Here is a 72089-nt window from a genome sequence, read left to right as displayed (position 1 = left end):
CTGATTCTGTAGCCTGGGACCATCTTTGAGGTATGTAACTGAGTTCTCTGATGATATCTGTTAAAATACTGTTTGTAGCCAAACATTTGCACAATGCACATCATGAAATGAATTTTCTTTTTTTTCATAAGTACATTTTTAAATATAAAAATGTCTTGGCAGTTTGTTAAAAAAGAAAGAAAATCAAAACTAAACCTTAACTAGACTTGATAACCAAATCACAGCAACCTTATTAAAAAGGTTAACTCATAAACTGTTATAGTACATTTTTTTTCTTTTAATCTCAGTGCTAGTACAGAAATAATATGGACCACCTTGTTGTTATATAACATTACCATTTTAAAAGGGAGATGTGCTTGGTGATATAGTAGTTTTACCATCTGTAACCTCTTTAATTCTAATGAAAGCAATAATTTTAATTAAATGCTACAACTAACAGCATAGTATAACACCTCAAACTGAAGAAATCATTTCCAACATATGGCCTAAGCTTTTGTATTTGGTCCAGAACAACAAAAAAGAAGTGTTCTATTTAATATTTGAGGTTGTAAGACATTTTTATTACCATGTAAAGTTTCAGAAATGTTTCTGAACTATGGGAACCAGTTTCAAGTTAACAACTGAGGTTCTGGATCCACTTCAAGGCTAGCAAAAATAAAATAATACTTGAAGTTTAGACCTCTCTGAAGGCTATGAAGAGCCCTTTGATTTTTTTCCACTTTGAAAATAGTTCACTTAAAAATTTTAACTACAATAGAGATAACCATCTGACGGCTGCTCAGTGGATCCTATGAAATAAAATCAGCTTCAGTCTGTAACATTTACGTGGTACTCAGGAGCAACATTTGTTAGCAGAAAAACCACAACCCTTTTTCTCAGTTATGGAAGTGCTCATCTTGATCTGAATGTCTCAGGTTTTGGAAGAATTTTCTTCCCATATTAGTCATGCCTACATGCTTTCCAAATTATTAGCAGTCTAGACTACGCAAACACAGCTTTGCCTCATTTGCATATCCATCCCCAGATATTTTAAGATTGCTCCCTTGGTAACTGGATCCTGATGGAAAATGCAGACTTCCTACTTACAGACCAAATAAGAAAACAACAGAGCAGTTGACATCTGCCTGTGTGATATCATATAGATTACAGAAAAGATAAATATCCTTGGCAATGAAAATAACATTAGAAACAATAATATTTGATATTCAAAATATTACTGAAGTGTTTTTAGCTATCATAAACACAAACACTGTAAATCTGTGCTGAACTGTTGGCATTCATGAATGAGTCTTGCAACCATAAAGGCTGGAAAAAGATTGAGGACAGAAAAAGCAAGCAAAGGGAAAGAACCACAGATTTTCCATTTCCAATAGCTGCTAACTTGATTATTTCTAGACATTCTAGAGTTAAAGCTTGATTTACCGTTCCCAAGTTTCTGCTAATTTCTCCATTATCAAATCTGGTGTGATACTGAATGAGTAAGTGAAGGATTCTCTGAGCCTGACATGTCTGACAGATGACATAGATAATAAGTCAGTTCTCCCATCACAATCCAGCCTCACTTCTTTGGAGGCTGCATTCCCTCCAAATGATCCTGAGCTTAAGAGTCACAAGCACTACATTTCTAGAAAAAGTCAAGTAAGAGAAAGAAGCAGAGCAAACTTAACAAGAGTTATTTTCATGCTGAAGATACACTCATGCATCAGCATGAAAGAAGAGATAGACAAGAGAAGTTGGCAGTAACACCAACTTGTTTTCAAAAATACATTTTTATCTTTGCCTCTGCAGGAGAAACCTTTTCATCATTCATGTGTTAAGCTTCATTTAGAGTCTAGATGGTTGTGTCCATGTACACTTGCAAATAAAATGTTATTTATGGGCTGATCTAACAAATATTTACTACTGAACATATGGGTGAATGTTCAGCTGGTGTAAATCAGCAGAACCACCAATCTCATTTACATTAGCTGAGGCTACAACATGTTATGTTTATTACATTAGGGACCCATTCATATGGATAGGATTTACCCTGGTAACCGTCTATAGGTTCCTTAAGCCAATCTACATATTGATGATGAAGGCAGAATTCCTTCCCTACTTCTGCTTTTATGCAATGCAGAGACTTAAACAATTGCTTAATGAATATTTTGTTATATATCATATACAAATTAAAGATTGATATTGTGTGCCTGATATTTTCATAGAAACCAACTGAAATATTACAATATTAGTTTGCAAACACTTATGGTAATTTCACAGTCACGTGAAGTACTCAGCAATGCACACCCTAGACCAAAAAAGTGTGAGCCATGGCATAACCCTGAGCATTTCCTGCGAAGGGCAGTAATCCTTTGGCTGCTGTTCAGGACACTCAACACTTCATAGGATTTACTCAGCAAGCCTCAGTATGGAATCAACAATTTGTCAGAACATTACACCAAAATCACTTGGGGTTCTGGAGCAAGAGAGACTGAAAGCACTTTTTCTTACAGACCCTCACTGAAAGAGGGAAGTGTTTGTGTGAAGAGCTTCTATTGCAACACTCACAGTGATCCAGCCATATATGTCAATTAGCTTTACATCATTTTTAAAAATAACTAAACAAACCCACAGGTAATCAGTACTTCAATTTGCCTTTAAGCGCTGAATGAAAGGCAATGGTAAATCTGAAAATTACTAATGCAATTTGGAGCAGAAGTTATGCAACAATAGAAATTTCATATACTTTTGTCACTTGTTATATAACCACAAATAGCAATATTTTTATTTCCAGATTTGCCTGTCTACTAGACAAAGAGTTTATTGCACAGCAGGATAACTGGAGGTAAAAATGAGTTTTCTCTTTTGCACTCCAGCCTGTCTTTTCTAATTTTCTCTCAATTACCATATTTTCCATATTAGTTCCTGCAGCATTTATGGCTTACATTTTGAACCAAAGATCAGATACTTAAAAAACATATTTCCCTCTAGGTTTTAAACTTCTTTACTCAGTATTTCTTTTTCCAGACAACTATTCAAAGCTGTTGCTCAAGTAAGTAGCAATTAAAGGTAGCAGACAACTGACCTCTATATTTCTGGAAAAGTAATTAGAGATCCAGAGACATGGGTGATATATTACCACCTGTAAGTGGTTTAGAAAGACATATTTTACAACACCCACACAGTTATAATCAACTTACATGTTTTAATGTAGATACATTACAACCAAGTTAGACAGAAATGTGTTTTTAAGTAACCTGTTTCAGTTTCATTGGACTGCTACTGTCCTCCTTAAAACACCTATTGTTATAGACCTGATGTCACAAAGACAACTGATGGTGGAGGCAGACAAAATCAAGTAAAGTTTTCAACATTCCTTAGCTCATCCAACAACCAATAACCATCTCCCTGCTAATATTTTGCAATAGAAGAAACAATGTAAACTAGACACACTCATTTTTCATCTTCTCCTTTAGGAATTTTTGCTTGTCGTCATCCCTGCATGCATTTACCCCTTTATAAGTGAGACCTAGAAGCTGTCTTCAAAAAAATGTTTCATGTAAACAGCTGAAAATTGTGATTGCTAGCCAGTGATTTCAACTAATACATCCTATTTCCTCTTTTAAGACTAGAACTAAATCTTAAGTATCCTTGAAAACATTTTCTGTAGTTATACATTTCTAAGACTTTATATTTTCCATTTTAAAAGGAAAAGATGAGTTTTCATCTCATTTTTACACACTTGAAGAGCTAGATATATCAGTGCTACATATTTGACTCCTAGTGAAAACATTCCAAAAGACTACAAAAAACAAAATGCCAGAAGGAAAGAGATCTACCATAAAATACTTTTGCCCAATCAAACGATTTAGTTGTTCATCTGAAAAAAAAGCAAATAAAGTATGTGCTAGTTTTGATTTGGATAGAATTAATTTTCTTCACAGTAGCTAGTATAGGACTATGCTTAGATTTGTGATAAAAACCATGTTGATAGTTCAGGCATGTTTGCACAAATGCAGTTCTTTACAGGTACAGCTTTTGTAGTGCTCCTGTCAGAGTCTCTACAGGGAAAAAGAAGAGTTGGTCGCATTCTCACTCTCTCAGCCTGTTCCAAGAATGACTAAAAATGAGAAGTTGCAATGGCCAAAGCTTTCTAGCTTCCTGTGTCTGGTGCTAGACGTACTGGTGCATTAACAGGAACGTGATGGTACAATCTTCACACTATTGCTCACTTCCTAGTTTAAGGGCTAGACAGTGTAAGAGGGGAGACAGGGATGCCTGGCATATGTCAACCAAGATTTCATTCAGCATGTTCTGCTCTCACAGATCCCTGGACTTACACTCTGTACTTTTCTAGTGATACTGAAGAACAACTTCAATGAACTTTTGTCTTTATTTAATCAGAAATAGAGCAAGGAATGAAAGAAAAAAAAAAAAAAAAAAAAAAAAAAGACCAGCAATTCAAAGCTCAGTTCCAGAGAAGTAAAAATCAATTTCTGATTGCACGGAAACAGGACAAAGCTTGGAAATAGTTCTTGATTAATAATGTTCATGTTATGAATAGACTTACTGGAAGGAGGAATGCAAATCAAAGATTCCATAATGATTTCTAGCAGAAGCTTTCATGACTAGAATCTAGACTGAGATGATTTAGAATTCATACAAAGATATTGGTCTACTACTTGGCATCTGTGAGGGCTATCAGTTTGCTGGCATTAATTATATGAGAAATTCTCTTGATGTATCTCTTTCTCCTCCTAACTGATCATTTTTAAAATTTATTTTTTAATTGAAAACTAAACATGATATCTCCAGAAGCAATATGGCAAGTGAGATTTCTTCATACTGGTGAGAATATCTATTTTGCACAAGCTGGAAGTGACATATGCCAATTTCTGATTCAAAAGGCTTTATAACAAACACAGTACCGTTGAACTGTTTTATTATATTTCCAAGAATGCAGTGTTAAAATAGCCATAGAGGTTTGGGAATGGGGCTCACTAGAGCCTTACCACAGGAAACTAAGTCATATCTCAGGCAAAGGAGCCTTCACTTACTTATGTTTGTCTACCCTGACATATGTAAACAAATCTAGAGCTGGGCTGTAAAAATAGAAATCAAAACCAGATCAGGTGTCAGTGAAGTCAAGCTATTTTAATCATGCAGTTAAGCTGGTTAAATGACTATTATTTTGTTTGGTTTTGTATATATTGTTTTGTTTGAGTGGTTTTTATTTGTTTTTTAGGTGTTTTTTGTTTGTCTTGTTTTTGATGGGATGGGGGTTTTGTGGTGTTGAGGTTTTCTTGTTTGTGGTTTTGGGGTTTTTTAAATGCATGTGATTGCAGTTAAATTTGACTGCAATGTTTATAGTCACATAGCTTGTTGTGGGCTAAAGACCTTCAATACGACTGTGTGCATCAGATGTTGCATTTTCTGATTTAGTTGCCCTATAGAATTGTAGAATCATCCAGGTTGGATGAGACCATCAAGATCATCAAGTCCAATCATCAACCCAGCACTGCCACTGTAACCCCCAAACCACTAAACTGTGTCACCCAGTGCTAGACCCAGACACCTCTTGAACACCTCCAGGCATGGTGACTCCAATCCCAATTCATGTTAAAATACAACAGAAAAAAGGGGGAGGTTACCTATGCATCTTCCTATATTTTTTAAAGAATAATGAAATTAATTTCCCAATGAGAAATATAATTTATAGAAAGATATGATGACCTGATAAGAGGATATAACACGTCTGTAGGCAACCTAAAAATAAAATCTGGGTCTTTTAGTTCTTAGAGTGCAGGTACCCTGTGACTGTACATTTTAAGCAGCAGAATAGCCCAGAACCCAGCAAAAGATAAAATATTCAAGTTAGTTAAGCTTTCACAGTAGAAATTTGATGATCCTGCAAGCCTGTAATTACAAAGGCACCTACTTTGAGCCCTGTCTCAGTGCATCAATGTCTCTTCATCTGCTTTGTATGCTTTCTAACCTTTCACATCTATAACCCAACTCTCAGAAGTGAGTGTTCAATGACACAGCTGAAAGTTTAAAGCACACATAAGCACATGAATTTCCCACCATGGGCTGATGTCCTCACAACAATTTTGTGCAAGCCCAGGTTGGAAAACTTTTTATGTAAGACGGTCTCCCTTCAAGTAAGCATGCATCATGCCTGCATCTGTAGGAAGCAGAGCACAAATACATGTACGGAGAGATTTTCCACTTTACAAACATTCCCATGTAAAAATAACTCTTTTCTACCTGTAAAAACTGTTCTGAGTTCTCTTTATGAGGCCAAAGTGAGAAGAAAAATGTTTTGCTTTATCACAAAACTTATTTCCCTGTATATCTGAGAAAACATTTCTGATCAGCTGTCACACTGCTCAACCGGATAACTGTAAGCCAAATTATTCATTTGGATTGCACATAACTCTTGCTAGTTCTAAATTGGTGACATCTAGGAGTAGAATTTGACCTAGTTTTTTCTCAAGAATATGCACAGTGAAAAGAAACAGGAAGAAGTGATGAGATCAATTCACAGCGGATTCAAATTTCTGTGGAGCCACTAAATCCAGAACGCAGTATCAAAAACAGTTTCTTGACAATCTCTAGTGAAACAAGTGATCAGAAATGCCAAATATTGTTAATTCTGGAACTGTGACAGAGTTTTTCTTTGGTTCTATATCTCATTAATTTATCATGACTTTGTATATTTTTTGCCTAAATAAAATTCATCCATAATTTTGCCAAACACTGCTAGACAGAACTGTATGTTACAGTTATTCAAATCAACAGACAAATTCAAAGAACTGAGCATAAGACTGATTTAGCTGACCATGAGTTTTGACTCTGTCTACAGAGTCAAATGTTTGGAGGTCTTGTTTTACCAGAGACAGACCACAACAGACCCATCTCTTCACTCACATGATTTCTTAGGCAGCTGCATCGACCCATGTGGTACAAAAGAGATCTGCATCCACTGACACAGAATAATTTCCATTCACACACACACAGGTCTGAGACTAGCACAAAGTCTGAGCAGGCTTCGTAGCACTCTTTGATCTTCTGGAGCAAACTACTGCTTGCTCTATCACAGCAGCAGTTTGGTTGAAGCTGTTCTTTTCATTCCACCCATTCTCATGATCTGGTGTGCCCTGGGGAGAATGTAGAAATGTACCCTGTACCCATACATGCAGCAGTCAGCTGCTGAGGAGAGACTTCAGGATTCAGAGAATTTTTTTTGTTTTATTTGACTGTATTACGTTGCTCCTGAAAGCTCCCAGTAAAAGAGTAGAGGAAAACAGAGCAGTTAACGAACCTAACTGTGGTTTTAAGAGCCCGATTTTATCCTGCACTGCTAAAATTATGCACTGCTAAATAGATTTTGAGGCAATTCTTATCAGTGTTTCTAAAAATAGCTACGTTTTTTCTGAACACAAACTTCCTGCTCAGCATCCTTTGCAGAATCATTCTTTTTTTCTTACACATGTAGGGAAATTATTTTCACAACTTCTAGCTCTTCTTTGCTAACCTATCTGAAGCTAGTTCTCAGAAAGGCTCAGCAAAGACCCTACTATTTCCCTAGCTCTCTACATCCAAACTCTGGGATCTAATGCATTTAATGCTGGTGTTCTGTCAAAGTTAATAGTCATAATTGCCTAATTATCAGCTCTAGTATGATGGTAAAACCTTTTAACATTTCACTTTTCCCTGAGGAGTGTGTACTGCAGTTTCTGGAATGCTGCCTTACCCTTCTTTTGGGAATACTTAGGCAAAGAATTCATTTTGCTCTCAGCTAAATGAACCTTATGCTCTCCCTCTGTAGCCATACTGTCTCTTTGCATGGCTGTTTTACATGAAGTGTATACATCTACATTGAGATATATAGTAAATTCACCAGCATGTTCTGTTTGCCAAATTCCCATCTTAGTTACAGAGATGCAAATCACATTGTGAGCAATTTTGTTGAGCTAGTCAGAATTAGTATAGCCATGCAAAGTCATAAGGGTTTTAATTCCCTCTGATTTAGTCCCTATACATGCTGAGATGTTCAAGGTACTTAAATTAAAGGAGTCCTGTGATGGCTCTAAACTACACCAGAACATACATTCTGGTCAAATGACCCAAGAAGGGTCACTCTGCAGGTGAACTGAACACAGGTCTAAGACATCTTGGCTGGATTCTCCATCAGCTTATTCATACAAAGTCACCTACATCAAATCACAGTGAGAATCACCAAGTATATAAAAAAAAATGTTGATAAGAGCAACATGCCAAGTAGGTGTTGATTTTTTTAAAAAAATAATAACTTTTCTTTATGGCAAATGCAAACATACCAAGAGATTCAAGTTCAGGGCATTGACTACTATTATGTTCTAATAATAAACCTAAAGTTAGAAGTACATCCAAAGAGGATTACATTTTGTAAACCACAGCTTCCTTCCTTACAACTTAATTTGATATCTTTTTGTTTGAAGTGTAGGGAGACATTTACAATAAAATCCACAAGAGGTAGCTTTAAATGGCAGAGGGAGCAGGATAGCTGGAGCAGCACAGAGCCCTGCACAAAGGAACTTCTTGTTTTACTGATCATGTCAAGAGTAACCTGTCTAAAGTTGTTCTGATGCAATGTTTGAGTTAACTCTTGTCTAAAACAGCTCAGATGCTATGAGATTTGGGCATACAGATAAACTGATAATGAGATTTTTTTTTTCCTTCTGTGCCCTGACTAATTGTAAATTTTATTAAAAAAATGTATTTGTCTCTTATTGGAGAAGCTAATGGGTCCCCATAATTCCAGAATTCTGCTTCTGTTCCTCCATCATGCTTGAAAACCTCCTTGCCACTTAACCAGAAAGATGTATAAATTAATTCCCTGGCACCAGGATATCTGCACTTCACAGTTTAGAGAGTTGTCTTACTAGCCAAACCTTTGAAAAACTGCCTGACACAGAAAAGGGCTCCATAAGAAAGAAAAGTGCAGCAAGTGGTCACACGTGGGTCCCTTTTATTAGGCTAATAGAGAAATGACCTTGTGGGAGGACATCCTTTCAAAAGTAGCTAAATCTGCTGATGACACAGCACTGAGAAGTAGTAAATACAGAGGAACAGAGCAAACAAAGTCATAATGATTTGGACAGAATTAGGCTTATGAGATGCTAAGTAGTTTATGTAGTTCCATGTAAAGAAGTAAAAGGTAATGAGGTTAGGGACCAGGAATAATCACAGAGTCCAAAATATAAATTAAAGCACAGCACAGCATAGAGAACAGGAAAATAAAGTGAGAATAAGATAGTTCAAAGTCTTTTCCATGATCATACACAATATTTTGAAGCAATATTTTTGAGTGATTAGAAGGCAAACAAAAGTTCAGAGGAAGGAATCGTAGGGTAGAGAGGAAGGAATGAAAAGGGAATTTTTTCAAGGGAAGGCATTCTGGTGCTACATGAAAGACTACTGAGGCCACATGTTGACTATTGTGTGCAATTCTGATCACCACATTACACTGCAAAAATGACATCACTGGCATGAAATAAAGCCCTAGGTGGACATTCAACACCTTACAACTTGGAGAATAGGTTATTTGCTGTGGAGAATGATTAGACAGTTTCAGATTAGTCACCTGCAGATTTTCAGAAATTATTTACAAATAATCATAGTGTTATATCTCATCTTAAGAGGAAGGGCATGGATTGATGACTGTCTGATAGCAAACTCATGCAAAATGTTAAATTAGATATTAGAAAGTAGAAACAGTAATTCAGCTATACTTTGAAATACTTTGCCAAGGCACACGGTAGCAGTTCTGTTTATTTTAGGTTCTCAAAAGCAGGCTGAATTAATGCAGTCTGATTCTGCAATTTTTAACAGGTAAACATCCTATTAACTTAGCCAGAGTTCTGTGTGCAAAATACTTAGTATTGAACTCATAATTCATTAGCCTTTGAAGGAGCTGAAAAAATTTAGAGATATAGTCCATACTGACATCAAGGACAACTATGTTGCTAAAATTTCTGCACAAATTATTAGAAAAGTTGTTTTAATAGGCATAGCTCTGAGTGAATAATGTAAGTGCATGCTTAATTTGATAGCCAGGAGATTTCTGAGAGTCAGTGAAACCACTCATTTAATTAAAGGTAAGCTCCTGTTTAGGCCATGGGGTAAACCATGGGTAAATGCATAAAAGATTTGCAACAATTCAAGAAGATGTTTTTAGTGTGCAGTCTACAGATTTCTCATGTATTCTGAAACCTGTGTAGGCTCACATACAAAAAAGGCAGAATATAAATACCTTAATGTTCCTATGTGAAACTAATTCCAATGTTGAAGTTGAAAGTGGCCAAAATGTGTGTGGCAACTTGTCCAGGTCTTTGAAGACTGATTTTTAAGCATTAAAATTTTAAAAATAGCACCTAGCAAGGATGAACCATAGAAATCAATGGGTGTTTAAATACCTAACATTTAAAAAAAAAAAAAAAATCATCATTATTAAAAAAAACCCAACAAAACACTTAAATAACTTTTTAAATTGTACCAAATTTCATTTACTTAATGTTATTAAGTATCTTAATCTTTGGACATTACAAACTAAAATATTTCAAAGAAATCTAAAAACACATCTTGATGGTGAGATATATATATATATATATATATATATATATATATATATATATATATGTGTGTGTGTGTGTATATATATATGTGTATATATATTTGTATATATATATATATATAATTACATAATATATATAAATATTAATTCTAAATAACTACATAGAGAAGTTGCAAAAGCAACTTCGATCACACTTTCAGTAGATATGAATTAATTTATTTTCAGGGGTTTTAACTAATTTCCACCCAGTGCATACCAAAATCTTCTGTCAATAATGCCTGGGTTAAAAAAGCCAGCACTGTCTGATAAGTTGGGCACTTTGACCAGCAGAAATATTGTGAGAACAGCAAGACAGAGATATCATAAAAATAACCCTCCAAAGCTTATAAATATCAGTGATTAGAAAAAAAATCAACAGCCCCCCCTCCCCACCCCTCCACCCAGAAAAAAATGAAGAAGCTGAACTAGAACTGAAGTATATGTAGGACACATAAAGGAGCAGAGAATCAAATAAAAGGGATGCTAATGAAAGGGAACAGAATTTTCTAGAGAGATCAAGACTAGCCTGGGGGAAGCCTCCAGAAAAAGAATTGCATGAAAGTGTTATAAAACAAGAGGAAAGGTGGAAGAAGAAACCAGTGAGTAAGGAGAAAGTGGAAATTTTACAAAAGCACAAAAGATGAAAAATAAAAGCACAAAGATGAAGAAAAGTGTTAGAAAATGTAAAAAAAAATAGTTTTCTTCCTCCTTCCATACATATTAGCTTTTTAGGAATCCTTCTTTCATTTATTTTTATTTCTTCAGAAACTGCAAGATAGAACTGCAGCGGAAACAAGGTTAAAACCTGTTTCATTTTTACCCACGTAAAAATTAAAACCCCAAATATAAAAGATGAATCTGACAAGCTATGAGGCTTTACTTGAATGCTTAGAGGTGTATCATCCAGAAGTTCCAGTGGAGAGTTATGCAGGTATGCAGAGTCCCTGACAATCAGCTCCTACATGACAAGACGTGCATTTACAGCTTTTATCTCTCACCCACTTACATCCCTTTGACTCCCATTCAGAACTTCCTGCACATTACAGACAGTGCTATGTGTAACACAATCCAAGACTTATCAGTACTGTTGTAACACCTGATCAAAGCAAAATGAGGGAGAAGTCCTTGATAGGGAGGGGACACTATTTCGAGTGTGAAAAATATGATCTCACCTTTCTGAAATACCTGTTTTCATAGAAGAAATTGTTTCTCCTCTCTCCCACTCAGAAAGACCCACTTTACTGCTTGCACTTTCAGCTTGGACTTTCTGTAACACACGTACATGTCTGCAGCAACAGAGAGAGTATGACACCCAAAGTAAGGAGTCCAGGCTGGAGAGAACAATTTCTGTATTTAAAAGACTTTATGGAAAGATCATTCCAGAAGCACAAAGTTTAGTTTTAAGTGCTTCTTATTAGAGTTTAGGAGGAATACAGGCTTTTTCCACCTTGAAGATTTTCCAAAGCTTTCTATTAAAAATCAAGGGAGATCTCTAATGCAGAGTAACACAGCATTTTGGATATCCTTTTGTTCTGTTTCTGACTGAGAACTCTCACCCAATTAACTACATCCCAGAGAACATGTTAACTACTATATAGTCTGGTGTGTTCTTTTCCTCCTGGCCATTAGCTAAAAGTCTCCAAGTTCAGCCAAGCAAATGAATATAAAGAGCTACTAGACACAGTAAGGCAATATTTTCTCATGAAAAAAATTTGTAGCTATAAAATCCAAATCAGTACTCTTTTATGATGCTGTGTGGTTCTCACATTTCTATCAGTTTTGGAAACTGAATCACTAGCTAAGCTCCTTCTAGGTACTAGCAACTATACCACAAAAGATAGAAATACAAAAAATCCCCAACAGACAGATTAGAAGAATAACCACATTAGCTATAAAGAAATGATAGTTCAGTTCAATGTATTTCTCTTGAATGAAAGTGGAAGTGGTGATAATATACTGAGTAGATTTACATGCCAAAAAAAAGCCCCTTACATTTCCCAGGTATTTTCTCTTAAGGTATTACAGTGTGCTGCTTGGCTTCTAAAACTAAGCAATTAATACATTTGTTTTCTTGTTATTGGTGTGTAATGTGCCATTTTGATTGACTTCACAAGTATTTATTTCTCCCACAGAAGGAGAGCTGTTTCCTGTAACAGTGTCACAACTAAGTTGTCTGATGCAAGCCAAATGGAGTCATAGTGTTTTGATGGAAGGAAGAAAAACTATCAGAGGGACCAGACTAGACATATCCATTGAGGATTTTGCCTGGGTTAAGAGTTATTTAAAGGGCTAAAAGTTTAAAAATAAAAACATTTGTCAGAGTGTAAAATTTAAGAACACACTATTTAGCTATTTAGATCCGGAGCTCATGAATTAGTAGAGCTGATGAGGATTTAAATAGTTTCATAATTTAAATCACAGTAACAATGTATTCAGTGCCTATATTAAAATAAAATTCTATAGTATGGGGATCATATACTCTTCTTTGGTTTCCTTTCCTTCTAGCTTTTCTGAAGCCAAAATGCTTTTGTTAGCAGGTCCACTCCTGGGAGAAAAATGCACCAAAACTAACAGCACAAGCAGGACTCCGTTTCAGCTGTATATTTGTCATCTGTATTTGATGTGTTCATTAAAGCTATTCATCACATTGCTCTGAATCTCCATGGCTCCAGATATTTTCAGTAAGTTCTAAATTGCGGAACAAATATTCACTATGCTTCCTTCTAAAACTCTAAATTACAAAGTTTAATTTTACAAGATTTGCAAGATGGTGACAGGAAAAGCATATTTTGATCACACTTTTAAGATCCCAAGGTTTCTTTAAAAGTGAATGGTCAGTGTCCCAAAAGAATGAAAGAACGTTTGATGGTGACTGTTTTGTTTATTATATGAAAAAATCTACTCCTCCTTAGAGACTTCAGAAGCTGGAAACACGGTGTCTCTGCTGTCTGTTACACTTGGGTACTTCTGCTTAAATTATCCATTCCATAGATTCCTTCTTGTCTTAACTTCTAGCTTGTCACATTAAGACATGATGGAACATTATGCAAGCAGCTTTTATCTAACAGATACAAATGATATTGACTGCTATCTCCCTCAACTTCCTTTTCTAGTGGCTTAATACAAACATTTCTAGTTAAAGCATCTAGGAAGCCAAATACATTAAAATACATTTCTAAAGTTAATACACAGACCATTTTCATTCCCATATATTAAAAACAAAAAGGATATTGCAATCTCACAATATTAATATCTACATAAAATAGGTCTCTGAAATTAATGCAAAAAAGTTTGCATTGAGAGTGTGTGCAGCTCACTTGGCTCTTGTTCCTGAATTGGGAATAAGAACTGTTATAATGTTAGACAGCAGTGATTCTCAGTAAACAGAGGTAGATCAGCTGGTAAAAATTCCTTCCTGTTAGTAAATCAAGCCAAAATTCCACATTATGCAAAACTTTGACACAGTATATGTCACAGACAATAGCTGTGATTTAGAACCCCATGGATGGAATAAAGATAGATTTTCCTCTTACAGATCACAGAACATGTTCCTCTAGGCAAGTGGGCCTTATGACGTTTTGAGGCATCTCACAGTGGTGAAAAAACATTCCAGTCTCAAATCTCAGTCTCAAAGATATCCCCATCTCAGCCACACATCTTGGCCTTTACATGAGCCCCAAGAGAATTTTGTAATCCAAATCAGAGAGTGACAAAAAGGGGGAGTAAATGATTGCATCAAAGGGCATAGGCATAAAATCTTTTCACTTACACTTTACAAAATTATCATTTGAAATTATTTCTATTTTTATAACAAGTGCTTTGGTATAAATGTGGTACTATTTCTGATCCTTGTGCATTTTCAAATCTAGGTAAAAAGTAATGTTAGTGAAAGTGGAATGGAATAATTAAAAACATGGGGGAAACACACGTATTCTTTTTTTCTTCCCTAAAATAAATCATATTATGAGAGAATTTTCTTAGTTCTTGTGTTTTAACTAGATTAGCCCTTCCATGTAATTCAGTGTTTCCCAGCTGGCCTAGTGTTTTCTTTATGCTGATACTACAGGACTTATGTAACATCTCCTTTTAATACAGGACTATTCAATTTCTCTCTAAACCACTTTGTCTTTCACCATTCTTCTGCTTTTGGCAGGTAAAGAATGGAACTGAAACTTCACCAAGTATATTAGAGTATATTAGAAATAAACACAGACTCAAATGTCAATTAAAAGAACAGGGTTCTATATTAATGACTTCTGTTTTGAAAATTGCTGTAAAATACATTATGCATTACATTAGAAGAGAGACTATGCTAAAAGTATCACTGCACTGATGGTACTTTCCCATCTGGAGAGAGGAAAAATTTTAGAAACACTTATTCAGACAAAATTCTAATTCAGATTTTATTGTTAAAGCTTCCAGCCGGCACAAAGTACTTAAAGTTATTATTTATATTTTTTAAAATTGTTCTTTTATGAGTAAATGGGTAAAATACTTGCAAGAAATAAGTTGCATAAAATGAAATACTTCAATGTGATTAGTGTGACTGGCTTTTTACTATGAAAAATCTGACATTTTAGCCCTGGCTCAGAAAGCACTATTCTTTATTTTGATGCTGGTCCCTTTTAGGCCCTAATTAAACAAGACAGTGATGTAAAGTGTCTTTTTACTTTGTGCACATACATTCACTGACGTTTGCACGTGTAACAGCAGCTTGTGGCTCAACAGCAAGATATCCCAGATTGGAACATGCATACAATTCCAGATATCAAAGTTAGCTTTAGTTTGACTTTGTGAGATGCTAAAAGCAGCTGTGCTTTATTGCACTTCCTCAGATCCCAATAGTGATTTAGTTCTGAGGATTATATATTTGTCTCTTATGTGTCAAAAGTCTTATCCCTGGTGACATTACAACTCTGTTTTTGTATTTAATGTAAAAGCATGATAGCTCCACATTGATGATTGTCAGCAGTTGCTATTTATCATCTGTCAAAACTTTTCCTCATGGGAAGACAGAAAATCAAATGGATTATGGCTGGTTTTTTAGTTGCTTAAAGGAATCTTACATGACACAGGCTAAAAAGAATGGCGAAACCGCTCCTGACAACCACGTTAGCATTCATAGCAATATGCGATTTTATGTACATAGCAGGAGAACTGTCAGCCTCCTGACAAAGCAGCACGTTTAAAAATGCTATGTCAGTTCACTCAGCTGACCTCTTGGCTGCAAGATCACCTCATACCATGGTGCTTCTTTCTAAAGCTACTTACAGTCTCCTCTAGAACAAAAAAAAATATATTAAAAAAAAATAGTAAAAATCAAGACTTTAAATAAACACAACAGATATAATATCTAATAGTAGATGGACAAATGTTCAATACTTGTCTTTTGGTTAAGATTTTTAGAACTAAGAATCAATGCAAAAATCTTTCTAGCTACCTCTAAAAATGTTAAGCCACAAAAATTGAGGGAGACTTAAAAAATTCATAATTTTTTTTCTTCTTTAATGCTTTAAAATATATCAATTTGTATACAGAAATGTCAAATAATTAAGTGAAACCTATTGTCATTCTGTTATCTACTCTGAATATCTGGAAATATAAGGTATTCAAGAATTAAAGTCCCCAGAAGCACAATGAATTTCAGAAAATTGTAAATCTATGAAATGTAGGAGTTAACTAGTTAACTGCATTATGAATAGATTCTTCATTCAGTGTGTATTCTGGAGCAACCATGGACCTGGTTCATGTTATAGTGCTGTGAAAAAGTCTATTTTAATGACATATCATTTGGCATACAATCTACAAAAGTGGTTTGCAGGTCCAGTATTCTCCATGCTCTCCTTAACCTGTTTCAGGTTTGATGTACTTTTTTCTTTTATCTTTAATCAACCCACTGAAAGGGATTCACAGATAATTATGCCCCACCTCTAATTTTGATTAGATAACAGATAGATTAAGGAAAATTCAGGGAAGCAAAGGGATTTAAATTAATAAAATAGAATAAAAGATTTAAAATTCAGTCTTTCTAGTTTCACCTTACATCGCCAGATAGAGAAACCAGCTTTATTTCAGCCTTAATGGTCGTGTGGAGATTACTGGTCAAAGTGCAGAGAATACAAAGCTCCTGTTATAGAAGCACTTCTGAAAAACCTGAAGCTTAGATCTGGGCTTCCACCTTCTTTGAAGTTTATTATGAAAACCTGTTCTATGACAAAAGTCCAGATAATGATATACTGTAACAATACCCTGGTTTTCAAGATCCATCTTACAGACTTCTGCTGCACTGTACCACCACACCCTTTGGAATCACACCCTTTAAAATACATTGTGTCCTTCTAGAGCTGTAAAAAGTCATAGAAGTCAGGGTATCTCTAAAGAATCTGAATTAAACACGAGAGTATTGCATCCTGTGCATAGCTACATAGCACTAATATTATGTTAGTGAAGAACAAAACCCCAGTGATTAATCTCATTAGAAACAAAATTATGTACATCATCAACAAAAATTTAACTAATCATTTGAAATCATAATGACATCAATAAAATGCCACCAAAAGTGAAAAAACCCCAAAGCACACAGATGGGATGGGTCAAGACTAGTTGGGATGCATTATCAGGTCTAAGTGAGTTTCAGTGTCAGGCTTCCTTTACATTACATTCAAACAGTGTGGAAAGGCAAATAGATTTTTACAGAAGATAAAAGGATACTTCCCAGAAAAAGGCAGCCTTTTTTTCTCCACTTTAGCATAGATGTTCAACATTATTAAGGGATCCATTAATTTTACTTCTCTGTGAAGCCTTGGTAAGTGCATTCTCTTTCTGTGCAGACATATTTTGAGGATCCAGTGGTAATACATAAAGCATATAAATACTATGGTGATGAGTAGCATGGAGAAATGTAAAAAAAAGGTGTTGACTTTATGCTTTGTCTGCATTTACTAACTGAGCTGGAGAAATCTGGTTTCCCTGTTAGGTAATCTAATACATGTGAACAGGAAAGATGAGAAAAGAGGTATCTAATCACCTTTGAATCTCTCTAGGTGCCAGAGAGAGAAAAGCATTTGAGGGGAGAAAACACAGCCAGACCAGAAATTTCTAGGTTTTACTAATTATTTTCTTTGAATGGATAAAGTTTAACAATCTATTTAAAATTATAGAATTGAGTAGGCCTCTTCTTGACTATCAGAACACACATCAAATTTGCTAGTTGGCTAGACTGTATTTTCACATTGTTCTTCATCACATTTGAAGAAGTAACTGCACATATGTACATGGTTACATACAATGCACAGATCCCCACACATTGGGACCCACAAATTACACTGAAGCTGTGCACATATGCATAAAACATTATTTCACATAAGGTCACAGTCAACACATGGGTGGATGAAATCCAGTGATCACCATTTTTAACATGAAACAGTAATTGCTGAAATCCCTACTTTTGCTCAAGACTCATTTGTAGGGTTCACTCAGCTCACATGGTTCTCTCAAATAGTGCCTTTCTTTCAGTAAAGATACAGGCAAGAGAGGACTTTTCCCATCCTTGCTGTGGGCTCTCTGCACAGCAATGAAGCTGGGATGAACACTGCACGAAAAGCAGAGCCTGTGGGTGCAAGTCTGTGGGAATTAGTCCATTAAGAGAGCTACCCTTGGGCAATTTTATTTTCCAAACTCTGTTTTCCATACTGAACAACTCCTTTTAATGAACACTAATGTCCATTTTGATCAATATCTGTAGCATAAAGTATTACTGTCGTTTTCTCTGGTCATACCCAGAGTAAAGGAGAATTTCCAGTGGGTTTTTTCGTGCAGCACGAGAATACCAGCTAACCACTTCTTGACAATGACATATGGAGAAGGAGAATGAACATAAACACTCATGGATCTTTCTCCTTGTGATGGCCCTTCTTAATTTCATGACAGCCCTGTGATTGATGCTGTCAATATCCATGACACAAGCCACTTCTCCCCATTTGTCAAACTACAGCAGTGCAGCATCAAATTGCTGGGAACACATATGTTCTTATCTGTAAGCACTACTCAGCACAACAGATGTTGAAAGCATTTTTGGAACAACAGACAAAAAATGAGGAAGAAAATTCACCCTTAGGCCTGGCTGTTCTTGTATGATGGCATTTTACTAGGAATCAGTGCATGATAATATCCCTTGCTAAAAAAAAATCACAGTTATTTTCTAGTTCCTGTTTTTTCTCAGAGGGAGTGTTGAGAGCCGTGGGTTATGATGTCATGTCATGAAAGAGCAGCTGCCACATGCAGCAGGAGAAGGACCACCATAATCCAGAAACTTGGACAATGAAGTAATTTATCCCTCTCTCTTTCAGCACCACCCTGCCAGTTGTGACAGGCTTCATTGATCACAACATTACACAATTTTAATCCTGTTCCAGCTCTCAAGTGTTGACTCTACTGAAGAGAAATGGGCATTTGAAGAGCTGCTAAGGCCAGCTCAGCACTGCATGAATGAGAGAAGAAAAATACTTCATATGACAACCAAGAACCCAAAGTTTCTACTGAAATCCATTTGTGGATGAAGTTATGCCATGATCCTGGTACTTTCCACACTGCTCATCGATTTCCAAGGCAGCAACTTCTTCCTTGGGAAGTCTCTGACACTCACAACATAGCATTAACCCAAATTAGCACAACCATAGAAAAAGAAACTTGGTCTTACCCTGCAAATCTGCCTCTGATTTATCTAGGCCCCTTCTTAGCTAATTCCTCTTCACCTAATCCAGTCCAATTTTCTTTAAAGTCTTCATGTCTATTTGAATTAAAGAATTAAAGATAGAACAGAGATGGAGGGTCCTTGAATCCCCTGATTACTTTCAGCAGTGAAGACATGAATTACAAAAAGTGAAGGGAGTATGAAAGCACACAATATTCTTCTTGCAGACTTTTTGACATTTTCAGCAAACAAGAAATTGATGTCCCAGCTGAATTTGGAGGAAGAGTAAAAAAATCCACACTCAAAATCTGGGATATCATTATCTCAATTCAGACCCTCTCTACATGCTTCTATCTGGTGAATTCAAATTTAAAGCATGTCAAAGGTGTCATATTTTATACTTTTGCTTATAAAAAGAAAAGGAGAAATGGAAAATTTAGCAGATAATTTAGTAGTTCTAGAGATCAACGGCATACTTCCTTGAAAAATAAAGCATGTAACCATTTTTAGTTACTGAGTAACTTCAAATCATACAAGTTCTCTACTTTTAGATTCTCTTTTCCAGTAATAATGACATTCCCACTCTCCTAGCCATCAGTGGAGGCCAGTAAATTTATATGTTAATACTGAACAGTAAATTCATTCACTTGCAAAAGTAAACTTAATTCCAAAATTTTTCATGTGTCCTGTCTGCAAAGAATTTAAATTAATATAGTTTGCATAAATAAATATGAATGTCAAGAATTCTAGGCAAGGCCTGGAATAGTTTTATATTTTTGCAATACATTCATACTCATTTCTTCTACATTGAGAATATAGACTGTTTTTCACTGCTTCATTCAAGATCAATTTTTTTCTCTATTATCATCCTTACCATCTTCACCTTTTAAAGTGTCTCCCTTGCAATAACTAGTAGTCTAGCAGGAAAAGCATGCAGCCTTCTTCAAAGGCTGTTTTCCAGCATTGTTTTGAACAGAGAAGAAGCAAATAGATTTTATAATTGTCCCTCCTCTTGCAATGCCTCAAACACCCTTCAATGCTTTGTCCCCCAGCCTTGGTAGCTGCTCTGCTGGTGCTGGCAGAGCAGACACAGTGCCTGTGCAGTCTAACCTGGTCAGCAGCTCCAGCAATGCCCCAGACTAGGCTCTCCATCAGCCAGCCAGCCTGCTGTCATGGAATTCAAGTCCCACTGGCACTCAGCATCATTCAGCCCTAAATGTTTAGAGAGGAGTCTCTCACTGTGACAGTCACACCTGTGTACCCTGACACAACATGAAACTACACTGTGGGAATGGCAAAGTTTGGGTGGCAGGGATAGCTACAAGGGCTGGCTTCTGTTAGAAGGCACTTGGAGCCTCCCCTGTGTAGGACAGGACCAGTGCCAGCTGCCTGCAGAATGGCCCTGCCACCCGCTCCGGGGAAGGCTGAGCCCATCAGAGCCTCTGAGATAATGGATGTGTAAACTGGGTAAAACCACACAGCTGCAGCTCTGACTGGAGAGAGGAGTGACAGCATTTCAGAGAAACAGCTCTGCAGGCACCATGACCAGCGAGGAAGAAGGGCAGGAGATGCTCCACGTGCCAGAGCAGAGATTCCCCTGCAGCCAGAGGTGCAGCCCATGGGAGGCAGCTGTGCCCCTGCAGCCTGAGGTGCCCATGGTGGAGCACTGATCCACCTGCAGCCCACGGAGGAGAACCATACCAGAGCAGGGGAGACTGGGGGGGGTCTTCCCTCTGAGAAGAAAGCAAGTATGATGAACTGACCTCAGACACCCCCCAGTCCCCATCTCCATGCACCACTAGAGGAGATAGAGTAAATCAGGAGCAAAGTTGAGCCAGAAAGAAGGGAGGGGAGAAGGTTTTAAGATCTGTAGTTTTCCTCTCATTACCCTACCCTGATTTAGTTGGTCATATTAATTTTCCCAAGCTGAGTCTGTTTTCCCATGACAGTAACTGCAGAGTGATCTCTCCCTGTCCTTATCTCGACCCATGAACCTTTCATTTTGTTTTCTCTCTCCTGCTCAGATAAGGAGGGCAGTGATAAAGGAGGGCTTTGTCAGGCAGCTGGCATCCAGACAGAGTGGATTCCCAGCACAGGGAATAACTAGTTATGTTATCCAAACATGACTCCATGCACAGGATGCACTTACACATTTCATACCTCAATGTATTTCTATTCTAAACTAAGACAGGGACACAAACGACTCCTTAATGTCAAATTTTTAGGATCAGCTTTGAAGTTCCTAATTCTCTGCCTTCCCAGTCTCTGATGGCTAATAGGAGAGAGATGCCTGCTTTCCAGTTCATATGGAAGCAAGGAATGGAAATCTGAATCCAGTGCCTACATGTAGAAAGAATATTTATAAGTAGAATTAGTTCCTCATGTGCATTACTTAGAACAAATAAAATAATTTTTAACATGTTTTAAATATACAGTCAGCCAAAAATTAAAAATTTTGCACAGCAACCCTCAAAACTTCATTATACAGGAAATAGGAAAACTGCAATTTAAGAGCCTGAGATGATGATTTGGTCTTCTAGATGCATTTTGAGTCTCCCAAAGCTGCTTTCATTAATATTCATTTAAATCACAATATTCTTACTGGTCCTGTGACTTAACAAATATTTCTAACCATAACAGTACCCCCCAAGTGAATTTAGATTTGATTTTTCTGATTCAGTTTGAATAGAGATAACTCTGGATAGAAAGTAGGTTACTATTTTCAAAACTGTATTTTTATGATTATAATTTATTAGAAGCAGTAGGGAATTCAAATTTATGGATCAGTTATATCAAGTATTTAACTAAACCCATGAGTGTACTGAACAGTATACTGTTAATCCCAAGATAAATATTTTAATCCACTTTTCAGCAGTCTTAAAATAATGCTTCTTTCAATATGTATAATTTTATCATTTATTTTTCTCTGAATACAGTTCCATGGATGAATTAGTAAAAAAGCACAGCTTAGAAAGAAAATCAATAGTTCTCTACTGAAGACCACTTACAAAATACAATTGGGTAGTAATTGATTTGTAGCAAAATTTGCTACTTAATTCTACCCACATGTAACTGGAGTAAAAGCATGCATGAGAGATTATAATTTGTCTGTGTACTAATGCTCCCAAGTGTATCACCTCTGCAGTGATCATAGTACAACTCCAATAAATTAAATAGAATTTTAAATGAGCTCAGAGCTTGCCAAATGCACCTTTTGTCACTGACAGGAAGTTTTGGCTGGGATTTACCACTGCTCTTTATTGGAGAGCCATTCCATGGCATTCAGAGAATGATAATATAAATTGGGTTCAGAATGTATGTGTACAGAAAAAGATAATAATTTAGAGTTACATCAGAAACAAATGATTATATTACTTTAATTGATGTTAGCCATTGATGTAGAGGAGAAATCCTCTGTGGTAATTCTAGAGGGAACCAGATCCCATTAAACAAATATTTGAAGTTTAAAAAGAAGAAAGGAAAAACAAATAAAACCTAACAACAAACAAAACACCAGAGAACGTCTCATTTGCAGTTTTTGTTGTAATGTTCACAACAAAAGCACAGCACCTGACAAATGGTACTCTTAGAATGAGTTAGATACAAGGTTATCTAGGTGAACCTGCCTTGGCAGGGGGGTTGGACTAGGTGATCTCCAGAGGTCCCTTCTAACACTAACAATTCTGTGATTCTGTAAAACTTAAAGTCACTGTTTTTTGCAAAATGTTTCATTTACCTAAGATGTGGCAGTATATAACACTCTCCAAAACCCATCCATTAAGTGCAGTATTACATTATATTATAATCTTTTGACCTTATACCTGCATATCTTTGATTTATACTTTGTGGCTCAAAAGATGCAGCATATCAGTAATGTCACTTGATGCCCTTAACTCAGGTTACTTTTTACAATAAATTAAGAGCTGTAGTGGCATGACAAACACCACTCTTGTAAATCCTGAAGGAACCAATTTCCTGCATGCTTCATACACACTGTTCTTCCTAACGTATATTGTTATCAAACATCCTGTGTTACCAATACATTGTTTCTGAAATGAAGCATTCAAAAATAGGGGATAACAGAAGTAATTTGGATTTAGCTATTTTGTGTATTATTACTATAGCCCTGGTTTTAATTATCTAAGCAGATACTTATCTGTTGGTTTTCTAAGAATTCCTGACTCCATGTTGACCACAACTGAATTTATTTAGAAATGTATGTATTCTACCTTTTTCATCCATATAGCTCCATGTCAGGACCAAAGGCTAGCAAGACCTCATTAATTTATTGTCATCAACTTTCTAAGCTCTTTTCATCATTCTAGAGTATAAATTCTTCCCATTTTCACTTACTGTCTTGACAAAGAGAGAGTTAGTACTCCAGTTTTATAGTTAGTAAAACAAGGCACAGGGGAACTTATTTTAACATTTTTTCACTCATTTTTGAAGTCTGATGTGAAACACATAATGCATTTTAGAGGTTGCAGCACAGCATCTCATGCTACCTGTTTGTGAATCCTCACCTGGATCATTTATATGTAAGAGTTACAACATACAGCTCCAGCTCAGCAGCTAATCATGTCTAAATACTTTTGCTCCATTCCTTTTTAGATAAGTCCTAGGATCACTCCATATCCAGACCAGACTCCTTCCCATCAGTAAAAAACTGGAAAGCATGGAAGACAGTCAGCTATGGGGTATAGAGGTGATAAAATTAAAATCTTTAATAAATTGCATCCCATTGGCTGATTGTCACTTCCATAACTGGTCACCCTCCGTGTGCATTGGTAGGAGCACAAACACACAATTAACTGAGTGATTCAGCTGATGAATGGTAACTCATCAAGCCAAAGGTACTGCACCATCTACTGTCATCCCTGCATCACCTCAACAGACTGCTCCTTGTGCCTCAACAGCCACTGAGAAGGGAGGACCCAGCTGCTACAATTTGCTGTTTTCACATACTTGAAGCCTGGTACTGACCAGTGTGATCCATACAGACTGAGAAATTTACCTCCAATTCCCTCAAGTACTTTTAAACTGGATTTTTTTGCTTTTAGCCCAGCCAGCTTTGTTATGTCTTTCAGGTGGGAAGCAAAAGATATATTTAATATCAGGAACCATTTTGCCAGAGAGTGTTCAAAAACATGGAAGTTCATAGATTCTTCCAGAAAAAGCTGTAGTTTTTAAAATCTAGGAACATTTTCTCTGTAATCTTTCCTATCAGAAGCAATTATTTTGCTGAAACAATAGTTAATAACTATTAAGATATCAGGAGAACCCCAAAGAGAACCCCAAGTTAAATTACCAAAAAGGATACTAACATGAAAATATTTGGTGACCTTGCCTCTGGCTATAACCAGAAGAAGAAGGCATAAAGAGGACAGTAGAACATGATAATATTGTACTGATGTAACATGGCACTTCACCAGAATTTCAAAACCCATCAGAAAATGAGTTGAGCTCTGAAAGTGTTTGTCTGAAAACAGAGGAAGAAAATATTTCAAAACGGTCTGAGATTTTGGCTTTCTCTGACTCATTTAGTGTTAACTTCCCCCAACAAATTGTCTGCCATATTTTATAGTTAACTACAGACAATCTTCTCCTAGAAAGCACTGTTATTTACTTGAGGCAATGTTACTACCCAACCAGTTATGCAAAGAGCTCCTAAGAACATGTGAATAGAGAGAAAAACCCATTTTATGGAGCAAGTAATGTATAATAGAGAATTATTGTACACTGGAAACTTTCCTAATATTACATGAATTCTTTCAAGGAATTATATTGAAAATGTTAAGAAGACACAAATATTTTGATCAGCATCACTGTTAGTGTTTTCTATGATGTGGAGTTTATGAGAGCAGTACAGGTTTAGTTTGCAAATAAGATCTGCCTGAAGGCAGTTTCAATTTAAATGCCAACCCCTGGATATTTGTTCATATTTTCCAAAATGAAGACTATGGTGATAGCAAATAAAAAATATTTGTCATTTTCACACACAGAGACATATATATGTATATATGAAGGTCCAACATTTTTCTCACTTTCAAACCTATAATACTGCCAAGCTCTCTGGAAGGAGCCACATTTCCTCTGTTGGGAAGCAGCTTGTATTTCACTTCGCTGCAAGACCTATGTAGCCCACACAACCCATGCACCAAGTGTAATATTCAAAGTTATGAAACAAAAAATAGCATTTGCTTCAATACCCAGAGCCTGCTCAAGCTTTTATCATAGGTTTCAGGCATATTCAAAGACAATAATGTTACTTTTAAGAAAAAAATGCAACCTCTTTGAACAGTCTGCAAATTTTTACACCCACAGCTTCCCCAGTGATAGAAAGCTATGTTTCACCATTGTAAAGGCACTTTATATCTCTAAACAAGGTAAGGTGTAAAACATTTCAACATCATCTTGCCTCAGGAGCACTGTAGCTATAATTAGGGATTTTGCAAGGGGTTCCCTGCAGCAGTTCAACAACCCACATAGCCTTTGCTAATATTCCTTATTCTTTGAGGTGAAAGCTAAAAAAGACATAAGGGTTTTTCAGCCATGTGAAACTATGCTCTCACAAACAGTGATAGAGAGGTTAGGAGAGAAGTGAAGGTACAAGGAGGCAGTTTTAGAAGAATGACTACCAAATTCAGTCCATTTCCTTGAAACATGCTCTTTTACTACAAAAGCTACTCTTTTCAATGTGTAGAATTTGAAGTGTGTTGCCCAGTGTGCAAGTATACGTGCACAAGTGAAAGCTGACTAATTAGAAGGTAGTTTGGGCTTTTATCCCAGGGACTTACAAGATTCGGTGCATTTGTTCCATTTAGTTCAGTGAGCTACATTCTGAAGGCAAAACTCATCTCTTCAGACAATCACAGACAAGGGTGATTTTTATAATATCAAAGGCAGCAGTGACCTCTCCAGAAACAGCCTCCTTTGAGTTTTACAGCAGGTTAACCAAGAGGTTTCCTAAACCACTGAAACCTCCTCCAGCGTATCACTGTGAAGCTGTAATCCATTTCTCTGGTGCTTAAAGTCCAAGGTGAGTTTTCTGAATTGCAAAAAAGTTCCTATTTAAAGAAACATTCATGTATGTACCCAGTCAGGGTGATAATGTTGTTATTACAGCACTCTCTGCAATAACTCAACTGTCAAATTCACTTGAGGCTGAAATTCAGTCTCTGGTTTCAGCTGGCCAGCAATTTCTTTTTTTCATATACAGTATGTTTAAATTGTATCCAGACTGTTATGAGTCAAGAGGTGGTCAATAGAAGGGGTTGGGGGTGGAGAGAGGGCAGAAAGTGTTGGGTTTTTTTTTAAAGAAAAAGGTATTTGGAAATTTTTAAGAGGGTGTTATCACTTTTTGCACCTTTAGATGTTACATTAAAAGAATAACTTTGTGACTTTATGTATTTCACTTGTTCCTTCTATTTTCAGCATTGATTTTAGGTCCAGACCTCTTTTCATGAAACATCTGTCTGTTACCCTTCTATTAAGGTAGTTCCCCCTTAACAGTATTAATAAAGTCCACATTCTGTTCTGCCTACAGCAAATAGAAAAATTGTGATGTCTGTACATCCTGATAAATACATTGACTGTAGTTTGAGATCAAGCAAAAAAAAAAAAGAATGGTTTGTTACTTCCAGTCCATACAAAAAATTCTTTGTCTGTAGTTATAAAGTTTCAATTGAATTTCAATGTATAAGCAAAATGCAGTGGAATCTGGAAGCCTCTTGTTACATTCTACTTTTACACTGAAATTCTTTAACAAATATCTACCACGAACAACTATTAGTGAATTTACAGAAACACTTCTCTCAAGATACTTTGGTCAGAGTCTTCCTTTGCTTTTAGAATGTGCAACTTTAACATATTTCAACAAAACAACACAAAAATGCAGAGACTTCAATCAGTATTTATGCAATGTTATTTTATGTTAAGATCACCATGAGCTTTACAGGGCACAGTTGATAGCTGTGATGACAGGGAGACATATCCAGTGACTACCATGGCAAAGATAAGGCTAGAACTTCATTACTTTAGAGACAGGACAGGAGGATACTTTTACTGATCAAATCTCATGCAGCTAAAATTTGCCTTAAAATTAAACTTATTGTGCCTCAGCAGTAAGGGATGTTACTGGATGAAAATGATGAAACATCACAGAATGTAATACACGATAAATAATGTATTTAAATTTTTAAATACTTAAATTATTCAAAGTAATAAATAATGAAGGGAAAATTAACAGCTACATCTTATAAAATGAAGGTTAAGAAATAGGCTGGCCTATGTGACAATACAAATATGGCTGTTCCAAATGGAAATGACTCAAAGGCAAAAAAAAAGTGAAATGAAGCAGGAAACCACAGCTTACAGGGAACTTGGGTCAAATCAAAAAAGATTTCAAAGGCATAACAAAAGATGGATGACTTCCTGCCAAAGCATTTGAAGGGAAAGAACCAATTTTGATGCCAGTGTCAGACAGCCCATCACATCTGGGTACTTTCACCAATGTGATGTTAAGTGTGTGCTGAACATAAGTGTGCCTGATTTATGGGTTACTTCTGAGCACTGTTACATCTTCATATACCAGGCAGAGGAACTCTCAAACTCCTTTCCTTCCCTCTCTATAATAGCATGGAGAAGGCTGATAAAGGCCTCGACTAAGGCCACTTGACATCATTCTGGAGCAGCACTGCCTTCCTTGTATGGGTTAATTTTTTCTCATTGAAAGAATGGGATGCTGCATCTTTATGTTGTAAACTCCCCCATTAAATCAGAAAAAATAAGAGCAGCATAAGAGCAACAACCAGAACAGCGGATGGGAATTCAATACCATCCATGGTAAGACTGATTGGAATGGCAAGCCAGTTATGGAAACATATTCTTTATGTTCTTTACTGTACTGAAATACAAATACAAGACCCATTAGTATTAGTATTAGTATTAGTATTAGTATTAGTATATGAGAAGAATTACCAAATTTTAGTGGAGTATAACAGTCCCCACATCTCCTTCTAGACTTTTACGAAAGCTGTCAGTTTTATATAATTTTGCCATGCTACATTAGTCACCTTTAAAATGCTTAAAACATCCCTTTAATATTCAGTGCAGGAATTTTATGGCACCATTAATTACATGTAAGTTGCAAATGCCAATATTTGACGATTATGTTGCTCTATAACTGAGCTGTTTATCTTTTTTTCATTCTGAGGGCTTTCTAGGCTTGCTCCTTGAGCAGAACTGACCCATCAGAAACTACCTGTATTCTACACCAAGGACAATTCACAGACAATCCCAGAAAGCTTGTGAGAGGCCTCAAGCATGATTAACTACACAAGAATGATCATTGAAGTTTAAAAGGGAAAAAACAAAATCATCTGTGACCATCTCATGTTGTTGTTTCCATACAGACAAACAGGAAAAATACCAATCCAATGTCTACAGTAACGCACTGCAATAGAAAAGCAAGAAGCATGTAATTTGAAAGACAACTTTTCTTTATTTATTTTTTTTAGCCAAGAGCACTCCAGTCCTTAGATTAAACCTGTCCTGCGTGTGCAGATTGATGGAAGTTCTTTTGAAACCCAGCTGGAAAAGAAAAAACCTATCAAGATAGATGCATATAGTTTAGATGGGGAAATTCTGTCCAAATGGCAAAATTCTGTCCAAATGGCAATTCGGTGTTCTTTTTACATTTATACAGCTTCAGCAGATAACTAACCATAATATTATAATGAGTAGTATAATAAGTTGAGATAATCTCCCTCTAAGGTGACTAATGAACAAATCTTTACTGGCTACTCCAAATAATTGGGGTTTATTTTATTTAGATATGTATTTTATAACTGAATACTACTTGAGTCTGTTTAAACCATTTAGAAATTTGCAAGATCATCAACACATGGTTTTTCCACCAGGGGAAGAACATATTGACAGTAAATTGAGAAGTCGACCAGAGATTTTAAAACTCTGACTGGAAATTAAAATAGTTGGATTCCCTCTCTGGCACTATCTAAGTTAAAGGAGAATAATGAGTGTTGGAAAAACTAAACCATATAAATCAATAGCAGTATTCAGATATTAAAATATTATTGAATTTCTGTCTCTGAATTAAGCTTCCATGAAGGCTGACATAATGTAGTTGGACAAGTAGACCCTTGTCCAACTGTCCATTGGAGTCTTTCTTCTCACTGTCTGCAATTTCTGAATATAGTAGAAATAAAAGTATTTAAATATATGCCTGAAAACTCAGCATTATTTTATGCTTCATTTACTTTCTATACACTTTAATTAATATTTCCAGGTAGTTGGATAAATTTAAATATATTTCTATACTAAGTATATATCTATACTTCACACAGTACCATTACAAGTATTTGTAAACAGACATGCAGGCATAACCAACCAATTTTCTGAGATTTTCTTCCTATACTCTTAGAGTAGAAAAACAACACCCTGCATTCTTGGTTGACATATCAAACATTTCAAAAGCATAATCAGAATGCACAATAATGAAGAATCTACTGGCCACAAACAATTCATAAACAATGCATAGCTTTTAATGTTCACAAGATTGTTCTGCAACTATAACAGAGAGCAAACAAAAGTCATAACTCTAGTTAGAAAAAATTCCTCTTTCTAATGAGAAACACAAATTCCTCAATAAAATATCCAAATGCTTTTGGGTTTGGAGTTCCAAACTTTAAAATAGATCATGAATTAAATTAATTTTAAAGTATTTTTCATACTAAAATATATGTAAATTAGCAGATTATTCAGGCAATAATTAAATAGAATTATAGAAAGGCATAATCCTTTTAATGTACTATACTTCTATTTTCTAACTGAAGTGAACTACTTTAAGGCAACTTTACAGTAAGTTTTAAACACTATCTTCCTCGACCATAACCATCAAACCCCTGCATTGATTTACCTGTTTAATATGCAATTTTTATATATTCCACACATCATTATTTTTGAGTATCAATTAAGTTCTCAAATACCTGTATTTGAAATACAGCATACGCCTGAAATTTTTCATAGTCTTTGTAAGTGATTGCTTCTGACTTTGTCTTTTTCATGCTTTTATATACATGTCCTTCTATGAACATATTTTTAAAGCACTAAAATCCTCTTGACAATGTCACTTTAAAACAGTCTTTTGTGCCTTATCTCACTAGCTGTAATCAATCAGGAATATTAAGGCTGTGTCTTGTGCTTCTGAGGAAAATGAACTACTACTGTGCATGGACAGAAAACTGGTGTAGTGAGAGCTCCAAAGTACATAAGAGGTTACACAGCCTGTCATCTTCGGTTCTGAGGTTAATGCCAGTGAGCAAGAAACTGCACTTTCAGATCTGACATGAAATGTCATGAGATAGATGAGGTAATCATAAAGTGCAGTTACCAAGACTAGACTAGTCTGAGAATGGCAGCTTGTTGGAACTTAATGCATCTCTCAGTGAGACTGTTACTGCTGAAGTACCAGCTCCTGTTGTAAAGCCAGCAGGTGATCTGTTCATAAAGTGAAAGGTGGCCCACAAAGTACACATTTAACGAGATTTGGTTTTCCCTCAATATATGGGAGGGATTGCAGAAGGATGTTGCTAGTGGGGTAGAAAGAAGAAAATAGAATGCTGTGCCTTTCCTTAATTTCTTTGGTAACCAAGAAACAGTCAGGATAAGGCAAGCCAATAGTCGAAAACATCAGAGCAAAAAATAAATGAAGAAATGGAAAGCTATTGAAACAGTAGAGCTGCCTGAGAATTTAGTTTCATGGTAAAAGAGCTCATTGCCTTAATTTAGGAAAGAAGACAAGAAAGAAAATCAGAGCCAAATTGTTCGCGGATTCACAAGCAATCCAGAAAAAAAGAGGTTACATATCTTCTCGTTGTAGAGGTATCTATTGGGTTTGCATGGACAGATTTTGGTAACAGGGGAGAGGACAAGGAGGGCTCCTGTGAGAAGCTTCCAGAAGCTTCCTGAATATCAGGCAGAGCCAATGCCAGGCTCCAGGACAGGCCCACCCAGGGGCCAAGCCAATCTGAAATGGTGGCAACACCTCTGTGATAACATATTTGAGAAGGAAATATAAAAAAGCTATTGCACAGGTATAATTGTGACCAGAGAAAAGCGGGTTGAGGATATGTGATAGGAACAGCTCTGCAGACACCAAGGTCAGTGCAGAAGAGGGGACAGGAGGTGCTCCAGGAGGGACAGGAGCCCATTCCCCTGCAGGCCATGGCGCAGGGCGTGGTGAGGCAGCTGTGCCCTGCAGACCACAGGGATGCCAAGATCCCCCTGCAGCCCCTGGAAGGCACCCACACTGGAGCAGGAAGATATCTGAGAGGAGGCTGTGAACCTGTGGGAAAGCTGGCAGGACGTGAGGACACGTGGAGAAAGGAGATCACACTGGAGCAGGTTTCCAGGTAGGATTCATGGCCCTGCTGGAAACCCGCATTGGGCCAGGCTGTGCCTGCAGGGCTGCACCTCGAGCAGGAGTGACCCATGTGGCAGCAGCTTGTGGAGAAGTGATGCTGTGGGAAGGACTCAGAAGTTCACAGAGAACTGTCTCCCATGGGAGGAACCCCACGCTGGAGCAGGGGCAGGACCTCTCATCTCTCCCTGAGCAGCAGCAATAAAAACATCCTGGGATGAACTGACCGTGGCCCATTTCCGTTTTCCTGGGCCACTGGGAGGGGAGGAGGTACAACACAGAAAAGAAAAATTTCTCAAAAGATGAAAAATTACTGATAAACAATTATTCATAGGACTAGAGAGAAGGCCACAATTGATTGCTTTAGATCCCTGTGCTCTAAGAGCACTGGAGGAAAATGGTAATGTGAGTTGGTTATATAGTTGCTTAACAGGCTGCTGCAAACGAGCATTTGAACCAGATGCAGTCAAACTACAATTGGGAAAGGTCTTCTGTAATGTATTTATTTATTGACAATGTTTAAAAACGCTATTTCAAAAAAATGTGTTGGGATACATTGGTAGAGAAGTAAAATATGGTTCAGGTTAGGGGGATACAAAATTAGTAGGATAATTGTGTATAATCCTTGTTCACTCATTCATTTTATTAATGTAATTATACTGTGTTTTTTCAGATAAGGAGTATTTTGGTTTTGTATGGTCAAGGTCACTCAAATTCTACAGAATTTGTTTTACAGTGAACAGAAACAATTTGGGGAACAACTGGATCTCCACATTGCAACCAATCATTTAAATATCATCACCATATTAGTTGGGCCCTCCTAATGTAATGTGGCAAAAGAAATCATGTTTCCACAAGAATCAAATATTTTAATTTAGCATACTAGAGGAGTCCATCTGACCATTTAAAAACTCTGTTAGCTGTAGATTCTTTCTAAGGCCTACTGGTTTCAAAACATTATTTTCCTTCTGACAGTCAACTGTACGAACTACATAGTTATGGAAATATTTGAATTGTAAATATTGAAAATCAGCCACTGTTCATGCATTGCAACTTTTCATATATTTTAATATGCATATTAACACCATGAAGGCTCCATATTCATAAAACTGATCTTGACAGATAATAATAATTGTTGAATATAATTGATAATACTACTTATTGAAAGTGACCAACCATTTAATAGTTTCTCTCTTTTTCACTTGCTTTAATTCTGGAGAAACATGATGATATTAAATGTTCAGTATGGTAAGTTCAAGATTAATAATTCAACTATCATTAAGCACAGATTGAAACAATAGTATTGCCTTGCCGTACGATGTCAAGAGTTTTAGCAAATCATTTAATAATGCCAGTACTGTTCCTGTGCATGGATTATCTGGGTTGACAATACCATGCAATGGTTTCTAAACTAACATTTTGCCACAGCTAAAAAAAAGCTGTGAACCAAGATGTTTTACAGTTACTTCAGTGGGGGATTTTTTAAATATATAACTACAGACACTTCCTCAGCGTAATGAAAATGGGCCAAACCCACAGCACAAGGATGAATTCTCCCAGGGGAAGGAAAGTGCTTTACTGACTCACAATGCCTTGGTTTGAGCACCAGCTCCTGGCAAAGAATGTGTGACAGACAGGTGGCACTCTTTGTAGCTGTGCAGCAGCTCACCCTGCTCTCTGCTGAGCCTTTGCCACAGTCAAACCAGAATATTTTGCCTCACACTAATATGAATTAAATGATCTCCCTGTTTTCATTGATTAAACCAGCATACGGCAGTGAAGAGGGGCCGTCTCTTAATTTCATTATGGTGAAATTTCAGTAAGAATTTAATTTTCATATTATAAGGGACAATTGCAGACTGAAGGATCATCTATGTTTCCTGAGGAGTTTCCTCAGAAAAAGACAGAAAGTTGAAATTGCTTATCTTTCACTCCTCCATGAAGCCTGGCTCTCAGACATGTGGTCTTAACAGAGCTTAGGTGGACTTCTCAGCTTTTGATCTTGCCAGTCTCTTCTTTACTAGCATAAATGATCAGACAGCATGCACAAACATTGCCAGTTGCATATCTTTTGAAAATATGGAAGTCAAAACCTGGGCTCCTGCCTCTTCCTTTTGATCTGAATCTATTCTTTATTTTTTCGTCAGATTCATAAATGTGAAAATATCTCTTGAGCCATACATATGATGTCTCATCTATATTCACCATTTTCATAGCAAATGCTTTGAAATTGTTTATTTTCAATTGAGGGATTTTAGAAAAACTTCCACTTTTTATTTTTAAACTAATCACTATTTCTTTCCTTAACGTGTTTAAGTACTTTTGGAAGAAATATACAATCAGGCACCAATTTTTCAAACACTACTGAATATATTCAAGTTTATATAAACAACCCAGAAATACAACCTCTGAACTCTACCTTATAGTTATTCACAAGGCCCATCTTGACAGAAAGTAATAATTAAGGATATAACTGGTAATAAACATCAAAGGTGATAAGTATTTAATATCAATTCCTTAATTCTGTGCAAACTGAATATGTAGCACAGATTACAAATTTTCAATATAATGAGCTCGAAATTCATAATTCAATTAACATTAAATGTAATTTATGTCAAAACACTGTTTTATGTGAATGACAAGTAAATATTACCTAATTCTGCATTGTGAGGGCAAGATGCATTGATCTCATTATGGAAAAGGAAATATCAATAAAGCAGCAGGTTTTTAGGAAAGAAATGCATTTGTCAGGATACTGTCCATTGCAAGGTCAGTAGTGAAAAAATCAGGATTGTACTTTTGACTCCTACTCCATTTCCTCCTTAGGGAGCTTTGAAAGGAGAACCACTTAGAGTGTCTGCAGTGCCCAGGAGATGTGGAGAGAAATTTCTGCTTCCTCTTTACTGGTTTGGATGATCCTACAGATAGGCAAATCATTACACTCCTCAAAAGTGCAAGGGATTGGGGCTTTTTTGTAAGACATTACAATGGTTTCAAGAAAATTGCCTAATCTCATTTGAGTGTTACTTATAATGTACTGTGAAGATAAATTCTTCCTCTGTAAGGCTGCACACCCATACATTAAACTGAAAGATTTCTTTCACCTTTGAGCAGAGCCAACATCTGCTGCTGTGTCCCCTGACAGACTGTCATTTGTTTCAAATTTTAGAAGAGGAGAAAAGTGAACATTTTCTTGTAGAGTTTCAGAGCAATATTCATAATCCTTCCCCCACTGCTATGTAATATTTATTCTCTGTAAAACCTGCACTTTGTTGTTTGTTTTTTTTTCTTAATCACAAGGCTGTGTTTAGGTTAAAGTTGTCCAGATTTTGTAGTTTAGGGGAAAGAGTTGGATAAATGCAGCTCACATCCTGGAATTCCTACATACTGAGGCAGAGCCACAGAGCACACTCAAGTCAAAGATGACTCAATAAGAAGGTACAAGCAATTTCCCTCTCATTGCTGATCACCTATAGGTAACAACCACACTGCTAGGCACAAAACAGAAAGACTCCACACCTCACAGGGAGTAATAGGAATAAACTGTACAGTAAGTATGTTTATGACTATAGTGTTGGAGCTTCTTCCCTTTCCTTTCCCCAGAGAAAGGGGCTGAAACCCAGAACTGCAGTACTTCCATGGGCAGTACCTCTGAGCTACCACACCCACTGCTCCTAACAGCAACACCTCAGTGCAGGGAATTGAAGACCAACAACTTTACTCAAATTGTTACTGAAAATGACAGCAGGATCCGAGCACCAATGTAAAGCAGTCTCACTGCAGAATGACAGACTGAGTTGCGACATTCTGCATTAATTTCTATTTCTAAATGATCTCAGGCTATAGCCACATGCAAAACAGATTAGAGCAATCTTGTTTCAAGCAAGAAAAATGTGGCTAAATGTGGCAACATTTGTACTGGAAAGATCTCATTCTTCTCACCAGGCTCTGGTAAAAGAGAGAACTCCCGGCCAACACTGTGGGCTGCGCATCTGGATGCAGCTTAAGATGAAGCAATTACTTATCCTACAAAAGCTCTGATTCTTCAAGATGATCTACACCATGTGTCTCCTATTGTGTGAGTCTGTGAGGCACATGTACATAACACATGTTTTCCTAGCAGTACCAACATTCAGCTTTGCTCTGCTTGTACTTTCTGCTCCTTATGTTCCCATCTGAGAGGACATTAAAGCTTGGCTAACCGTGCCCAATTATCCTTGCAGGGTTAACCCTATGCTACTAAAAGCTCTAAGCCTACAAGAAAAACTTCACTAACAGTAACTCTAATGGTAGTAAACAAATGTTTTGTGGGAAAACAAACAAACAAATATCCCCCAATTAACAAAAAAACCCAAAAAAACCAAAAACCCAAAAGACAAACAAACCCCCCCCCAAAAAACCCCACACAAAACAATAAAAAACCCCACAAAACTATTGTTTTCGATGGAGACATTTACTTTCTCTACTTTTTTAGGTGCCCAGTGGTATGGGGGCTCAGGATGTGCACTTAGTGGAGTGTTCCTTGCCATTGCCTGGTAGCTCTCACTGACTGGTTTGTAACTGCAGCAAGCAAAGAGTCTCTGCCAGCCAACAATGCTCTGACATTTGGAGGGGGAAAACATCCCAGCCTACCAGCCAAGCAAATGGAGATACCCTACATAATCTGGTTCAAGAACATTTATGCTGAAGTAATTTAACTTTGAAATATAGTACCCAAAACAGCAAAAGAAAGCATGAAATGTTTATTTCCTGTAAATGTAGTAGAAAAAAACCACAGGATTTGTCAAAATATTCTTTTTTTAGTACTGAATCTGGATGAGAAGATCTAGCAACTTAGGACAGACTGTTTTCAAATGCTAAATGAAGTGATACTCTTCACTTAGGAGCCAGGCAAGAAACAAGCGTGAAAAAAGCCTAAAGTCTGATATTGAGGACAAACTGTATCATGAAACAAAACAGTTGATGCTCAGCACAGTGGGTGGTATTAACCACACACTCTAGACTCTGTTTGGCCTTGCAGTCAATATAAAAAATAATTTCCTCACTGACTTTTTTGGGTCACTTGGTGCTTTATATCAGAATTTACTGAAGTGGTAGGGATTGTTCGTATTTTGTTTTATTTTCACAGACCTCTCCATAAAGCAGAGGTTAGTATTTCATTCTGATCTGGGGAAAGATGTAGTCCATCTTAAACCTAGCAAGCTAAAAGAAATAGTCTATTAAAACTAGCTTTCCAGCCCCAGCAGGTGTTATAATTATTTCACTCCACCACTGCTACAATGTCAGACTCTGAAGAACTGGAAAAATAGTTACAAAGATGAAGTTTCTCAGAAGTGTATATATTAGTAGAGCTCTATTTTTCTCAGAACATACTCTTTTTATTTCACTAGGTATTTATGTATTTTAGTACCTTAGCACCCAGGTTAAACTCAAGGAGGGTAGCTTGTTTTCCTAACCTTCACGTGGCCCAAATTTAGCCTTTTAATCTGCTGACCAACCAAAGCTGGAAATAGCAGAACAGAAGGTCACAACTGCCTTGCAGTGCAGGATCCTCAGTACAGGATAAATCACATCTTTCCTGTCCTATACAGCTCTTCTGAGGATTACTGGGGAGGTTTGCATGCTTGGAGGAGGCTGTTGACAGAGCAATCTGTGCTATCCCAATCAACCAATTTGATTAAAATCAGTCATAAAAAACCCCAAGAGATTCAGAGGAATGACTCTATGAAGCCTTTCCTGCTTTGTTTTTGCTGCAGTTACTTGAGAATCCAAAGAATTATTAATCTACCCAGTTTTTAAAGTCAGCACTATCAGTCCAGGAGCTATGTACAGGTTGCCTTTAAATGGCAAAGCCAACAATCTCATTAAAAGACACTTCACCTCAAAATCTGTGCAATGCTCACACAAATTGTGTGGGATTGCACAGCACAAAACCACTCTTCCCAGGTTGCAATACCTCTGCCTGGAAGGTCAAGGGAGAAAAATTCTTGAGGTCAATCCCAAATTTGATCTCCTGTAAGGGTGTCTGTACAACTATCAGCTGAGCAGCCTTTGTGCTGACCCAGAAACTGCAAATGTCTTCATTTATATTCCTTTTAGAAAAGAAACTTTTCTGCTCCCTCTTAAGCTTTTTAGAGGGAAAAAAAAGGCAACCAATATCTTTTTTATCTCCATTTTTCTTTTGTGTTCTCTGTCCTTTGTAATCTACTTTGACTCTCTGACAATACATGACTTTCTGTACTCTCACTCAGTCTTTTAATCACAAAAAAAAAAAAAAAAAAAAAGAAGAAACACCCCACCCCAAAACCCTCAGACTGTCCATCCCTCATGATTACAAACCATCTCCTTTATCTAGTGGTCTGGGGAGGAAGAGGAGGAGGCAGCACAGCAAACCTTTTTCTTTCATTGGCCTCTACCCCAGCAATATGACTTCTTTTACTCCCAGTTCTCTTTTGTGTTGCGTCTTCACTGAGTGTAATTGTCAGATATGTCTGATGGGCAGCCAGGCACATATGCAACAGTGGTGCCATTCCCTTCATGATCATTTTAAAGCAGCTGTTTAGTACAGATTCAATCTTTGGTCACACATATTTCCATGATTGATATCTCTGCATTTCTGATTCTGTTCTGTGTGCTTTGACTCTTAAATTTGATGAAACCAGATTTACTAATGTGATAGTGAGTTGTTTGGGGGTTTTTAGTTTGGTTTTGTTTTTTTGTTTTTGGTTTTTTTTTTTATTATTTTTAAAGGGCTAAAATAACAATTGCATGCTTTTTAAATGTGGGGCTTAAATGTCCATGCTGTGATAATAGCTGTGTTATCTGTGGATTATAGTAGTGCTTTATTTGTGTATACCCCTGAAAAAATACTCAGACACTGCAATTACTGTAGAACAAACAGTGTAGCTGATCAAGGGCTTTTGTCCAGGCTCTTCAATGACACCCACACTGTGATTTGCTTTGACTGCCTACAGATCTGTGAATTCACTGCAAGGTTTTGCTTGGTTGGTGTATGAACCTGCAAGTCACATTGGACATGGAAGAAAGCACCACTGCCCTCTTTGTCATCCCAGGATTTTTTAAGCATGTACCTGCTAAATATGAGAAGGTGACTGTATCCTGTATGTAACCTGTATTTGAAAGTCTTCTCTGTGCTATTTAACTCCCAAGGAAGAAGCTCCAAGACTCTTGTCACCTTTAAGCAGTCTTTAAGGACATAGGAAGGCATGAAGCTAATTGCAAGGTTTCTTTTTAAAACACTGATGAAAGTTCTCTTCTGTCTACAAGCTCCCTTTCCCTCGCCCCCACTCCCCCCTTAAATTCTCACACCCATACATCTCAGCTGCTGGGTTTTTTTACTAAAACCACAGAAATCACAGTAAACCAGGCAGTGATTCACTTTCTAAACACAGGCTGGTGTTTCTGTCTTTAGATTGTGCTCATTATTGCAATGTCAAGGAGGATGCTATGTTGTTTCCAAGTAGGAAAAAGCAAAAGAGTTTTTAATTTCATTTGTGACCTGACATTTGTCAGCTCAATGTTTTGGGGTTTTCTTGGACACACCGAAATAGGTTATACCTTAAAAACCTGTTAAGAACTGCCACTTACAAAACTCTCATTTTGGAAGGATTATCTTTGGGCACAGTGTCTCCTAGCTTCTCCATAAACCTGCCCTGTGACTGATCAGCCACTGACTTCTAAAGCTGAACCATAGTATATCAAAGTCCAGATTCATTATCTGTGAAATGGCTGTAACGACACTCACTATTCTGGCTGATTAGTATTGGAGGTGATAAATGCCACACAGCCATCTACGGTAAATCATTACATGTTCACGCACTGAATGTACAGCTGTTTCTTAAAATGCCTTTTTGTAACCTGGCAGCAGTAAAAGAAATTCTGGTACTATAGTTATGAGCTTCTTTCTGATGTTTTGTGTATAGCTAAAAGATGTGAGACATTCTGTGAACTCTTTGTGTGAAATTACAGAAGTGGCAGCGTTAACATGAAGATCTATTTAATGTATCTTACGATATATCTTAGTCATGAACATACCCTGATGGTAGAACTGTCACTTCCATGCATTGCTGCTCTCTAATCAACAAAATGAAAGGAATTCTGTGGGGGACACTTCTCCAATGCCAGAATATAATTTATATGATGAGCATTTTTCCCAGCCAGTGCCAGAGAGGAAGGATGCAACTCTCATCATCTTTCTTTGGAAGCAAAATTAAATTATCAGTCTTTAATTTAGTTAAAGATAATCATATAATCTCTGCTTAAACATTCCCTCATGGCTTCCACTGCATCTACCATTAAAATCTCCATCCTGTCAGGGCTACCAAGTGCTCTCTCTATATGAGAACGTTAATTCAACTTTGAACTGGGTTCCTACTGACTGCTGGGAAAGGAGCTTTTTGCTCCAAAATGAGTATTTACATATCACTTCATGACAAAAAAGTGAAAATTGGTCATCTTTTGTCATCCTACTAGCAACTGAAAATTAGAAGTCAAATGCAGCACAGTGGGGGAGGAAAAAAAAAAAGGAAATCCTCTGTTAAATCCTTTTATCACTGCAGAAAACATTATCAGTTTTGCAACAAAACAAAAGTAATTTCCTGGGTTATATTTCAAGAGAATGAACACATCTGAGCATCACTCGATGACAAGGACAGCACAGGCATCCATATAACAATTTCTGTCTGTGAGAGAGTTCCTTCCCTTGTTCTTTTTGCTAGAGATGTACATAGTACCAGTTTGGGACAGGAAGATGCTCCTGGATGACAGCACAAATCCTCCAAACATGATGCCAAGAATGCAAATTACACACAGAGATAAAGTGTAAATTAATGGAGGATGTGAAGGGTCAGATTGGAACTCAAAGTTTAAATCAATGAGTTTGAAGGTTCACAGAGGTAAGCAAAGATGAAAGACAGAAGTAAAAATCTGTACAGGTAGCAGCAGTGTGAGACTGATCCCTGCTTATGCTCACAAAAAAACCCAGTCGGCCGCTTAGTTAAAAATAACAGTTCTGATTCTCCATCACTTTACCCCATCAGTATAAAGCAGCTACATGTGGAAAAGAAAGAGATGTTCTACTACAGCACAAAACTGGTTTCACATTGAAATCATGTCAGTAGAAAAGTCCTCTTCACACATTTGACACATATGTCAAATCCGGCACAGATATGCAAAAAAAAGGCAGATATATAAAAATTGAAAAATAAGATCAGTTGATATTTTGATACGTCCAATTTTCATTTGCAATAACTAGTCAGATTTGAATCCATGTGTTCAAGAGAACCTGGGCAGCCTAACTTGGGAGTGATGGAAGACATTCCATCACTATGACCAACTCAAGAATAAAACCAAAAAGTGTCCCTATCTCAATGGTGTACAGAAAAGACGGGAAAAGATGACAATGGAGTACCATGGAGTAGTTACCCCATATTTGGAGCTCCAATCTTTGGACTTTTCAGTAAACAAATTGCTTCTTTCCTAGCACTGTGACATCACATTATCATCATGCATCCAGGCAAATTACCAAATTATTCACCAAATTACAGTCCAGAAGAGCATCTTCAGTGAAGTCTCTCCATAAGAAAAGAGCTTGTACTGGTAAAGACAATACAATAAGATTTTAGATACTGCACAGGAGCACAGCACAGCTCTTCCTTCCCTTGCTCCAAATTAGTGATCAGTTACTGGTCAAGAGTGCAGAAGATCAAGAGATAATCTGGAGTCTAAAATCACAGTCATAATCATAACTCTTCCAGGACAGAGCTTGCTCAAGGCTTCTCTGCACAAAACCATGATTGAGGCTGCACTGTTGTCACCCAGAAAAGGAAGAGATGGAAGTGGGAGTGAGGATCTCTTTACTGCTATTGTTGGAGAACTGGGTACAGTGTAGAGCAGAGTGGGAAGGAAAGGCAACCCCTCCTACCCTTCCTTGCCCCATCTCTCTTGTAGTAGTAATTAGCCTCACTCATTAGCACTGAGTGAGTGAGCCATGAGCTACAGATACTTGGTCTTTTCCTACCTGGTGCCCTGGACAAGCAGTTTGGCTTGCCTTCAACAGCCTTGTCCCAGGAAATGCCTTAACTAATTAGCTTTGCTGTCTATTCCTCAAGACCAGATGTCTACTCCCAAGTGGAGCAGTCTCGTGTTGCTTTGCCAAGTTCCAAGGAAATAAAGAAAGCAAAATAGGAACTCTGAGCCTCAAATTGTGGTAAATTAATATATATATATGTATATATATATAGACACATATATATACTAAGAAAAACACTTAGATTCTATGGAGCCACTGTACGTACAAGAACTGTGATATTAAGGTTTCCTTTGTTCAACCCCATGGTGCTAGGCATATATAATATTTTTCCATCTGATTGCACAGTTTCACCAAGTCCTCACCTTTTTTTTCCCAATGCCCTGACTGCATATATGCTGCCCTTAAAAGATAAAAAATCACTCAGCATTATAGGCAAGAGGTCTCTAACCAAGATGATACCATGATGCAGTGTAGATTGTTGCACTGCTGAACTCAGAGCCCTTCTCCACACAGAATGAGTTGCTGAGGCCACTAAGTGTGGCTGCAAAACTCATCAGACAGAGAAGTCTGAAACAAAGGTTACAGATGTTAGCCCACAAATAATGGGAGTCCTGGTCATACGCCAGCTCCTGGCTGTTCTCTGTATCTCAGACACCAAGATGATGTGAGCTTTTTCTTGTTCCAGTTCTTTAATGTGGAAAAACCAAGAGTAACTACAGGTACCAAATATAAAAAAAAAAGTAAAGTAAAAGATTAACATATCTATCAGTCTACCTTCTAACTTAACACATCAGTTTGCACTCCTGTTATACATTATTTCCTACAAAATCAGAAAAGCAGCTGGTTTTCCAATGAATCAGGCACAATTATTATTTCCATTCCAATTCTTACACACACCCCTCCCACCATGTTAATATAGAAATTAATGTTAACAAAATTTTTAAGTGTAGCCAAACAAACCAGAACCCAAACCTATTAAGCTCTTGAGTTTAATTATACATCATGAGCTCATTTTCTGCCATGCAGAAAAAGTATACATTTTTAAACACTTTTATTTATTTTTAAAGCATGTTCTTTTAACATTGGAAAGAGCAGACATGAACAAAGAGTGTATCTAGTCATCAGTCATACCACCAGCTTGCACAAACCTCTACCATGTATCTTCTCATTCATTTTCTTCCTGAACTATTACTTTTTTCCTTTTTCTTTTATTGTGTCCTGTCTAGAATTAAATCCAGGCCTTTAATCACTTTCATTGCCATTTTAGACCAGTTTTTTCATTGTCTCTTTCTCCTTCCCACAAAATATTTCAGTGTTAGATAGATAATATAAAAGTGGCTTTTCACTAATTTAACTTTCCTCACCTACATTTCTCACCATATTTCAAATTGATACATCAATAATAAAATATTATGACATTCATCACAACTGCCTCTGCCTGCTGACTTCAGTAGCCACAAACCCAGTAACTGTAGTTGTGCTGAAAAGTCGGCAGAGTAGCACCCTCAATAGATGGAGGAGCTGGGCTGATTGTTACCCAGAGGTTTTATTTTGGTTTTAACTAAACATAAAGCAGAAGGCTCTGACTACAGATATTGTTTTTGATAGAAGATATTTCTGCCTATATAATGTTTAATTAATTAGTGTTTAATTTCGGCATAAGGTGGAGGTATCTTTCAGAGGTGCCTAAATACAAATACTTAGATGTGTAATTTTAGATAGATTAAATATTTGTCTTAAGGTTTTTGGATGCTTGTACTTTCTTCAGCTACATTTCTGGTTTGTGTTCCTTTCCAGTTTTTATCAAAGAAATATGGAATATCAAACAGAAAATTGCTGTCTCTGGATGCAGTATTATTCAAAAGAAAAATGCAAATTTGAATTGGCAAAAGTTAACACAAACAGGTCTGATATCAGTAGCAGTGTATTTCTAGGCTCTGATACTGTAGTCATTATCAAATAATTTATAATAAACAGTAGAGGTTTGATTTTTATTAAATAAGTTCAGCCAAAAATGTATATCCTCTCCTATAATTCCCCAGCTATTTAACTCTAATTCTGGATAAACTTACTCCTTACAACCACCTGAATGCAATAATTTCCCATACAAAAAGTGTCACAAAAACTGTATAACAACTACCTGGACAAGTTTAGAAGTGCCAATTCTATTTCTAAGGCTGTAAATAATAATAAATACCAAAACTCCAAACAAACAAAAAACAGCAAAAACAAAACAAAAATTCCCAAAATACTTGGCCAGGAAAAGGAGAAAGCAGATTTCCACATCTGCAATATCTGTTTCTCCATAAGGGATTGCAACCAGCACTATATAAATTTAAATGCTTTTAGCTACAAAACACAGCAGTTTGCAAAGAACACATTTTCCCCTCAAAGTTTTATCATCTCTCTTTCATGTTGTGATGGCTAATGTATCAAGAATGGTTACTTTTGCACCAATACTGAAATCAACAGTATTGAACTGTATTTAACATAAGGAAATAAAAACTCACAAGTATTAACTACAGGTAAATTGAGGCAAACAGCTTACAACAGAGAGCTCTTTAAGAAGGTTATTAACAATAATTCCAAATTGCTGGATAAATAATTTGTTCAAATATATTTTAATGTACTCAGATTTAAAATACCTTTCCTGTAAGTATTTCTTGTAATATTTAACACATTATTTATGACATAAGATCAAAAGCAGTGTTTCTTCTTCCTGAATTAGTATCCAAACTTTTATAAAATGGAAAGAAGGAAGTCTGTCACATTGAACTCCAATTCTGATTTACGTTAATATTATTTATGTCAACGCATGGAGATTGAAATAGCAATTCTTGTAATTGTTCCTGCAAACATATTTGAAAGAGTGGTGAATATCTGAGCAGCATCAAAATTAGTATAAACACTCTATCATTTATCCTTAGCACTTTGACTATGGCAGAACATTGTGATGAAAAGCACACTTCACACCTCTCACAGAGCCACTGCTTTAGCTCAGACAACTACTGTGCACTTGGACAATACATACTTCATTCTGCATGACAAGTTAGCAGACAGCTGTTCACTGCCACAAATTTTAAGGATATTTTCCTTAAAATTATAAGTTAGATGTTATGGCTTGATTCAAAGGAATCTGCACAAAATTCAGGGAGCATGACATGCAGAACAGAAGAGGACTTGCATGTTATGTTCAAGTGGGTGTTGTGTTCACTGCATACTCAAAGTACAACTGCAGTCTCTCCACCTTATATTACAGTTATTTCAGCATATTACTTACAATAGCTTATAGATACCTGAAGTATGGATGCTGCTACTCTTTCTGAAGTTACAAAGTAGTTAACTTGCACCCATTAAATCTCATTTAAGAACTAAACTTATCATCTGACAGTAACTCAGCAAAGAGAATAAGAAAAAGAATTAAAAATGTATAAATAGTAAAATAGAGTACTAGTACATGTAGTTAGTTCATTAAAATACATGTCCTCACAGACTAAAACATGTAAGTAGAGACAACACAAAGATTTAAAGGCAGTTTGTCTTGAAAAGGAAGATTCTACTCTTCATCAGCTCTAGCAGTCAGCATTTTTGAACAGCCCCAAGATAACTTGAAGTTAACAGTATACTAGATAGTCAGCACATTTGAAAATGTAATCCAGTGTTTTACTAATATCAATCCCACTGGAAGAAACAGGAAGATTAAAGAGATGTACAAAATTCATTTTCCCTTCAGTGCCCGTGTTCTACATACAAAAGTAGCTATCCCATTTTCCAGGATTTTCTAGTCTGTCACATGGCACCTGGAGATACAGATGATGCTGCAAATCTTTCCTAATACTCAAATCCTTTTCCCTCCAAAAAAGCCATGTTGACTCCACCCCATCCCCAGCAAAGAGTCCCCGCACATCTACCCCACCAAATGACTGCTACTGAGGGTATGCACCAAAACATGTCCCTGAAATTAAATGACTGACTGCTTCTAGAAAGTAGAAATGAGCTACCAGAACTCCTGCAGTACATACACTACAATCTGCATTTTATCTGATTACAACGCAGGGGGGAGTGTAGGGAACAACTCCAAAATCCAGTATCTATATATCCAGGTTTATATATGTCTTTTGCAGCTTTGTCCTTACTTGTTGAATTTTGCTATTATCTCTGCTTCTTACAAAGCTTCAGTGACAGAAAGGAATATATCAGCTCAGGAGAAGCAAAAGGAGAAGGCAAAGCAAAAAAAAAGAAGAAAAAAAAAGCTGCCCTCCCCAGGTCTGATAGATCCCCACGCTGATTCCAGATAAGTGTGTCTGCACACAAATGGCAGAGCCACAGTACAAAGCTCAGTGATGTGTGTCAGCACAGCAGCAGTCGCCTTTCTGCCAAACAGGAACATAATGGACAAACTGCAGGAGCTTACACTTTTGGAGGGGAGCTGCTAGACAGAGCTCAGAACTCTGGTGAACATCTCACTGCTACTCTGCTGAACATCTGTGCTCGAGAGGTGCAAGCCACTGACAGGAATCTTTTTTGAAGAGCACCACTTCCATGTCATGTTGCCTCATTAAATACCTCGAAAAAATCTCCATTATATTCCAAATAGGACTGTTTGTTTCAAGCTGTGTTCAGACTCAGCCATGAAATAATTGTACAAAGTAGGCAAGAGGAAGGGGAGCTGAGTTTGAGGAAGTCTGTGTTCTGTCCCCAGTTTTATCTGTGCCTCACTGCGAGAAATATTCTATGGTTTGCCAAATTAATTCATGACTTTCTTTCTCAGAGATGAAAAATGGGATTCAGAATGGCAACTTGCTTTTATAAAGTACTCTCTTTAAAAGAAATTTGTAATAAAGCAGAAACACTTGGGGAAAAAAAAAAACAAAGAATCATTTTGTGACTAGTCAGTAGCAAGATTGGTCCTGGAAAACCACCTTCCTACCTGTAATTTGCTGCAGTAAGGAGAAATAAAAACTATACAGTAAAATGCATTAGGGAGATGCTAAAAATGTTTTATATTACTGACATTCTTTGATACATGGTGCTGGTATTTTTCTATAAACTCCTTGCTACTGTTACAGTGCTTTCCTGTTGTGCTTTAAGATTCAGGGTTAACATGATACATCTTGTCTCCTGACAACACATTTTATGGTCAGCTTTTCAGTAAGATTATAAGCCTGTTGAAATAAGTCAAATCCATGTTTCCAGCAGTGTTCAATAAAATATGTGTCTTGGAAAGAGTACTAGAAAATATGATCTGTACTCTTCATTTACACCAGGAAAAGTGCTCCACCCTTCTGATCAGATGGTTTAGTTCTATCATGTTTTCATCAAATTTTTTCAGCAAAAGCCTTCACAAATTCCTGTAAGAACATGGGGCAAAAGACCTGGCAGGGACTTCCCTATTCTCTTCTCTGCAACTGTTACATTAAAAATGCTTTATAGAACAGTATGAGGAGAAAGACTTCTATCTACACACTCACTACTTTCCCCTCCTTTTAATAATAAATTATTTCTCATTTTCATTCGCCTCTTTCTCTGTTTAACTTGTTCTGTGATCTTTGTCTCTTCTTTTACAAAATGTCAGATATTTTTTCTCCCCTCCATGAATCCCTTTGACACATTTCATATTCCCTTCCAAATTCACAAAATCATGCACCATCTCTAAGATATATACTTAGGCTTTCTGAATGTCTCTAGAAAGTTTACACTATTTGCAAAGGTAGGAGATGCCACTGGAAATTACTGAGCAGCTGCAGTCGAAAGTGGAGTCAAACCACCGTACTTAATTTCTCAAATGCAGTTGGCTTTAGAATTATTTTACAAACACCTTATCCTTCTTAAGGATTCTACCCCATCCCAGTTTGTGGAAATGTAGTAAGTGCATAAAAGAAAATATCAATATCCTTGGCTAATTTTATGAGCATCTTTGCCTTAATATTTCATTCTCTGTGATAAGGTTGATCCAATACCTTTCCCCATGTCAATCAGTTTCTTTTCAGAACTAAAACTGCTGAGATCACACCTCTTTTTGGTAGTAATTGGTTCAGTTTCCAGATTAGAAAGATGTTTGTGTACCAACCTTTCCTTATTTACTCAGGTTGGTATTTGCATCAGCTTTGCTACAGCCAGATTTGTGCTTAAGCTGTTCCTGATATGATGCAGCAAGAAGCAATCCACAATAGCTATTATTTCCACAGCATCTCAAGGATTTACAAATTAATAATATGGAGGTGTTTTCAGCCATCATCATAGTATTATTATCCATACGTGCTTTCCTTATTATGTGATGTCTCCTTTCCCCAGCATTCCTTGTTCAGATCATTTGTAGCATGGTCTTACTACAGCCCTTTAATCTTTCTGTCTCCTAACTCAGTTTGACTGATTCATTACAGAGACCATTAGGCCTAAGAATTTTCATTTTCTCTGAATTAAATTCCATCCTTTCTTTCTGATTTTACTTTGAGTAATTAGCCTAAGTACATATAATTTAAAATAATACCCTAACTTCTACACACATGCATAGAAAGCTACCTTTAACTTACTGCTGGTTTTAATAATAATTAAAAAAAATAAATTAATAGAAAGGAAAAAAAAGGATGCAAACCCCAAAATTAAACTACAAAAAAACTTGCAACTGAAATAGGATTCTTTTGCATTAAAATGATAGGATAGAAGTATATTACAGGATATTTCACTGGATTTGGTTTTTTACAAGAGGACATTATTTCAGGGTTTTGTGCAGGGTTTAAATTGACACATCTGACACAGAACATTCTTTGGGCAGCACACATGATTGAAATAATTCTTGCTTAATCTCTCATTTGTTCTCACTTGCTGAAATTGCTATTATGTTATTTTTAAGATACAAGTCCAGAAACGAGTTCTGTAATTCCTTGATAGCTGCATTGTACAATTACTGGTAGGTTGATAATTAATGTAATTAGTATTGTTTTGTTATTTTAATATTTTAAAATAAAACATAGCAAAAAAGTTTTTCTCTGCCCCTATTTTAATTTACAAGACAGAAATACCCTTTTGGGAAGATGCAAAAACCAGTGCTACAACCTTGACACTTAGAGTTTAATGAACTTGAAGTAATTTCTCTGAGACTGTCTTTTCATAGATGTGTTATATTTGCTGTCTGCACTGAAGGAAGGTACTTGAAAACTAAGAAGTACTTAAAAGATTTATGGAAGAGTTGGGCAAGAAAGTCCTATGCCCCATGAATATTGATTTTAGTTTTAAATAAAGCACTGAGATGATGCAAGATTAGAAAAAGGCACTTTTAATAATGAGGAAGTGACTCTGTCAGCCCATTGTCTGCACAAACTTAATAAATGTCATTTAGGGTTAAACAGTAGGAGTTCAGCAATGCTGCAAAGTTATTGAAAATCCGAATTCTGAGCCGGCAATAATCAGCTCTGTTTGACCCTCAGTTCCAGATGGCTGCAACTGATATCCTCAGTAAATAGCTGCTTTCAGTAAATTTCTCAAAGCAAGTTCATTATAGTGCAGTAGCCCCTAAACTTTTCCATATTCTGTGTGGTATCTGAATAATGAAATGCATGTCACTCCTTCCATCTATATCACAAACATCTTCTATATCACATGATCTTCTTTTCTTTTCAGTCCTTCAGTGTCCTTGGGGCATCAACAGCCATTCCATACATGGAACATTTATTTCACTTAATGCAGCTTTTTAGCTCCTTCTGATGCAAGTGAAGTGGTACAAACAATGAGATGAGATCACATCATGTAACAAGCTCATCTCCATGGAACTCTATTAAGTGTGCCCCAAAAAGCTTCCTGGGTAGCCATCTGCTACTTCTGCAAGGACACACAAGGAATATAAATCTATACTAAAGGAACTTACACTCTCATTCCCATGCTTTTCAAGAATAGGGAGAAAAAAGGAGGACAAACGTGCCTCATTGGATAACAGTTCATTGTAACACAGTCAGAATGTTGTTAAGATAGTCATGGTAAAGAGGGCTTGCAGGCTCACATTCTGTGGTCTGGGGGCTGCTTGTGCCCTTCTGAAGGGTCCTCCTCCAATCCAATCCAAATTTGCCTTCCAAGCCTCATTCATGGCACATTCCAGCACTTCCTCGGACACATGTCAAACAGCACCTGCTATCTCTGCCCCTCTCTTCACACTGATGCCCATTTTCCTCTAGCTTTTGTACAGCTGCTTAGGTATTTACAGTCCCATACATCAGTGGGACACACATCTGCAGAACTCAAGACACTAAGATTATTCTGAAGGGTCATGACTCCTACATGTTGTGATTATTTTGCATTTACATGATGCAAAGTATAAGGCAATAAAATGCTTTATTAAACTGATTATAGCCCCTTATCTCACCTTTAAGTTCAGTTGCCTTCACTGCTTTATTCACAATGTGCTTTTTGTACTGCATTTATTATAATGATGGAAGCACAGAACAATACTTTCTCATCCCCTGGAGAATCAGGAAGTGCACCCATGGTTCAATGTTTTACAATGCATCCTTGAAAATCACAAAACACTTGGAGAGGCATATGACAATGCATCAGAATTTGAATGCTTAATTTCTCAGGAGGAAGGAACTTGTGAATATAGTGCTTTAAGATAAAATAATATAAAGGAAATGTAAAGGAAATAAAGTGTGCCTCACATGTGAGTGGTCATTTCAACACGTGACACTTGTACAAAGTGTAGTTTTGTATCTCACTTCAATGCCAGTACTTGAAAATGGAAAATAGGGTTCATCTCACTATGAGTGCTTGAAAAATATGTAATTTTTGTGCAAAACATTTGGGGAAAGAATCCAGGGAATGATCTAATATTGTATATCACCATATAAAAATATTTACATTCTTGGCAAGCTACATCAGAATTGAGCATTCACATGTTGCTTTATCTCCCTGGAAAGTAAATCTGCTTCCCTGCTAAATGATATATCACTAGAACTCAGACACTATTGCATTTATTTGTATGGTCTATATTTGGTTTCAGTAGTTGAATAGCTCATCCTTGTGCTTTAGGTGTGGGTATAGGGAGCCTTTCCAGGATGCAACACCTTTGACAGGCAGGTCAGATATTTCCATTAAAGACACAACTAGCCTGCAGTATGTAATCCTACAGAAACTTACAGGTGTTCATAAAGTCCATGGTTTCTAAGAGCAAAAATTATTATTCTGATTCAGATGTTCATTACATGCCCTCCCTCCTCCCCTTCCCTTGATATTCACATTTTCACTACAGCACAGAATTAGGCATGCTGCTACATAGAACTGATATCTAGTTTATGCTTTTTCCATTATCATTCCCACAGAATTAACCTTTTTAACCTTTCATTAGGCATTATTTAATGAATCAGAACTATACAAAACTATCAAATTACTAAAACTTTTATGGCTGTGATTTAGAAACTTTAGAAAACACCTCTAATGATCAACTTCTCTTCCATTTCTCTCTTACATAGGACTAAAGTCTTGAATCACAACTCCTGTGGGTAAAAAAACATCACAGTTGACTCCTGAAAGCATGTTCTCTATTGACTTGCTCCTTAGGAACACCAATGCAAAGTGACTCAACATGCTGTATTTTGTATTTTGTAGTATTATGAGTCTTAATTATCCAAATATAGCTGTTCCAGGTATCTGTCTAAACAAATATATAAATAGATGGTATTAGTGTAAGACTTTAGTAAAGAGACTTGAAAGATACAGTTGCATGTAAAATTCAAACATTATTTAACAACCAGCATCAACATTAAAATAAATGCATGCAAATTTCCACTAGGAGTCATAGGAACCTGATTCCATTGCACCATATGTCAGTGTTTTCTCCAGATGCCAGAAAAGCAATCCAGAATACCAATCCAAAATTTCAGAGATGCAGCTATATAACTGCATTGATATCATAGCTCTGGATAGCTGAGCTATCAAGAGTAGAAAACACAACATGTGAAAAAGTATGACTTAAACAACTTTGTTATTTCAGAGCTTTCCTTTAAAAATATTTCTGCTTGTTTTTTAAAGCCAAACCAGAACCTGGAATGCCTGTGGAGAGGAATTTAGAAACTTTGGAGACACTGAGTACCGTGGACAATGACAGAGGAAGCTAATGCTGTCAGGGGTAATCACATGTAACAGGCTCAAACTGATAATGTGGTCTTCATTATCATGGTTTCTTCATGAACCCAAACAGTTTCATTAGATAAAAAAGGAAATCACAGTTGAAATGAAATGAAATAAATGAAATGAAATGAAATAAAATAATAAAATAAATACAATAAAATACAATAAAATAAATACATTAAAATACAATACAATACAATACAATACAATACAATACAATACAATACAATACAATAAAATAAAATAAAATAAAATAAAATACCCACACACTTTTGTCCTAACCAACAGCCAGCTGTGGTGAGCAGAGGGAACAACTAGGAGCACGTCACATATGAGTGAACTGCAAAAAATAGACAAAAGACTGCCTAGGGAAAGTGGACAACTTTGACATGTATTTGCTACAGCTTTTTGAAGAAAGAATTTTTAAGTAACTAGGCTTCAGCATAAGCAAAACCAGTGTTTAGTACAAGATTAAATCAGATAAAATTATATACAAATAGAGATAGTGGATTATAGAGGGTTTTTTCCCCTTCCTCTTAGTCCCATGTTGATGAGAGAAATCCCTTCACTTTAAAAGATAACTATGAGACAAATTCTAATGTTTACATTTCATTATTAAGTACCAACAATTAGTTACCTACATGCTTATCAGGTCACTAATAAGTTTAGCTACATCAAGCTGTTTAGTCAGTTAAAACATTGCTGTAGGATTATTACTTCTTGATCCTTTGATTAGTCTATATCCTTTCTAAGATGTCATTTAGATATAATTCATTGAAATGTGGATACTAAATTATATAGGATAACCATTAAGCTTCTGGCAATATTCTTTATTAAGAATTAGCTTTTCAACACATTTTACTCTTCTTCATACTCAGGAATGTCTTGAAAGTCAAACATTGACTTTTTCAACACATCCTGCTCCTGCCAGCGGAGCAAAGTGGAGCATTCTCTGCTTATACCTACCATGCCCACATGACACACATTGTTCCCTGGTCTCAACCTTGCCCTACCACCATTATATGGACATATAAAAAAAAATATTTGAAAGCCTTGACTTGGAGCCACAATAAAGCATGGTTTATCACCCTTTGAGTCCAACCTAATACAAACAGCATTCAGGTCTTAAGCAAGAATTTGCTGAACACAACCACCAAGTCTAGGCTCAGGCTCTCTGCTTGTATGTCTCAGGAGTCTGCTGTGGTGTATGTGAATTCAAGGAAGGTATTGCATTACACTTTCCCCCTTTGAATATATCACCAATTTATTCCCCCTGGCTGAGTTCCTAGGGCTTGGGTATCACATTCCCCTAATGAAGGCTATATAGCATTCTTTTGAACTGCATCCTGCCTGTATCAAAGTAGCACAGAAGAAACAAAAAAAAATACTAATGCAATGATAAAAGTCACAATAGTTAGAAAAAGAAGCCTTGATACACAGATTAGAAAAACATGTAGTTCAAGGAAGAGATTGGTAAATTCATGGAAAACCTGGAAACAAATGAAATGGCCATTAGAGGATATAACTGTCCAGTCCTTCTCAAACAGCAAAATGTGTTTTTAAACAGTGCAGGCAATACTGGTGCATTTAATCCCATTTGGTTCACATAAAGAGCAGGACTAAGAAATAGCAACATGACGACAGGTGCTTTGAAAGGGTAATTATGAGTTAAAGGCTGTTATTTCAAAAAATGAGGTAGTATGAGTAGCTCTTCTATCTTTGACCAGTTGTACTAAATATAAAAAAAAGTCTGGAAATAAAATATTTTCTGTTCATCTGGACCATTTGATTAAAATTGCAAACCAGTTTATACTCTAGCAGGGCTGAAACATGTAGGATGCTTGAATGTGTGTATAATACTATCTCCATTCCCTGTGCCTGGAGACTTCTTAGTTGGTTTGGGGTTTTTAAACCCATCTCAATAGTTTTAGTCTAAAATAACTTTATTAAAATCTGAAGCTGTCCTGATTATTCTAATACAACCAAATAACATTTAATTTAGGAGAAATTACTTTGAATGTGCAATCTAGAAATAGAAGAAATTGAACAGAGTTTCTCTATGAAGCATTTGGGATGCAGTTAAATTGTTTATGTTTGTTCAGAAGGGTTGTACAAATTTAAATCCTACAGGCAGAGCCAAACTAGCAATACAAGGTAGTATAGTCAGTTAATCTTGTGGTGCTCAGTTTGCTGGGTTTGCGCTGTGAAATTGCTCCTGAAGCTTTCATGTGGAAAATGAGAATGTTCTTTAATGGCTGATAGGGGAATAAAGAAGTAAATACAAAGAAACTCCAACAAGCTCTTAATATTAACTGCACTAAATAAGTGTAACTAACTGCATTAAGTTATTGATTTATCAGGGCTTGTCCAAATACTATTCTCTTTTGTTCATTTGGGGAAAAAGGATGACAAAGCGTGTTAGAAAAGCCAGCTGCTAAGAGATACTGGAAAATGCTGCTGTTTGTCCTTCCAGTTGTTTCTGTAAACTACCCAAGGAACAATTAATAATGACCTCAAATAGTCTAAAGCTAACAAAGTTTATCATATCTCAAGCAAGATGTACTTTCCTGGAAGGCTGTACCATTTTCAATGAGCTCCATCCTCTTAAAAGAAATGGGAAGTACAGTAAACAAGCACAGAACAAGATGTTATGGGAAATCTACTTTGTTGCTATAATCAGATCAACACGTCCGATAATTTTGTTATTGCCACATATTGCACAGGCTGAGGAACTGAGCTAACTGTGTCTGTTTATTTACAATTGAACTGTTTGCATTATGTGTGCTTAGGAAAGAACAATTTGGAGACATTTACTTCAGACACATTTGGGTATTTTCCTCTCTGCTAAAACTTAGAGCAACAGAGGCTTCGTTCATCTGACAAGAAGTTGCAGCCATGCGTTGGTCCCATTTGAGCCTCAAAATCAATTCTAGTTGGTGATTAAACTTCCCAAGCATTTTAAAGGCAGAACAGTGTAGGTGTATGGAAGTTTTAGGGCTTTTAAGTGCAAGTCCCAACAGTGAGTTTTGGCAAATTTGAATTCTGATTACCTTTCCTGCCCCAAATAAACAGAAAAGCAGGTTATGTGCACATACTGTAAAACTCACCAGAAGCATGTTTCCCTAGCTTGATAATAGTGGTGAACCTGCTGAATGTTACCTCCCAGGTATAGTATAGGAATATTTGCTCCATTTAGAGGAAAAAAGTAACGAGATGGATGAGAAAATCTACTGAACATGCTGCTCTGTCTACCCTACAACGTGTGCATCCAAACTATATTTATGTGCAAGGATTACTAATTACATAAATTATTGTATCTACAATAGATTGTAGCTATTTCACGTATGCACTATAGTTGATATATATAGTTCAACATATATTCTTGATTCCACATTACACTGGAGGAGAAGATCTGCATGTTGTTTTGGAAATGGGCTGGTGTGGATGGGAGGGCCCAGGGTTCTGGAACAAGGATGCCCATTATAATCTGTCAACAACCAAAATAAGGCAATAATGCCTCAACAACCAAAAGCTATTTAAATTCACTCTTACACTGAACACACTGAGACAGAATAGTAGCTGATCTAGATAAAACTGTCCTGTTATTTAGCAAAATAAATACTTAATCAAAATCCAGTTGAAATAGAAATGTTGGTTGAATTACTTGAATTAAGAAACTATTTTTTAAAATGAAACCTCTAGAAATAAGTTACTTGCTTTGAACTGTATCCTTACAAATGCATTTATTTGGCAATGAATATTCTGTACTTTTCCACAGCACAGCTTTAGGTTTATATAGTATTTTCTCTTCTGCTAGAATCTTTATAGTTTAAATGCCAAATCCTTTAGTTTTATGGAATATTTTCATTACAGAAAGATAAACTTCTGATAATGAACTTTCAAGTTCCACTTAGCCAGCTGTCTTGTCCATTATGGATCTGTTCAAAGGCCTTGTTTGTTGCTGGTATTCTTGATGATTCATTTTAGAAGTAGGAAAAGAATGGCTATATTTACTGAATTTTATTGGTTTTTTCTCTCATATTTACACAGAAAAAAAAAAAAAGCAAGAGACAGTTCAACATATAGAGTTCATATAGTTCTGCATATAAACAAGGTTGGTCAAATATTTTTCTATTACTTTTGCAGCAGTTACAGTGTGGCACCTCCTAACCTACATTCAGTTTAGTGCAATAGCCTTCCTATAAAGAGGAAGGATAAAAAAATACAGTATTTGCTGTAGACCAAAACTTAATTTTCTGAGCAAACTCCAACAATTGCGTGGCATGAGAATTCAAAGATTTGGTTTGGAAGGGATAAAGGACATCAGATAAGCCTATTCAATTCTTATTCTTCTGTTTTGCATGGATGCTATTTATTTTGTGTGTGTGTGTGTGTGTGTACATTGAAGGTAGGAAAAGATTTTACATTTGCAAACATAAAGTTCTGTAAGCTTAATCATACATTTTAAAACATCTCTCTGCAAATTGATATTATACCCTATGATCAAGATAATCCAGGCACTAACTTATGAGTTGGTGGGCTGTTGACTTTTTCCTTCTGATATTTTGAACAACTTTTTATGGCCTCACTAATTGCCGATAACAAGAACTTAAAAGAAAACAAAAATTACATTATGTCAATGCCTACACCAATGAAACAATTATACATTTTCTCTACCTGTCCATATAACAGACACAAGAATTGTCTGTATTGAGGAAAGACTATTTAATTTAAATGAAGTCCTTAAACATAGATTTAAGTGATCAATAGCAATAGCCTGTTGTCTTCATTGCTTTACAACTGGACAAATGAGTAAAGTTAGATTTAAAGACATTCCCTCAAATTATGAAAGACCTGACGTGTAGCCAAGTTTTGTTAAAAGTAAAAGCCAATGCTTTCTGAAATAAATTAAAACTAAATCATGCAAAATACTGTGATGAACAATAAAGTATTTGTGCAATATAATTTTTATTTCAAAATGCTTGCTTTATACATTTGTGAAATGTCTAAGAATCTTAAAAGCAATATTTGATTAATAATATTCAGACACTTGTATTAGTAAGAAGATGGCCATGTGTTGCGTGGCATCTAAACATTTCTGTTTTCATATTTTAATGGGTAAACAACATTCTCCATAGTGTCAATTTTTGCTTCAATTTCCTGATTGCCACTAGTCAAAGCAGATATTACCCTTTTTTTCCTCCAAAACAACTTTCAGGGATTAACTTCCTGTCTGAACTCAAAATTGTAGATTCATTTCAGGTCAGTGGACTGATGACCTGTCCTCAAGAGACATCAGGCTGGAATGTCACACTGTGGCCAAGATTTTAGACATTATAACCTATATTAAGCACACATTTGGATTATAAATGGATTGGCCTTTGTGAGAATTCACCTCTCATGATTGCTTTTGAAGAGTGGCCTTGTTTCAAAGGCAAACAGGCCATGACACAGGACACTGTCACACAAATACAGTCGCATGCACAAGAAAGGGCAGCATCCCAAGGCTTCCTCAGACTGCCTGGCAAACTACCTGCCACTAACAGAAGAGAGTCCAGATGGACCAAGGAATCAGTTATTTACTCTAATGCAGACTGACTTTTACTGACATCACATAATGAAGGCATTTACTGCAAAGTTAGAGAAGTTTGCAACCGAGGTTTGAAATATTTTTCTGTATTATTACAGATTTAATTTTCAAGAAACTTGCTGCAGATTACAAACCAGGTTTGAAAACTTACTTTAGCAAGCAATGTGAGATTCAAATTCCAATTTTGATTGCAGAAATTTCTGTTTACTAATCCCTTTTGCCTCTGATTGACAAGCAATGACAGAGGGGGAAAAAAAAATATTTTTGAACCTTTTGAACAGCTGTGTGAGAAAGGTTTTGCCAGAAAAAGCACAGAGACTCAGGTGGTATCCCCTGCTGCAAAACTTTAATAAGTTTTAAACTAGATCCTGTAACATTTTGGACTGCTAAGGAAGAAGGAAAGAAAAATATTCCAGCAGAGTTCCAGTAATAAAAAACTGTTATCTTAGGCTGGCAAAAAGAAATGACATGACACTGTTTAATGGAGGCTTATGACCAATGCATGGCAGCTCAGTGACAGAACAGACTCCTGAGAGCAGCGTGATGCTCCTACCTCAGGTCTAGCTGCTGCAGAGGAACTTGGAGAGGATAAGACCCCTCATAGCAGCTCTGGTCAACTTTTGCTCTTTTGAGCTTTCTTTTTTCCATTATGTTTGACATTTTCAAGTTTATTATCTGTCCCAGAGTACTAGCCTATCAGTGTGAGCTGCTGAAGTCTCCATCAGAGACAGAATACATATTTCTAATTCTAAATGAAAACAAAAAGGACAACTTTATTTTTAACTGTCTGCTTGAAAGATATTTTTAAGTGATAAATCTAGGAGGCAGGTTTAATAGAACATTCCAGGCTAAAATGTCTTTCTAAATTTGTTTTTTTTTAACAACTGTAGGGATAAATGAATTTGTGACGTGATCAAATTAGAGCCTGTCAGTGACAATAAACCCAGTTATGCAAAGCATTTTACTCACATGGGAACTGTAAGGAAAAATTTTGTATCTAACATATTTAAAAAACAAAAAAAGATATGATAGTAATACCTATTAATCTAGGTAATAAGGGACGAAATTCCAAGTGGAAGAAAAATTATGCATTTTACCATTCTCTAATCATGTGAAATGTATTCTACTTTAGAACTGGGATAAGTCTTAAACAAACTAAGACTTCAATACCTTTCAAAGCACATGCTTAACTTATCTTCCTTTTAAGAAGTTTAAATTTCACTTTGAAATATTTACTGAGACAAGTATTATGTGTATGATGCTAGAGTAGGAGTAAAGTGTCTGAACAGCGCCTGGTTTCAGGTATTTTAATTTCATAGCTTTACTTGCTTTTCAGATTTCAAAGGGACACAATTTTTTAACAGCAATCTCAATGTTTATATAGAGTTGACCAATAACTACTCTAGCTATGGTCAAAACCTGATAATGTAAGTTACTAAAAATATATTATTAACTCATAAGAAAGATAAAAACCACAAGATATTTTTAATTGATTCTAAACAACCACAAAATTTTCCCAATAAAACTAGATTATTGTTCTCTTTGCTGAGATAAAGTATAACTCATAAGGAGTTTACTTGCTATAGGGGACTTTTGCATATATAGTAGTCAAAACAGCACCAAAAGAGGAGAATTTTTCTGAGTAAGATGCATGCATGAAAAAAAAGCCTAGTTTTGTGTCCACATTTAACATCTTGCCTTTGCAGAAATATGAAATCTATTTTGTTAGCAGTAAAATTATTACATAGCTACTAAACTAGAAAAGTATTATGCTTGCCTTTTTTAAATTGAAATACATATTTCCATATTTAAAACTAAGGGAGAAAAGCAAGACCAAACAGAAAAGTGAAGAGGGGCCCTGTCTTCATTAAGGACAGGCTGAACCTGAATTGAGCACAAAATAGTGGCTTTCTACAGGCAGCAAACTCACAGCAGTTTAAAAAGTCAGCATTCAGCAGTCACCCTACAGGCATACAGATATGCACCAGGAAAGTAAACAGTGTCACAAGTATTGACCAATTTGCTGACTTGTATCCAAATCACAAAACTAGCTATTAATTTCACACATATTGTCTCAGTCTTTTGTCAGTCTTTATCCCTTCTATTCTGAAAAGATTAAAAAAGATATGCAGTAAAACTGGCTTCAACTAGCAATTCTGTTGTCAGGCTTGATGAAGATGCCAAGGCCAAAACAAAGCATGCTAAAATCTTTGCCTGAGCACTGGCATGCATATATATATGTATGTATGCATGTATATAAATAGATTGCTGTTAAATTAGCTGTAACTGCTTGTGGATGCAGCAGGAGAGCTTGACGGCACCTTTAGCTGAGGAAGTGACACATTTAGGTTCCTTTCAAAAACAGATGGGATTTAAAACCTAATTATCTAATTTCTAGCTTTCTTTGTAACTATAAAGACAGGATGAGGCTCCTATGTATAGGAAAATCATACCAAATACCAAACATAATGTGAAAGCTAACAGTAAACAGCTGTAACACTTAAGAAACAAGACCTACTGGCCACAAGAACCTCTCAGGCCGTGCCAACTTCTTGATTTCAGTTACTGCTCTTGGTCTCCTTTATAAGAACAAACCTATTATCACATATGCCTGTTTAACTCCTCTTAACCCACCTCTTAATTACCTATTTCCATTCTCTAACAGGTTTTGGGTGAAGCTAAGAGGGGTGCTTGCAATGTTGGGCAGTTCTTGCATCTCTTCAAACTGCTCCTCACTTCAGCTCCAGTGGCACTTGCAGCTACTCCTTTGTCTTTCCAGTGACAATGTGGAGTGAAAAAACAGCACTTCCACGTCTACCAGGTTTGAAGGACTCTTAGGAAGTGCTCCTCCTATCTGAAACAGGGGCTTGCCTCCAAAAACAGAAAGGGGTTGTAAAGCTTTACTGTTCAGCATTAATTGACCAGAAATAGAATTTGCTCTAATAAAATGATTGTTGCAAGTAGACTTTGTATTACCACTGTGCTTCTTTATAGAATCTTAAATTAATCCAGAAACAGAAATATCTGATTACACAAGGACCAATGATGGGAACTGGTGCTTAAATAGCCTGGCATTAAAGCATGGAAGTGTAATAAAAGAAAAGTTGGTTTATCACACAGCTATCTAACTAGATTGACAGCAATTAAAGTGCATTTTGCACAATTAGCTAGCTATACCTGACCTATACTAAAAGACTAATAAGGCTTACCTGACCTAAAACATTTGTTAATTTTACTTTTTCCTTGAAATTTGGATAGTGAAGGGAGGTTAATTAGGTAGCCAGATATTACTTTGAGTCTCACTGTGTGTTACAGTTGGCCTATTAGCAAGAACTACCACTGCTCCATGTGTCTGCTCCCTTCTCTGAGCAGGTACACAAGAAAAGAATACTTCAAATTTTTGTGTTGTCATATGCAAGACTGTATACAAAATGTGCATTTTGACAAGAGTGATTGGGAAATGAGACATATTATACATTCAACACCATTCAAAGCCAGCACCAACACAGGGTACACAATACCTCAGTCAGGGTACTCAGTGTCATTCAGACCAAGCTTTAAAAAAAACATGAGAGGAAAATGGACTACTGTAGAGAAAATAAATTACTTAAAGGACACAGTGCTTATTCCAGAGGACTCTTAATGCCAATGGTCTTCAATGTGGTTGGGAGACTCCAGGATTTTTTTTTCAGAACTTGATTGCCAACCTTTTTCATATAGAAAAGCAAGGCAGAGTTTACCTGTTTCACAGCTTTCTTCTCAACATTTCCCAAATTCAGAGGTTTTTGCTAAAATACCAATAACCTATTCATTCTTTGCATTTTTCATATATACACTGACTGCATTATGAAGATAATTTAAGATGTTCACATCTGGCACATAATATAGCCTATTATAACAAAAGTAACCAACGTTCCATCATGTGTTCCGAGAGAATTAATTCATTTTTTAATGATTTGTTGTTTCAACATGGAGACTGCTATATTTAATTGCCAAAAGGATAAGTTTTCAACTTCAGAAATAGGTTATTTATCATGTGAAGATTAAAAACAAAAGTAAATGTTTCACTTAATTCTGTAGTTCTCACGATTCCTACATTCTGGAAACAGGGTTTAGTTTCTTACTTCTTGCTCTGATGGCTTCCTAATCCCCAATTAAATATTTATCAATGATATAAACTTTTCTAAAATAAGAGTTGGAAAATTTCAATTGTTTTAAAAAGTTTTAAATGTAGGCTTTTCGGAGGGATGGAATTCAGCATGTCATCTGAAAGCATTACTGATTTTTTGTTGTAATTTCACACTAAAAGTTATTGCTTTTTCATCATCCACTTGCTTAACCACAGAATGTCAGCATGCAATTGTTAAAGTTGATTTCTTTCAATAGGCTAATTCTAAACTTCATTTGGTGCAATGAAGCAGTTGCAGCACCAACAGGGGCCCAGTAGTCCTTCAGTAATTTTATCTTCCCAAAGATCTACACTTCTCACACTGGGAATGCTTGTGTAGCTTTAAGCCTCCCCAAAAGTGGAAAAGTACTAAAAAGTAGTTGTTGTTCTTGAACTGTTTTGGAATATCTCTGTATGCCACTCTTTACTACATAAGATTTCAAGCCCAACAATTCATACCCATAAGGTGCACACAAAGGAAGCCTGTACATAAAAGCAGTACCAATCAATTTTGAGGAGGAAGTGAGGCCTATTTGAAAGTTTGACGCTGCTAAAAAGACTAGGCTTTTAACCTAAATTGATATTTTGTTTATTTTGATTCTATCATACAGCATAAAGTCCTTTGATAGCTGTGTCTAGGTCAGTTTTCAAGTTATTTCTACTGAAATTTTATCTGCATCCTTACACAAAAGATTTTTTTCTTCCTAGAGAGATTAATTTCAGTAGAAAGGGGGAAAACTTCTAAATTACTTCTGTTCTCAATAATAAAACTGTTTTATTTTTTATCATGTTTCTTCATTTCAACCACATCTTAACCTCTGTTTCTTGCCTATTAGCACGTATGGGTATATGTTTGGGTGTAATCCTCTGACAAGGATTCTATGAAGTGGCAGTTCAAACTGCCAATTATTTCTTCATGGTCCATGAATTCATGGCAAAATTTGCTTTTCTTACATGTGCATTAAACACATTAAACACTTCACACAAATTTTGGATTCCAGAGCCTTTATCTTACTCTTTTCAAAATTAATGCACCAGCATTGCTGCGTTATATTGCAAAGTGCCTATGAGATAAGAACTATCATTAACCTCACATGAAATTCAAGGTTCAATTAGAAGACATTGTGCCATTTGCTTTTGCTGTGTTAAATATTTTAACAGTAGGATACCTAACTTTGCATTATTCTTTATTAAATATAACTTGCATTTTTACAGCAGTATTTCTGATTTTTTTGGGACAGCAAATCAGCCTGCAACAACAACACTGTTAAAAAAGCTGACTGTCTCATCTTGATTTCTTTCTACTTCTATAGAACTACATAAAAATAATAATGCAGAGATTGAAGAAGCCAGGTTATCAGAGCATTTTCCCAGTTTTGTGTGCAGTAAATGAGATGAGACTCGATTCAGCTTCAAAAATCTGCTAATAATAATAGGAGTTGTAAGCCTAACTCAAAGCTTAAGAAATTGAAAGAACTGACCTTTCATTCTACAGTTCCAACATTCTCATTTTCCAGCTCTTTTGAAATAATCTTGTAATGTTTCTTGATGCCACAAATGATAATAAATTTGTCAACAAAGTTTACAGCACTGCAAAGTACTTATTCAGATCTCAATGTACAAATATAATAAATTAATCTATACGAAAGTAAAAGCTTTTAAATAGTTATTACAATTTTGGAGTTATATATCCCTTGGGATACCATATGGTACACTCTCTCCGTCTTCAAGGTAGTAGACTGTAGTCTGAACACCACATGACACTACTGAAAAACTCAAAAACACAGCTGTAGATTGTGAATGCTCTTGACTTCTGTGATGCACAGTTTCTGCTGACAATTCTGCATAATGGCAAGCTGAGGAGGTCCATTTTTTAAAATATGTTGTGAGTTGTACATTATCCTCTTTTTCTCTCAGGTTGAAGAGTAATAACTTATCCATTTGACATAGCACAAAAGGCATGAATTGTAAACCTTAAACCTTGAGAAATCTTTTTCTAGAGTTCTTACAATGTACATAATTTCCTGACTGGTGGACTCAAAAAGGCATGCAACATTAGGCTATTGATCCTATCCTGCAGCCCATAAGTTTCATAGCTGTGTCTTATTTAATCAAGAGCATAATAAACAAAATCATTTCTTGTAGCATTTACTAGTGGCCCTAACTCTGAGTTTCTTGGTCAAAGTCAAGTAATTATATTCATGCATTTCTTTATTTAGAAAATCTGCAAGTCAACATTATTGTAGACATATACATATATAAGTATTATGTATATATATATATACATACAATATGTATACTGTAGACATATATAATACAAAAGCATGTGGGGAAATCAAAACAAGACACTTTGATTTCAGTTAGAATCATGAAGGTCACTGTACAGTCAGGTTCATGGAGCTAGAGATTAAAACATCCTAATTTTTTACATTGTCATTACTATATATTATTTTTTTCATTATTTATCAGACAAACTTCAAGACACATTAAAATGCTTTCAGTGGAATCCTACTTGCACATGGCATGCTTAATATTGTACCTCCAAATTCTTTTTCCATCAGGCCTGCTTCTATTTATATGTCAAGGGGAATTTACTTTTCATTTAAGACATACTACATAACAACTATTTTACGTAACAAGCAAGGTATTCATCCAGTGCTGATATACTGGTGTTTTGGGTGTTTTTTTTAATTTTTTTTATGGTTTAAGGGATTAAAAAACATTCTACAGACAAGAATCAGTCATACATAAGACCCTGGAAACCAGATGAGGTCATGACTTCGCAGCTGGCTAAGCTATTCATCTGGAAGTTCAGTCCAGCTGCAATTGCCATTTTTTCTGTATTTATGTGGGATTGGCAATGAAATACAACAAAGAGTCCTTGCTACTGGAAGATGAACTAGAGAATTTTATTCTCTTTTTTTAAAAACATATGGAATTTCTATAGACAGAGTCAGAAGGAAGTAACTCTTGCTCTACAGGTATCTTCTGTAGTTATGTACTAAAGACAAAACATTATGTTAAAATGAACTAATATTTAGAAATTAACATCACAAAGAGGCAAAGCAACAGATAAAAACCTACTTGTGTTTTTAAACTGTCCCTTTTTAGACAGTGCCTCTTTCTGGGGATATGGATGAAGGCGTGGACCTGAGAAGGAAAAGTAGATTTAATGTTCTTACAAATAACATTTTCTAGAAAGATTATCGGGCCTTAGTGAAAAATTTAGTTCTGGAAGAATGTTTAAAGTAAGATAGAATTATTTTTATTAGGCTGGTGCCAAGTACATTGCTAAAAGCTTTTATACAGTTTTATCTGTACAAATACATTCATTTCCAAGTAAAGTGTATGCTTCTCATAATTTATTAAAAAATGGGTATTATTTGCTCTTTCTAGCAATGAAGTCTCTTGAAGTATAATGAGTTAAAATTGAGAAAACTTTGGCTGGACAGAATATGCAGGGATATTTAGAAACTCCTCAGACCCACTTCATATAACTTTTAAAAACATCATAATAAAGAGATAGTGTCCACATTAAAACGGGGTTTGGTCAAAGAGTTGACAAAGAGTTTTGAAAACACCATACACAGATAGTCTGTTCTTGTTACCTTTTAAAATGGGAGTTAGAAACAAAATATGAGAAAGTAGCAAACACAGTAACATATATAAAGTATAGGTAGCAATTACAGTGAAAGGTATGTCCTTTATCTTAATCTGATCATACATTTTAAGTAAAATCACTGGTAAATGTCTACTTATTTCTATATAAGCACATGAATTGTTATGACCTCATAATTACCATAACTTTTATTCTGATAATTTATGTTTATGTTTATTTATTAACATAAACTACATATTTCCTTTGGGGAAACACATAGACTTACGTAACATAAACACGTATCCAAGTTCAATATAGCTAAAATTAAAACTTCATGACATTTAATTGCCAGGAAAATCTTATACATAACAGCTGTAAAACACACAATATTGTGGTGTGTTACAGAAAACCTTCAAAACATTAAGTGGAAGGATTTTCAAAATATACTGATTTGTATTGTAGTTTGAATTTTCCTGTCTGTAGAATGTTGACTATTTCAGTGTACTTTTATAAAATATCTTTTTCTTTTCCATAAGTACATTATGATTGAAAATATGATTGAAAATCATATATCTGATTAGAGCCATCTGTCAGAAGAATATTCCTGGTTCCATAAGGTATCTGGGCATCATCCCCTCCTGATGGCTGAGACTTCTGTTTGTAACCTTGTGGACTAAATACGTGTTAACCACATTTAGAGACGTGACATTTGGACATCTGAGCAAGCTGTCACTGGACTGACTCTTCCCTTCCCTACACTGGATGGATACAACTTGAGATGAAATCCCACCTCCAGTGGACAAGGAAAGGAGGATCCTAAGTGAATATTTTACTATAATGGCAGCTGTGTGAGCCTGCTTCAAGTTTTCAAGAGGGAGCCTTGGGAGAGATGGATTTATTGGCAGAGGGTGGGTAAAAAAGTCAAAGGTGCAAAATGAAGTTGTGCATCATATGGTTACACAACTTACCCCTGGTCATATGCACCATGGCTCGATGCTGTTATCACCAAAATCAGTTATAAATTGCACATATAAGCTTCATGTTTCTCCTTAAAAATTCTTTAGAAAGGTTTCAAAGGGATTATAGTAAACAACAGTAAACAATTTGTTCACTTTGGCTTCATCGAGCAGCAAGACTCAGATAGAAAAATCTAAATAATCACCAAGGCAAAAGCAGGAATTTTGTAATAAATAAAATTCACCCATTTATCTTATGCTGAAATTAAAGAAAGGCAAGAAAAATACAGAAAATCTTTTCTGGCCTACTGATCAATTTTCCACCATTTTTCCCATCTCTGTTGCAGACTACATTTTAGGGATGTCACAAAGTAGTGCTTGAAGTTAATGGGCTGAATTATAAATTTTTATATCCATTCACACAAAAAAATATTCTCTCCATTAGGGTGGCAACCTGTTATGAAACTGCTGAGAAATCAGTCTGTAGTTTTGAAGGTATATTTCTTGGTGTTAAAGTAAAAAGACTATGTGCACTTAGTTAAAATGTTGAACGTGGAAGACAGTATTTCCCTAGAGGAGGAGATCAAAGGGAAGAAACATAAGCAAGAATTTTGATCAAACCTTAGAAGTGTTTGATATTTTAAATAAACAGATATTGACTCCCTGATTAGTCAATGATACAGTTTTTCATGATAATAAGCCTGGAGAGCTCTTTGCCCATGCCTGCGTTGTAAAACCTGTCCCTTCCAGCCTTTGCCTGATATTCTGTATGACCTTCATTATGTTCAAGTGGAGCCTTGGGACTAAGATTGATGGAATTCTTTTCTGTTTTTCTCTTAGTTTTCTTTACAGAAGTCCAGAAGCCTACATAAACTGGCTGGATTGGAACTACAGCTGGATCAGGACACTAAGAAGAAAAGTTTTTGACTGGCTACAGTTGTCATTGCTGCAGACTGATAATAGGGGAAGTTGTTGGAAAGCAGATTGTTTTTCACTGTTGTATGAAAACTGAATATTGCTGATATAAGCCTCCCAAAGCGTATCTGAGGTTATTTTATTGCTCTTATTACATTCATTTCCCCAAAGCAAAATGTTGATATAACTTGTTTAAGAGTTCTCATTTATTCAGAAAGTCTCTTCCAGTACATTCAGCAGGTGCCATTGCAAGGATGGTGGAAGTTGCAATATATTGTAATATTGGTGGAATTTTCCCCTTCAAATATAAGAAAAGAACTAAAATTACAGTGGAAAAGACAAAGTATCACGGCATGATGAATGTCGTGCTGTCTAACATCCTCTGCTGTGCAGGAATCTATTTACTTTCTCAATAAATACAATTACAGAACAGTTTTCTTTCTATGAAGCTGTCCCTTAACTCTCCCTTATAGTGCAGGAGACACTGGGAGATGTCAGAGGGCCAGGTTCCTTTAGTGAACATGATTATAAAATAATTTTTTTATCTCCTCATTAGCTTCCTGAGATACTTTTTTATCCCCTTAACTGTGTCTGTCTGGGCAATTAGTGAGAGAATTCTAACAGCGACATTGTCCCTTTCTTCCCTTCAGTCTTTATTAGAGAAAAAGGAGGTTTCCTTTGTTCTCTGACTAGAGTGGCTGAAAGAATATAGTCTTTCATGGAGCGCCTTCTTGTCTTTTCCTGTTTCAAAGCTCCAGTAAAGTAGAAGCTTAGCAGGCCTACTGACTCAGAGGCTATTCCTGTTAACTGTCTAGGGGGGGTTGTTTGCTTGTTTTGGGTTCAAAGGGGCACTAGACAAGAATGTGGAGGGCAGAGGCTTTACATCCTCCTAAGTCAGTGTGTTACATCCACATTGCTGCTTTACCTGATGCCCTCCCACAACACCCCAGGGGAAGTTCTTTTCACCCCTTCCTGCTCATATTTCACATAAACCTAAACCATTAGGAATTTCTTGCATGAACATGAGCATCCCTTTTTTTGCAATGAACAAAAGCTGATTTATCTCAACCTTGGGTGAAAGTAAAGAACTCAATCCAAAACAAACATTAAAGAAGGGAAAGAACTTTACATACAAAGCAGCTTTGGCATCTGCAAGACTTTCCATAATACTCTGTTGCTGAATAGTGACTTATGTGACTGTTAGAAAAAATATCATGCTGCCATACTGATGCCTATAAAGACTGAAAATAACAGTCTTAACAGCAATATTTAAATTTATTTTGGGCAAATACTGCTCCAGATTATGTGGCATTGCAATGCTTATTTTCATTTTATCGGAAAACCATTGAGAATGGGAAAAATATGATGATGAAATTTCTGTAATCTAAGTTGGTCAGTTAATACAAAGCCTTCAAAGCTGAAGGAGAACTCAAGTTTACTTTACTTACCTAAGTTAGAATGTGTTATATACTTGATGCAAAACTAAAATATAGTATGTCAACTCACAAGCAGTTTTGTTACAACCAAGGATAAAACAGGGCTTTAAACACTCCTGTGAATAGGAAAAAATATTGTCTAGTTGCCTGACATATTAAGGAACTTGTTTTTTCTTAGCAGGAGATATAGTTTAGAGAAGAAACTGTTCCAGATTATTTTTTTTAAGGAAACCATTTAAGTTTCTTTATATTCTACATTTCTTGTACTGAGCTGTAATGTCAATGGCATCACTATATGCCATATATGCTCATAAGAGAAGACAGCTGACATACTTAATGTCTACAGATTTGGATGTCAGGCTGTGTTGTGTGTTATAATAATTGCTTCCTTTCCTTTTGATGTCTTCTCAAACAGGGTGCCACAAAGGCAAGAAGTTTGCAAGAATCTTAAAGCCAAGAGGAATACATTTGCTTTACTGAGTTGGAGTGAATTTTGAATACTTTGTGTTTGAGGAAGAGAAGTTAAACAACTCTTTGGGCTACTTTTATACAGAGCTTTGTCTTGAGATTATAACTCTCATGCCATTAAAGCCCTCACTGGACCTCGTGAAGGAGCAAACCCAGAGCCATTGGGTCCTATAGCATGTACTTCTACCAACAAAAGGAGTCCCAAGGGTGTTGTCAAGGAGTGTCTTAGGAACTTTGCATTTCTCTCAATGTATTTGTAATTCTCTCAGTGACTGCTCAAATGAACCATTTTAAATTTGAACCTTAAAATTACACAGCAAATATTCTCCAGGATTTTAATTCAAACTGGTGAGCAGATTCAAGGCCATTCATCTTTTCAAGCAAACACAGATTATGTGTTTAACATACACATTACATCCAAAATGTCAGCCCATGGTCTATAAGACAAGTGCACATATATATTTTATTGCCTACTTACTGAAAAGAACAAGGCCAAAAATAATCAAACAGCTTCTAAAAGCAGTCAGGTGTAATCAAAGATAAAAACACCTTGTCCCCATCATACTTATCTTTCTTCTAAATTTGGGATGAAAATACAAAAAGGCAGTGATTTTAACATCAGTTGCATAAAACATTTATTTTCTTAAGGCTCAAGAAAACTCAGATAATTTGAGAAAATTCAGTTCAAGTTTCTTAACATAAGGAAAGGCAGGTTTTATTCTAATTATTTGTAATAAAACAGACTAGCTAGAGAGCTTCACCCCTAAAACCCAACTGTTTTGTAGACACATGAAATCACTTCCCTTACAAATTCCTTACAAATTCAGAAATTCTGTTTAATTTGAACCGTGAGACTAAGACCAACAATGCTAGAAGTAATATGGAGGCAAGCTGTGCAAATATTCATCTCACAGGACATGAAATAATATTAATCTCTGCTAAAACTTCAACATAAATACAACACCCCCTAAATCTTTGGACCTTGGAATGATAGATCCATTCAAATTAGCAAATTTGAAAAATTATGCATTCAGGAAAAGATCTTAATCCCTGGAAACAGAGAATACAATAAAGCTGTAATTTTCTGTCATTTAAGAGAGATCCAGATGACAATTACAAAATTAGTGTTACATCTATATGCCTGAATTTTGATGGTACATTAAACTGATGAATCTGAACTCTGCTTTACAAAGAAGTGAAAGAGATTTTCCTGAACTCACATTATAAAATTATCTGTGGAAAATGGTATGTCCCTGAGAGAAGACATATAATTTCAAATGAAAAACAGGTATAAGAGAGTCACTCAAAATACAATAAATATTTTCACCCACAGCACTTGATACCAGAAAATTAGAACATAAATCACTTTGGCATCATGGTTGAAATTTTGGCTTCAACTTGCCTTTTCTGTGCCCCTGTTCTCCACACATCAAATGAAGATAGCACCTTCTTTTGTCTGTCTTATCCTGTTGACCTTTTCAAAACCGTGGCTGTGTCAATTCATCTGCAACACCTACAAGTGAGATCCTGCTCTCTGGATTATCTCTAGGTTACCTACATGATAAAATGAGTAATAAAAATAGGACTCTATGCTGGTTGACATCTAATCTCAGAAAACTAAAACTTTCATAAAAATACACACTATGAAGTATGAGAAATGTACTACAAAATCTTACTTCCAAAAACATCATGTCTTTGCAATGAAGAAAACCAGTTTTTCTCAACTTTTATTTTCACACTGACAATTATTTTTAACCTAATGCTGGAAGCCCTAAGATTTCCTTCAGTGACTTTTAAAATAGGCTCATTATTTGACTGAAGAAGCCAAAGTTATTGTTCACATCAAAAGAATTACTTGCACAGGTTTTAATCCACTGTGCCAGGACCTTAATTTACCGTGCCATTTCCCAACTATTTTCATAAAACCTGAACGAAGAAGCACAGAATAGCACAAAAATCTTACAAGTAATCTTCTATTACTTCCCAATAATTAGTCTCTGTACATTTCTTTCAGCATCTTCAAAGAAGAAAAAAATATTGTCCATTGTACAATTTGAAGGTAGAAAGCATCAAGAAATTTCCAGCATTCCTTTTTATTTTTCATCTAGAGACTTGAGAAAGGACCTGAAGAGTTTAATAATTCTTCACACAATATTGTCATGAACTTTCTTAAAAATAACCAGCTCACAGTAAAGTTTTGCTATACTTCAGCTTTGCAAAAATACAGCATATTCATAGGGTTATTAACCAAGGTATTCATGTTGGGGAATACAGGCTTCCATAAAATGTGCTTGTACAATATATTTTGGTTGCAATTTGAAGGCAGCAAAAAAAATTAATTTGAATTTTTTTCATGTATGTCTGATGTGAAAAGATTTCTTTGGCATAACCTGTCTCTTGCTTGGTTCACTCAATAAATTAACTTCTCAGTGTGGCATTTTTTATGTCCCTTCCCTCACCATAGTAGAAGTATATGGTGCTTCTTTTTTAAGGCAAGTATCATTTTTTTCTGTAACTTTCACAAGAAACTGCAATGTTCACATAATTCAAACAAAACTACCTGAAAGTGATAGTTATGTACTTTACAAGTGACAACCATTTAGAATCTGTCAGTCAGGAGGAAAATTATTGCTCTTTGTGCATAAAACTGCAATTAAATTGTGCTTCTTGGGTTTTAGTTAAAAAAAACAAGCATCTCTACACCACAACTTAAAGTACCAGAGAATAGATAGGTTTTCAGAGATTAATTCAGTTTTCAGGTACATAATTTCAAATTTAAAGTCTATAGAACTGAAAAGCTTACAAATGTACTTACAAGAACAACAAACCCAAAATTCAGGCCCTTCCTGCTCATTTCTATATGCATTCCAAAAACCATAAATGAAACAAAATCTCTTTAAATTATAGAAAAGCTGCCCAAATGTATAACTGAAGAGTGTTAAAGATGTTTTTTCACAGCATGAGCAACTAGAAAAATTACACTTCATGGCACTCAAACCTCACACATTAACACCAAATGACAGA

The 72089-nt window shown here is 36.1% G+C and overlaps 1 long non-coding RNA gene across 1 annotated transcript; it reads left to right on the top strand.

Moving 5' to 3' along the window:
- Positions 1-31290: 31290 nt before the first annotated feature.
- On the top strand, positions 31291-71497 carry LOC147651669 (uncharacterized). Its single transcript, XR_015273716.1, has 3 exons — positions 31291-31759; positions 67087-67294; positions 69013-71497. It is a non-coding gene; the product is annotated as an uncharacterized LOC147651669 (long non-coding RNA).
- Positions 71498-72089: the final 592 nt, after the last annotated feature.

The sequence above is a fragment of the Cyanistes caeruleus genome, chromosome 9, assembly GCF_971803275.1.
Source record: "Cyanistes caeruleus chromosome 9, bCyaCae1.hap1.1, whole genome shotgun sequence".
In the NCBI taxonomy this organism is placed as follows: domain Eukaryota; kingdom Metazoa; phylum Chordata; class Aves; order Passeriformes; family Paridae; genus Cyanistes; species Cyanistes caeruleus.
The sequence above is the reverse complement of the archived record's forward strand: the minus strand, read 5'-3'. Positions and strand labels throughout refer to the sequence as shown.